Genomic DNA, 72,089 nt, shown 5'->3' on the forward strand with positions numbered 1-72,089 from the left:
AAAGATGCCATTGATATATCTTTTCCACAATTTTGGTTTCAAAGGAAAGGAGGAGATAGCTTTTTCTTCAAAATATTCCAAATATATATTTGCCAGTATAGGCAATAACAGGTTACCCATGTCTAAACAAGATTTTTGTTTGTAAATAGCCAGATACTGCAAATAGCCAGAATTGATACATTGAGCTAATAAAGACAATTTTTTTGATAATTTATCTTTCAGCAGCATAAGAACTCTGTAGGTACATTTGTGAACAGGGACACATGAAAACTAGCCATAATTTCTTTTTTTTTTTTTTAATATTTATGTGTTTTACACTTGAAACAAAATCAACAAAATTTTGATAAAAGAGAATGAGCTGAAAAAACATTTTAGTAATTTTGCTAAATACTGGGAGAGTTTATAAGTGGGTGAATCAATGCCTTCTACAATTGGTCTTATGGAGTGGTTCCTTTATGGATTTTTGGTAATCCATATAATCTAAGGATGAAGGGATAATTGAATATTTCTCAGAAACTCTGTAGGTCTTCTAAGAAGGTTGACTGTACGGTTATGGAGTTCATGAGTTGGATCTCTGTCAAGAATCGAGTAATTATCTGTTTGCAATAATTGGAACATTTTGTTGTTATAATCTTCAGTATTCAGGATGATAGTGGCATTACCTTTATCAGCAGGAAAGATTATTATATCTTGGTTTTCTTTTTGTAGTTTTTTTACTTGCTTTACATACTGCTGGAGAGATGTTGTCTGAAGAGGAATTTGCATTGTTGATAATAAAAATAGATTCCATATAAAGTAAATTGGGAAAAAATACGTCTCTCAGCTGAGTAAATCAATTATACCATATATATATATATATTAGGGTTACCAAGTAATTTTATAAACTTGGTTATTTTACTCTTAATCTCAAGTAAGCAAACAGTTAAGTTTGCACCTGAACGTAGTTCAAGTCTAAAGGTGGTGCAACACCAGGACAACTCATTGTAAAGGTGGGTAAAGCTCTGATCACTATTACTTGGTAACCCTAATATGCATTACCCAAGTTAAAAAAACTTATTTACATCTATATCTCCTCCAGAGATTCTTATTCAAAATAAAAACACCTTGTAGCAACTTGTATAGGTAAAGTTGATAAAGCTCTGTATTACTAAAACCTTGGTATTTAGAGTCTAGCTACTCACTGAGGAGACCTCAAAAAAGGTTGAAACCGGTCTGGGTAGTGACCCCACCCATAATGTATTGCAGTATACATCTCTTAGTGAGATGTGCTTTACATTATGGAAAATACTGAGAATAGTGATCAGAGCTTTACTCACCTTTACAATGAGTTGCCCTGGTGTTGCACCACCTTTAGACTTAAACTACGTTCAGGCACAAACTTAACTGTTTGCTTACTTGGGATTAGGAGTAAAATAACCAAGTTTATAAAATTACTTGGTAACCCTAATATACATTGCCCAAGTTAAAAAAACTTATTTATATATATATATATATATCTGATGGCCACAAGACCTAAAGCATGGCACTTTATATGGCAGGAGATAACAGAAAGTTCAGAAAACAGCTCCGCACCCTTCCATGGGAAAAGAAACTTGAAGAAAAAGATATTCATATGGTGTGGGCATTAGTTAAGAAGTATTTGATTATGGGAATAACAGACTGTGTGCCAAAATCAAAAAGAATAAAATAAGCATTAAATGAATGAATAGAGAAATTAATATGGAATTGTAGAAGAAGAAAAGATTACAGAAAAAATATAAACTAGTAAGAAGTGAAAAGTTACATGAAATCTATAAAATGTAGGGAAGAAGAGTGACAAGCATAACAAGGGTAAAATTAGATCATGAGAGGAAACTACTGAAACAGACTAAAAAAAATCCTAAGGAGTTTTGTTATGCAATTAGCAAGAGACTGATTATGGGAGGATAACTCTACTGGACTAAGATGGCATAAGAGTGATCAAAGAAGTTTTTGTAGAGATGTTCAGTGATCATTTAGCTAAGTTTTTTTTTTCATCCTGGTGATAATAATACTATTCAAGGAAGCACGAAGTTGGGGAATCAATACTTCAACTTAGTTCCTCAAAGGCGAATGAGGCGAAAGTCAATAATTATTTATATATCTTAATGTTAATAAGGCTATTGGACTGGACAGGATTTCACCACATGTTGTGAAAGAAAGTGCTAAGGAAATGACACTTCCATTTCCATTGATTTGGTATTAACAACAGTCTTGAGTCCTCAATGATCCCTAATGAAGATTGTTCCACAGCTTAAAGATAGAGCAAAACAGATTTTTTTCAAATTAGAAGCCCGTTTTCATTTTTTTGGAGAGACTGTTTAGAAATAGAATACATTATCTACCCAATTTATTGGGTAGATAATGAAAAGATTATATAGAGGTCAACATAGGTTTGTAAAAAGGAGGTCTTGTTTTACTAAATTACTTACATTTGGTAACGTGACTACAGTTCTGGAGGTAACACTGAGCCCAGTGGAGCCCAGAAGGGATAATGCTGGGTATAGAAACAATGGCATTTATATGCTTTATACTAATGCCAGGAGTATCCAGAATAAGGGAAAGGAATTGGTGGCGCAGATATCATCTGCCTGGCCAAAAATTATTGGGATCACTGAGACGTGGTTGACAGAAGGGGATATAATAACAGGAATAGAAGTCGCTGGGTATAGCATTTTTCGTCAGGATAGGAGGGGAAAGTGTGGTGGTGGGGTACTGCTTATGATAAGTGATGACCTATGTCCTCTAAGAGTGGAGGCTTTGGAAGGAAGTGAGCCAAATGATTTTGAGAGCATATGGTGTGAGGTAGAGGTAGGCAAGACAGGATATTTAGTGGGGTGTTGCTACAGACCCAGGAGCACGGAGGATGGGGACCAGGAGATGTTTAGACAGCTAAGTTTGGCAAGTGCAAGAAGAATGATTGTTATGGGAGATTTTAACTACAGTAGTATAAATTGGAGAGAGGAATATGCATGTAGCAATAGTGGAATGGAATTTCTAGAATTCTTGAGGGACAAATGTCTTAGGCAACATGTAACAGAGGGAACAAGAGGTTCAAGAGTTATAGATTTGGTTACAGCATCAGAAGAGTTGATAATAACTGAGATGACATCTCTCCCACCAGTTGGAGAGAGTGACCATATAGTTTTGACTTGGAAAATGAATAGACATGCAGGAGTATCAAAGAGACGGGAACTTATGTGGAATTATAATGCAGGCGATTATAATAGTCTTAGATATCAACTTCGAGAAGTTTCATGGAGGGAGGAATTGGAAGGCCGGGATATCGTTAGTGCGTGGGAAATTGTGAAAGAATATTTGTTAGCAGCAATGGTAAGTTGTATACCACGAGTGAAGAAGAGGACACAATTGAGTAAAGTGGATGACAAACAATATTAAACAGGAATTGCATGTGAAAAAGAGGCTATGGAAGAGATATAAGGAGACAGGTGAAGAGAGGATGCGTGAAGAATATAAGACACAGGCCAGAAGAGTGACTAGTGTGGTAAGGAAAGCGAAACTGGAATATGAGAGGAATGTGGCCAGTAGGAGGAGAAATGACTGTGGAAGAATGCTATTGTGGGATAAAAATGGGAATAGAGTGACTGATGCAGAGGACATTGTGGAATTGTTCAATGACTACTTTATTGGAGTATTTCATCCTGGAGGAGTCAGTTTTAATGCTAGAGGGATAGGGCAGGTTCAAGGTTTAGAGGTACAGGAGGAGAGTGTGTTTCAGATACTGAATACTCTGGATGTCAATAAATCTTTGGGACTGGATGGTATTTCAACACGAGTTTTGAGAGAATGTGCTAGGGAACTGACAGTGCCTCTAACCTGGCTTTTCAGTGAAAGTCTGGCTTCGGCAAAGGTGTCCAGGGAATAGAAGGAAGGTAAGATAGTGCCATTGCATAAGAGTGGTAACAGACTGGAAGTGTCTAATTATAGACCAGTCTGTGTGTCATCAGTAGTTGTTAAGATCTTGGAGAAAGTAGTGAGGGACTGTATACAGCACTGGGCAGATGAGGGTAATGCTATCTGTGAGAGTCAACATGGATTTGTGAAAGGGCGCTCTTGTTTTAGCAATATGCTAGCCTTTTATAATAAAGTTACAAGAACATTAGATGAGGGAAAGGCATATACTGCAATTTTCTTAGACTTAGCAAAGGCATTTGACAGGGTGCCACATGATAAGCTGATATTTAAGTTACAACACATGGGTCTAGATGTCAGATTGGTCAACTGGATTCAGGATTGGCTGTCTGATAGGTATCAGAGAGTTGTGTATGGTGGAGCAGTTTCAAGGAGACAGAAGGTTACAAGTGGGGTCCCACAGGGCTCGGTACTAGGACCTATATTGTTTAACCTTTATATCAATGACATTGCCAGTGGATTGCAATGGGATATTCAGTTGTTCGCGGGTGATGCGAAGATGGGAAGGATTATTAGTAATAGTGCAGATGTGGTAGCCCTGCAAGGGGATTTGAATAAGCTAGATAGATGGGCAAATGAATGGGGATGTCAGTTTAACGCAGCAAAATGTAAGATCTTGAGGTTTGGGAAACATCGATGGGATGCTGCATACTCTATGGGAGGAGTTATACTGGAGGAAGTTGGGGAGACAAGAGATCTGGGGTTGATGATTGATATAAACCTGAAGTTTAGGGGACATATTGCAAAGGTGGTGAAGATAACACAGAGGATTGCTGCAATTATGAGAAGGACACTGACCTGCAGAGATAAGAGGGTTATCATTCCGTTGTATAAGTCTCTGATCAGACCACACTTGGACTATTGTTCTCAGATTTGGTCCCCAGGATTTGAAGGGGATAAATTAACTGTGGAAAAGATACAAAGACAGATGACAAAGATGGTCTCAGGACTGTACAAGGATAGTTATGAGAATCGGCTGAGGGAATGTGGACTGCAGAGTTTGGCGGATAGAAGAAGGAGAGGTGATATGACTGAGAATTTTAAACTGTTGAGAGGTGGTTACAGGGTTGACACTGGGGAGTTCTTTCACTTGTTTGAACAGTGGGAAGGAGTGATGATAAGAGGCCATCCCTGGAAGTTACGAAAGGAAACTGTGAGCAAGAGGGTGAGGAGTGGTTTCTTTGCATGGAGGGTGGTTGAGCCGTGGAATGCATTGCCTGATAGAGTGGTGAGGGCGAGAATGGTCAATGAGTTTAAGGAGTCGTATGATAGACTTTGTGTTTCTTAGGGGGAACCTCCCCTCGATGAGTCTTGACAGACTTTATGTTCTTAGGAAGGACCTCCCACGATGAGTCTTTTGACTCCATGGAGGCCTGAATAATAATAATAATAATAATATTAATAATAGTTCTGGATCTTGCAAATGCATTTGACAGTCTATCACATAATGAAGTGAGTATAAGTTATGGACAATGGGATTGGCAAATAGAGAACTCACCCTGCTCACTGGAGGCCTGAAGTGGCTTTAAAAAGTTCCATGTTTGGTTCTTTAGAGTAGGGTTTCCAGAATAGAGAATTAAACAATGTAGAGAACTGAAGTGCAAATGACATATGGCAAGCGTGATAAAAATAGCACAAAAAATACAAGTATACTAAGAACACTGAGAAGTAGAGATAAGGATGTTGTCATTCCATTGTAAAACGCTTTAATTTTATCGTGCACAGTATTCCAGATATGGAATACTGTGCACAATTTGGTCACCTATGTTTCTAAGTAATAAGTAGAGTTCAGAAAGAGATAAAAAAAAAAAAAAAAAAGCAGTATCAGGATTGTAGAAATACGACAATAAAGGCAGGTTGAGTGAATGTAATTTGCAGACTCCAGTAAATAGCCAGAGGAGAAGGGGGCAACATGACTGAGACATTTTTTTACTGTAATGTTTCTTCCACCCACAAAAGGATAGTTGCAAACCTATAGTATACTTTGTGCCATGGAAGGTCAAAAGGATTTTTTCCTGGCTTTAATCGAATTTAAATTTCTTTTTATTTTTAATATTTTTTTTACATAGTCCAGAAACCCTGCTTCTAAACACCAAACATGGAACCTTTTCAAGCCACCTTGGGCCTGCAATGTGGCTTGAAAAAAGCCACATTGCAGGCCCAAGTGGAGCAGTGGTTTTTCACCAGACAATGAAATTCATCTCCAGCCTAAAGGCAATCTCAAACATCCATGCCCACTGTGAGATTCGAACCACAGCCTGTTCATTGGAGAGCGGATATAGTAGCCAGTCTATCAACCAGATCGGCATCAAAATTGTTAAAAGGTGCTTATCAGATGGATATTCAGGATATTTTTCAAAGGATTGAAGGAGGAATGGGGATAGAGAAAAGAGGTCATTCTTAGAAGCTGTATAAAGGTCTGGTCAGAGAGTGGTCAGTGAGCATGCAAAAATTGAACCAATTTAAGACGAGATATATGATAAACCATCTCTGAATTTAGAATGCATCTTATTATTGCCTCCCTGAGTGAGTCTTGACTCCAGGTGATATTTGTATAATAATAATAATACCAAATAAGCTAATGCCTTTTAGTCCTGCATAGGGATTAGATGAGGCTAATTTAGCCCTATATAACTTTTGGAGACTGAGTGGGGGGGTAGGGCAGTTCAGTCTCCACTGGTAGCAAATCAGAGATAGCTGGCCCAGTCTATCACTAATTATGCATTGCATCCAGTGCAGAGAGGTAACTGACAAGTGCCGACATCTCATGGTCCCTAATCTTAACACTATATTTACTGTATGAAAATAGTGTGGATTCAAGGGTCAATTTTCTTTAGTTTATCAGATAAAAAACCCAACTTTCTATGAGAAAAAACCCACTTGCCTCTGGCAGAGATCAACTAACTTATGAACCATTTGAAAAAGGGTAGTAAAAGTTCTAGTTGTCAACTAGAATTGAAATTACGATGCTCTTAGAGACTCAAATAGACATAAGACCGCTAGACTATCTTGCTCTGGAAAATCAACATGTATTCATCAATCCTTAAGTTCACTAAGAAAAACAGCAGCAGCAAATTTTCTTGCACACAATTACACAAGAAAAGGACAGCTCACACCTGTATCTTCAACATATGACTTACTTCAAACACATTCGGTTACAACTTAAAACAATAAGTTTGATTTCTTAAAATTCAGATATCTAGCACTGAAGCAGAATACTATATGGACTCTTCCAATGTTTTTCACTTGAGAACTATTAATTCTATAAACAGGGAATAGCCTTTCATTTAATCTGCACTCAAAAAAAGAAACATTGCACGTTGATTTGTTTGATCCTAATGCAATTTCATAAAATATATTGAAAAAAAGAAATCGGGTTACTGCAAAAATCAGTTGAAAGTCGTTTTTGTAATTTTTCTAAAGAGAATGGCATACTAACATTTATAAACTCATTTTCACTTTGTGAACAAAAAATCATGAAGATAACTAGTAACATACAAATGAAACTTATTTTGAAAACAAGTTCATTATTGACCATGAAATTTGATGATTAATTTCTGGCAATCATTATCCTGCAAGCATTTTCCAGAATTAAGAAAATCTGCCCAGATATGGCTCATTTCAAAATGACGTACAGATGAGAACAAGCATTTTCAGCCATGAAATTTATTAAAAACGAAGTATGGTCACGAGTGACTGATTCAAAATTGAAGACTTCTCTGCTGCTCTCATTAACTAATTTAACTCCAAACATTAGCTTGGCGAAATCAAAACAGGCTCAGAAATCTCATTAAGGAGTAATGTTTATCTTGATTTTAAATTAAATCAATATATCATGTCTATATTAACATATTTTTATTAGGAGATTTTAAGGATACAATATTTGTATAGTGCATCTGAACTTGTATGAAAAAATTGGTGCACTGAACATAAAAGGTTGGTCAACCCTGGCTTAGAAGATAATATAACGATTACCAATATTTTAATTCTGACAAACAGATTAATTTAGAAATAAACTGTTGATAGTTTAATAATAATGTAAACTATCATGCAATACTATTATGGCATATCATGTACCCCCCCACACACCCATTGATGGTACATATCAAGAATTTCATGATTCTTTTCTGAAATGCAGCCAGATGGCATGGTAGGAACATCTTCAAGTGTATTAAAATAGTATGTTCTTGAAAATAAATTACCATATCCTCACACCCAGTTATAAGTTCAGAATCTCAAGACATGATGGGAATAAACTGTCATTTTCAATACTTGCATGCGTCTGATCAGATAATCTGATAGGACACATGCAAGTATTGAAAATAACAATACTTGCATGTGAAATGAAATGAACTGATTGTATAAACAACTTCACAAGTTTTCCATTACAAGTTTCTCCTTATAGCAAAATAATTTCTGGCTTCAGACAAAGGGAAATAATTTTCAATAAGTTTCAAATAAAAGGTCTCTCATTTATGTGATTTCTTGTGTTTTTTTAGATGACTTGATATCTTGAATGATTTCCCACAACTTTCACAGACAAAAAGACCCACATTTATATGAACTTTTGTATGTTCTTTCAGATGATGTGCCTGTTTAAACGATTTTCCACAAGTTTCACAAGTAAAAGGTCTTTCATTTGTGTGAGTTTTTATGTGTTGTTTGAGTTGACATGACACTCTAAATGATTTTCCACAAGTTTCACAAGTAAAAGGTCTTTCATTTGTATGAATTCTTATGTGTACTTTGAGATGACCTGATAATCTAAATGATTTTCCACAAGTTTCACATGTAAATACCCTCTCATTTGTGTGAGTTCTTGCATGATCTTTCAGATGCCTTGATATTTTAAATAATTTTCCACAAATTTCACAGCTAAAAGGTCTCTCATTTGTGTGTGTTCTTGTATGTTCTTTCAGATAACTTAATACCTTAAATGATTTCCCACAAAGTTCACAGCGAAAAGGTCTCTCATTTGCGTGCGTTCTTATATGTCTTTTCAGATCTCTTGAGAATATAAATGATTTCCCACAAGTCTCACATCTAAAAGATCTCTCATTTGTGTGAATTCGTATGTGCATTTTCAGGTAAAGTAATGATGCAAATGACTTGCCACATGTTTCACATGTAAATCGCATTTCATCACTGTGAATTTTTTTATGTTTTTCCAGATGACCAGGTTCTGAAAATAATTTTCCACAAAAATTACAAGTAAAAGGTTTCTCGTTCGAGTGAATTCTTGTGTGTTCTTTCAGCTGACCTGACATTATAAATGATTTGCCACAAACTTCACATATAAATGGTCTTTTGTTAGTGTGAATCATCATGTGTACTTTCAGAGAATCAGATCGATTAAATGACTTCCCACAAATATCACAAGTAAAAGGTCTTCCATTTGTGTGAATCTTTGTGTGTTTCTTCAAATGACTTGATAACGTAAATGATTTACCACAAGCTTCACAACTAAAAGGCCTCTGAGTAGAATGAAGTTTTCTATGCTGTTCCAAAAGGTTTAAATGTTTATATGACTCTTCAGTAGTGTCACATGATAGACGTTGCTCACCAGTGTCAAATTTCTGTTGTTCGAGATAATCGAAGAGCGTAAATGACTTCTTACAACCATCACAAATAAAAGTGTCTTCATTAGTATTACCTGCAAATTGCACTTTCACTTCTTTTGAATGTTTATACGTCTCTCTACACGCATGACATAAAAACAGCTTTTTGTTCGCTTGTTCTTCTGTATTTGAGAAGAGTATTGAATTCTCAACTTTCAGAAACTTCTCCATAACTATCCTTTATACAAAAACCAATTTAATTTTATATCTTCATAGAAGATGAAATGAATTATTTTGCAGTAAATTCAGGATAACTTATAATTCAATATCAATATTCATTCTTGCCTCCTTTTAAACATGATCCAATTTGTGTCTAGGAAGAAAAGAAAAAAATGCTTTTAACAAGTAAATATATTTGTAATACAGGTATCCCTTGCTTAACACGGATTTGATTAACGCAGTGTAATTAATTGTGGCAATCCCTTGATATACGTGGCAAGAGTTTTGATTAATGCGCCTTTAACCCTGAGGAGCTTGTTGCTGATCTGATAGATACAAGCTAAATGTTTAATATAAATATCCTTACACAATTCATTGTATAGCTTGGAGGTCATGAGTAGCTGTGCATTCACATGTTACGAGTGATATTCCGCACTGTTTTTTGCTGTCAGTTTAACACATGTTATGTAAAGGTTTGTGATATTTGACAGTAAATTGTATCTGAGAGATACCGCAACCTCCGACATCAGTATAGTATGGATTAGTTTTTTTTTTTTTTTTATTCTTTGTTGAATAATTTTTAGATTGTAACTGAAAATAAATAAACCATCATGTATTACAATAGAGATCCAAAGACTTATTTATCATGCATGTCCTCTAGGAGAGATATGCTTTACATTTATGGAAAATACTAAGGAAAGTGATCTGGAGCTTACTCCACCTTACTACGAGTTGCCCATAAGGTTATTTATGCTTGCATCTGCCGAAACGTTTAGTTTCTATGTTTTCAGCACGAAATCTAGTAGTTTCTCTATTCAGCTTTGAAATAATGTTGGATTCAATATCCACTTAATTTGTACCATCATATATTATATTTGCAGTATTTTTTCTTTATATTTTATTGCTTGTTTGCCGAGGTCTGGAGAGTCATTTTGCTTGTTATTGTAGAATTTATGCCGATAAGAAAAAAAAAAAACTAAAACTGTTCAAACGACTCTTGATAATTCTTTTGATAAAAAAATTGCAGTAAATAATGTAGGTACAAGTATTTATTAAACATTTACTTTGCATTCATTTTTCATCTTTCCTAAACGAGTACCACATAAAACAAATTATTAATACAGTAATCGATCATGAACGAATTGTAATTTTTACCATTGATTATTAGATTTGATTAACGCGATTTTGATACACGCGGTAACATTGAGGGATCAATTAATCACGTTAATTGAGGGATACCTGTATATTATGCAATTGTACTACAAACATTTATTACACTGATAAATTTAAAGGCATGATAATAATACTGTATAGTATGCATCTATTAAAAAAAAATGATGGAGTGAAATAAAAATATGTGAATTACAGAGGAATTTCCCTTTTGAATATTCTGGTAAGATTTATGCAAATATACTTGGTAAAATGGCTAAGAAAGAAAAATTGTGGAAGGGAAGCTTGGAGAAGAACAAAACTGTGTTCAGGCCAAATACAGGTTATAAGAATCAAGTTTTACTGTAAGACAAATAGTTGAGAAAAATTGGGAATATAACAATAATCTATATTTAAGTTTTATAGATCTTGAAAAGGTACCTAACTAGGTGCAAATAGAAAAGCTGTTCAAAATGCTACAGTTACATATCTTTCTTGCTCTCATATAAGACAGTTAATGGACTAATTATCATGATAATAAAGCAGCTGTGACATGAATAAGTGAATACTCAACTCATACCCTCTGACTCAGTACAGTAGACGTAATCTCAGCTTATGTGGTTCACGGATCTTTCTAAGACAGCAAATGGATATGCAGTATGTAAATTATTAATTCCCCATTCCCAACTTTTAAAATAGGATTGGTTTCCTGATTGTTATATGCTACTGTTATACATACATCGAGTCAGAATTCTATTAGGTGCACCTATATAACAGAGAATCCCAAATGATAAATGAGACAACAGCTATTACAGGCCCAAGTTCCCCCCCTCACCAACTAATTTCCCATCATTTCGTTTATTAATAATTAACAACATTTCATATTATATCATCTTCTTTTCTTCCCTGTTAGGCTCAATGACTTGTCACCGTCCAGTAATTTAGTTTACTGTAAACCTCATACTCCTTATGGTAAGGCAACATATGCTATGGCTGTAAACGGCATGTGTTCTGGCTTGCCAGTTTGTCTGTTTTTGTGGAAAAACCATGCCATCTCTGTATGAAAACCAGCTAACTCCTCTTCGACTGAAAAGTTCTGGTAACGGTTCTTTGCATCTTACACAGGATTCGAACCTAAGTCTTTCCAACCAAATGGCTTCGATAGATGTGTAAATTAGAAAACACAGAATAAGAGGCTTAATATTCAGGTTAAAATCGATGTGCAGCAGTCCAGTTATTTCCACTACTAAACTATTTTATGAATATTTGATGAATTTATTAATATTTGCAATATAATAGTAGCAGAAAATAATTTTTAGATTCTTACATACAATAAGCTGATAAAATTATATAAATTTATCTACTTCTTTTTAAACTCTTGACCATTCCTGCTTTAAGTTGAAACAGTTGACACCTGTTCATTAACCACCTCACCAGCCATTATGGATCAAATACACATTCTCATATGCTTTGTATCCATCATATATTTCAATGTAATATCATTGGTATTACAATTTTAATATGCACTTCGCATCCATGATAAACTTGACGTCTATAGACGTCTTGGCCGGTAGCGTAGTTAACAGGATATTTAAGTATGCGTCATCAACAACTTAATGAAGTGAGAAACTAACTGTACTATCTCGCAATGAGTGATTCAACATGTTACTTGCCACCATTTTCCAACCAGGTTTTATCTACATATGTAGTCGGACTTCAGTCAGTCAGTACTAATTGAACTCGCATGTATGCTGCATGGACAACTAATTACAATTATGCTCTTCAGAGTATAATTGTAACAAGGGAAAGCATTATCACTTGCACCAAAAAAACAATCTGTAAGATTAGGTTTGAAACACTCCATCTGTTTATGCCCATCCAAATTCTTGAGAACTGGAATACCATTCTAACTTTTAAGACTTCATCATCAAATTCTTGATGTGTACCTTCAGGTTGTGTGCAGGATAATTGCAACAGTACTACATCATGAAAAATTTACACCATTACTAACTTCTGATCAACAATTTTCCTCCAAATTAATCAGTAATCTATCAAGGTTCAAATATTATCAGATCTTATATTTCTGTCTTTTTAGTGTATGAATCCTTAGTGCATCTACATCTTAGTTTTCCTCTTGGTCTTTTTCCTACCAACCCGACAGAGAACATTTGTTTTCCTAATCTTTCGCCTCCCATTCTGTTTAAGTGACCTGATACAACCTGAAATTAGCTCTACTAACACATTCCTGAATGCTAATAATGGCAAGTTCTTTCCTCATATCCTCATTTTTAATGTGTTACTGCATTGATGCCATCTGTTCACTCCACTAATCTTTCTAAGAATTCTTATATCAGAGGTCTCTAGTTTTTGATCAAGTGTTTTATTTCTTACCCAGCTCTCAGATCCACAAGTTAAAATTGATTTAAACGCTATCTCGTATACAGCTAATTTAGTGTTTTGACTAATTTCTTTCTTATTCCATATAAATTTATTCAGCTGAATTTCTACCATACCAGCTTTACTAATTCCGTTGTCTATTTTGATATTTATTTTACCATCTTCACTAAAAATTGTGCCTAAATAAAATAGCTGATACATTTATTATTATGTGACATCTCCAGGGAGTTCAAAGACTCATCGCAGGAGAGCAATCTACTCTACTTCGCTAAATCCATTTCACCCTCTCCACTACTACTACTTAATTCTCCTACTATGACACTAGTACCATCAGTGCCATCTAGTATCTGTCATCTTGCATGTGTTGTGAAGGCCGATTTGTCTGTAAGTGGGAAGAAAAACCGAGTTTCCAGGAGAAAAAACCTCGCTACCTATGTATGAAATTGGCTAACTTGCCTTCCACTGAAAAATCCCATATAAGGATTCCCCTTGTCACAACAAGAATCGAACTCAGGTCTTTTACATTTGAACGGCACAATGTTCTGCAGTTCTTCTAATTGTACTATGGAGGCACTTTCTTTGTTTTACTTATTCTACAGGTTCATCATTTAAGATACAGTTCATGTTTTCAATGTTTCTGCCTATTTTCATTGTTTTTTGTCTTTTAATTGCTGATTTTCATATCAAATTTATTACAACAGTTATTCAATTTATTCAGGGAATCTTGCAGACTTGTACTGGATTTATTTAGGAGTATAACATCATCTGCATAAAATAAAGAGCGAAGATTAACATCACCAATTTTGGTATTAGATTCAATGCCACTTTTTTTCATAATGTGATTCATAAAGATAATGAATAACAGTGGAGATAATGTGCACACCCTTGTTGCACACCTGCTTTTACCTCAACTCATCTTCCAACTTTCAAGACTTGATTTTTGTAAATCTTTTCTTATCTGGTCTTCCTCTCAGCCTTTTTTTTCTCAGTTTTCATATCATAAATTCTTCCTGATATATTCTTTCCAAAAACTCATCCTTTTCTGCACATTCAAACTATTCCAATCAAGAATTCAAAAACTATTTCTTCAATATTTTTCTAATTTAATACATTTCAAATGTCTATGATACTAGGGTGGTCATCAAAGAACCCGGAGAGGATGGTTCGGAATTTCATCCAACAATGTAAGTGACTAAATAGCAATACCTTACAGAAGGGAGAGCATGGTTTTTGTTAAAAGTAGGCCCTCCCTTCTCACATTCTATAACGGTAGAGTGACAGAAATATGGAAATATCCAACCTTCAACCTACCCAAATGATACTCAAGTACTAAAGGTTTCAATCTTCTCTGGGTTAGGATTTGCATAAGAAAAATGTCTGAAGAAGGTGGCAAAGGTAATATTAGGTTTATGTATAATGCACCTGAGATAGAAACAGTCGAATTAAAACAAACACGGTAGATAGGAAAACAAAAAAATCACAAACAGTACAGATTACTAACTGCAAACACTTAGGGAGTGGTGGTCACGAAAGGTTATCCTGATATTGGATGAGTTTCACTGCCTGATGTGAGACCATAGCATCGTTTATTTTAGGTGTTTAGTGGCGTGAAAAACTTCCATCTCTAGAGAAGGGTATCTGAACTACTGAAAATTAAAATATATAAAATTTAAAAAACCATTAGCCTATCCAGTACAAAATGTATTATAGGTCAGTAAATAACCTTTCATGGATGGGAGCAATGATAAAATTAAATGTAGAAATAGTTTCACTGAACAGGAACTACTTCTTCAGAAATATAAACAGAGAACAGAAACTGAGGTACAAGATACAATGGCAAATTTATCAACAGGACTGAGAGATTTACTGTCTTTTGGGTGAATTAATCCAATGGCAAGGATTCCAGTAAGCAATGTCCTTGACTATTAGATTCCAATTTAACTGTTGGCTACTACTTTTCGACAGGTTTTATCCTGTCGAAATTAAGCAGTGACAATGGTAGAAGATATTAACATACATATTACTTGAATATGTCCTACCTGGAAATAGAGTGACATGCAAGGCAAAATTATGAAATTCTGACTTTATACTATGGAACCTGTGATTTAGCATTTAATTTAGTTACTAAATTAGAAGTAGAAGAGCTGTTTTACTTCTAATTTAGTAATAGAAGTAAAACATTCAGTTCTTGTGTAAAATTAATTCTTTATTGGTAAAATTTCAGCATGTATTAAGCATAAGAGATCAATATAAAGCTTACCAGAAACAAATAATTCGACGAAGTAACAAAAGAGTTTTAGTGAGATGTTAAACGATCAATAAATTCCTGGAATTAAAAAAAAAATGTTGGCAGACTAAAGTACCTTTCCCATAAGGGAGACAAATGTAAATAAACAGACTGTATAAGTTTGGACAGTATAATGTTTAGAGCTTTCTTCCATGAGGAATCTTATACAGACTTAGTGTTCTTCCACAGAACCCAGTGTTTAGCAGAGATTCATGTTTTGCAAGACCATCTGTTAAATGCCTATAAAGTTGGGAAAGTATAGCTTCAGGCAAAGAAAGAAAATTATTTCCTGGACAGGAAAAAAATTCCACATGAATGTTAAGTTAAACTGCTCAGAATTTCAGCAATACATTCAGATATTTGTTTTACTTATAGAAGTGAAGTGCAATTTTTTCTTGAGAAAAAGGAGGAATCCTATAACACAGTTTTCTTTGAAATACAGAGAAGTAAAGACTACAACCTTGATGATGAATTAAGAGATCCAAAAACAGACACGTATTGATGTTCCACAGTATTCTCCATTTTGGTGATATAAATATCTAAAATTAATGTGGCATTTCTTTACTATCTTTAAGGTTACACAGTAATCAGCATTCATTTTGATAAAATTATGGAGACTACTACATGTTAAGAATAACTTTAATTTCCCAATATTTCAGTCTTCATTTAAGGTTAACCCTCTGAACAAGTTACATTACACTTCAGACAGTATGCTAGAGTAACCCTAATTGGTCAACCATTATTTTTTTTCACACAGAAATTTTAGTTTTAGATATTAAGTGTGATGTCATCTCTGTAGCACATAAGAATAGACTTCTCTACAAAATAGATCCTGCTGTTGAGCATTTCTAATTTCATCAGAATCTCACTGTTCCGAAGGATCCTTTAATGAGTTTGGTGATGAAACAGTAACAGAGAATCTTTTTCTCAGTAGGATCAACATGTTTTGACAATGATCTAAGAGAACAAACACCAATGGGTGGAGAAACCTATCTAAAGAACATCTTCTCCGAAAAGCAATTCCATCAAGAAAAATCATACTAGACTCATGAGTACATGCATATCTTTGAAGTGATAAAAATTCTTTTCCCAAGATAACATGAAACAATTATATATTAATTTTTTGAGAGACTGCTAGATTGTGAGAAACAAAGATTGAAATCTACAAGATAAATTGTAACAGCTATGGTTTTCATTACTAATATATTTAGATTGAAAATCCTTCTTAATCTTACATCTTGGTCTAAATTCTTATATCACACTGTAAGTGACCTTTATACATAGAAAGAAATCCCATGTGATAACAGAAATTAATGTTTCACTATCAGAAAATATTTTGCATGGAGTACCAGCTATTGAAGCATTAATTAAATTGAAAGCTCAATATTACTTTTTGTGGAAATAGAATCATGAGCAACATTAAGAGAAAATTTAATAGTATTGTGACTTAATTGGCTACCACCATGATTATCTTTAAGGGAATTTCATAGAAAAAGCTAGGAATGTGGAGCAATTTACCACAGCTATGCCACTTAAGTTTTCTTTTGTCAGAAACAGAGTTCTTTGAAGTGGGATTATGAATATAAACATTTTTTTTTTTTTTTTTTGTAAACTTCTTCTCTTCTACTCTCTCAATCTGGAGATCTTTAACAAGAGAAGTAAGCTGTTCTTCCAGTCTAGTTAATTCAGAAAGTTCTTTTAAGGAATTCAACTCCTGAATAAAATTCAAAGATTCACAACCATTACAATCTGAATCTTTAATACTTTTCTGATTATTTGATGTCAACTTACAGGTATTAGGTTCAACTAAGCTGACAACTTTAAAAAATAAGTTTAAAAAATAGGTTTAAACTGATAAAGGAATCACTGTTTGTAATAAGCACTTCTCAACCATTTTTAATGCTTGTTCAATATTCAATATACTTCTTTTCCATACACAGACCTAAGTTCTTTTTCGATCCATTTCTAAATTCAAATTTTCATCTCACTTTAAACCGTACACAAGACTAGTCAGTCTTATTCTCAATCCAACTTTCTAGAATATTCATTTAACAAAATTTTCTTAAAGCATAATCAGATGCATCTCTAGCTCTCTTTGAGTTTTACAAAAAAAGTACTTAGCCTTTCCCTGCATATGAGCAGTTGCTCATCAGATCACCTTCCTAAATTTGATAGCTTCAGCTGAGTAAAGAGCTCAGAATTTCCTTCACTAAAAATTCTGTACGGTATGGAGCCAAGTTTATACATTTCATAAATTCTTCATTTTGCAGGCAAGCTGCTGAGTCACAATTACAAGTAGCCGTATTGATTATTTAGGCAACACACACACACACACACACACACACACACACACACACACACACACACACACACACACACACACACATATTCTCATTTAAAATACTGAAACTCCAAAATTTCTGACATACATAAAACTGTATCATTGTTTATTTATTATGGGTACTATATGTTCATAATCCTGATGATTGCAACATTTGTTCTTTTATTGATTAAGCCATGTAACAGTTTATACTAAGTTCACAGGTTCTTTCTCCATATATTTGGTGTTTCAGTATGCAACATACTTGAAAACTGTTTTATTTTTATTATATTTTATTAACAAATGTGTGTATGTGTGTAAACACAATATATAAAATAAAATTGTATATTAAAAATAGGTGACCTCGCTACTCACTCATACTAATATTCAAAACCTTAACTACACTACCTGGCCTTCCCTTCATGCCTTGTGTGCTAGAAACTCACATTACAGCATGTGCAGTTTTACTGCTAAGGGAAGAAAGGAAATGGAAAAGAGAAAATTTAATAAAAGCAGCAGCAGACTTCCAAATCAAGTAATTCTATTTGGCATGGTGATAACAAAGATACTGAGTCCACTATCATAAAGATTTAAAAACCAAATGTGTTTCGCAATATCTAATAAGAAAAGCAATCAGTTTGGTTGCACAGCATGGTAGCAAAATTAGAGGGTCAGGTAATTTAAAGGATTTTAGTGAACATGCAAAAAGTTTAACTAATGGAATAAGTGATAGGACATCTGTTTTTCCCCACTACTAGTACTCAGGGATATGGTATGAGATTAAGGAAGATATATATGTGAGAAATATAAACTTCCACACTCTGCAACCAGCCTTCTTCCTACATATCATGGTGGATGGTTTCTTCTCCTCTGATTTCTTCACCAATGCAGGAGTACCCAGGGCTCTGTTCTTTCACTCACTCTCTTCCTCTTATACAAAAATGACCTGCTCTCTCTCAGACTTCCAATCCTACCCATAGCTTCGGTGATGACTGTACATTCCATTCCTCCTTTTCATTTGATAAACCTTGTGGTGCTCAAGTATTAAAATCCTCAGGATCAACCATGACCATTGGCTTGAACTTCAATCTCCTTGATACATTTAACTGGGGGTAAGGACAACCTTGTAGACTTTAATGCCACAAAAACTCAGCCCTGTCGGATCTCTCACAAGAAAGGACTTGCGTCCCTCCTCTTTACCTTCAATAATACTGAAATATCCAACCATCATCAGATTTCCCTTCGACTGACCTTCACCTCTGATTTTTTCTGGCACATCAACTGTAACTTCTGCAGTAACCCAAAAACTTGGTGTACTTTTTTTGCACAAAACACTACTTCACAACTACTAACTATACAAATCCCAAATCTGCTCAGCTATTGAATATTGCTCCCTTATTTAGGATGGTGCTCCAAAATCCTCTCTAAGATGTTTGATTCTATCCAGAAGACGGCAATCCTGCTAATCAATGCTCCCTTTCTCACATACCCACTTCAATCCCTCTATATATCTGAAAGGCCAGATATATAGATCAGATACACACACACATATGTATACATACATATATGTGTGTGTGTATCTATATACATATATATATCTAATCCATACATGAAAGGTTTCACAAGGCCTATAGCACATTAGTGACGTGTGTGAGCAACAGGAAAAGAAGGAAGTACAGTTGGTGACAGTGATCATATAGTCCTGACTTGGAAGGTGAGAAGGCATGCAGAGGTATAAAAATAAGAAGATATGTGGAATTATATGGTAGGAGATTACGGAAAGTTCAGAAAACAGCATAGCAGCGTTCCATGGGAAAAGAAACTTCAAGATATTCATATTGGAAATAACAGACTGTGTGCCTAAATCAAAAAGAATAAAATAGGCTTTACATGAGTGAGAGGATAAATTAATCTGGAATCGAAGAAAAAAAGATTACAGAGAAAATATAAACTTGTAAGAAGTGAAAAGTTACATGAAATTTATAAAGCATAAGCAAGAAGAGTGACGGGGTGCTTAAGGGTCAAAGCTGTAAAACTGAGAGAGAAGACCTCCGCATAGCCTTTAAAGGAATGCGGAGAACTGACCAGGGCTTCTGACCTAATTTCCAATCCTCACCTTCTCATGGTGCACCCTGTTGGGTATCTACTTGGATACTGAACGAACGAGGATGGGTTGGCAATTTGGGATTTAGCTGACCAAATTGTATTCTTATTGGTTAAACCAAAATGAAAAATGATGGTACGACATGACAAAATTTCATGCCAGCTGGGGCGTCGCCCGGTTAAACAAGGCCCCCGTTGTTTTCACCAGGGAACCAGGGCGAACAGCGAAAAGTCAGCTACTGGAACAAATCTGAAAACAAACCCCAACTCAACATCACCAGAGTTAAAGATCGGTACTATCAATATAAGAAGCCTGAATGGCAAAGAAATGGAGCTAGCTGAGGAATTAGATTATAATAAATTTAGTTTAATCCTTTATCCAAGTGTGAGCAAACAAAGTTTGCGCCTGAAAGTATCTTCAGGACTGAGGTAAGGTGGTACACACCAGGGCAGCTCGTTGCAAAGGTGGAGCAAGCTACCAATACTCCTGTCTCAGTATCTCCTATAATGCAAAACACATCTCCTTGCGGATATGTCTAATGTTATGCATTAAGGGAAGGGCCACTACCCAGACTAGTTTCGACCTTTATTGAGGTCTCTTCAGTGGGAGCCAGGCCCAAGCAAACTTTCAACATGAGGAATTAGATAAGTACCAGATCGACATAATAGGGGTGACTGAAACAAAAAAGACAAAAACTGGTGAGATCTTTCTGAGCAATAAATACAAAGTATTCAACACAAAATACGAGGCTAATCTTCTTGAATGGCAGTCAGTCTCAAGTAGAGTAATGTGGGCAAATATGAGAATGGGGAACTGGACAATGAGACTTATTTGTGTGGTCCCACAGAAGGTTCTACTAAGGTAGAAGTGGAGGAATTTTTTGAGGCTTTAGAAAAAGCAACTGACACGATGAAAAAGGAAAAGTTGGTCCTTGTTGGGGATCTAAACAGCAGAGTAGGAAATGATTATGAGACATACAAAAATATTTTGGGAAAATTTGGAGAAAAGAGCAAATCTAATAATAACGGCAAATATCTGTTGGATTTCTGCTTAGGACATGCACTGGTATTACTAACACCATGTTCCAACATAAAAATGTGCACAAATTCACATGGAGAGAAGAGGCAAGGAATAAGAAAAGTCTCATTGACTATGCTATTGTTGATATTGATGTTTTCTCCCTGGTGCAGGACACCAGAGTGTACAGAGGATTTGAAATTGGAAGCGATCACTATTTAGTCTTGAGCAGAATAAAATTGAATTTCATATTGAAAAGAATGACATGTAAGAAAGTTTTAAAATGAATAAAAGTTGAGCAGCTCTCAGATGTGAACTGTAGACTAAAATACACAAAGATTATTGAAGAAAAAATGAAAGAGTTTGAGAACAGGAATCAAATTTTGGAGATTCAGTGGCAAACTCTGAAGAAAACATTGATTGATTCTGCCAGAGAGGCATGTGGTGAGGTTGTCTGCAAGGATAAAAAAATCAGAACTCCTTGGTGAACACAGGAAGTTAAAGAGGCAGTGAAGGAAAAGAAGAAAGCATATCAAAAGTTCCTGTCAAATAAGTCAGCTTGTGCTCTTAGAGAATACAGAGACAAATGCAAGAATGCTAAACACTGTGTAAAACTAGCTAAACAAAAGTCATGGGAGGACTCTGGCAAGAATATTGAAAATAAATATCAAGAAGGTGGCAAAATATTCTGGAGGTTGTTGAAGAAGCTTAGGAATGGAGGAAAGAGTGCTGTAAAAGGAGTTAGAAATGATAAAGGTGACATGAAAACGGAAGAAAAAGATATCCTTGAAGTATGGAGTAATTACTTTGAAAAACTGCTAAATGAAACAAGCAGCGATGACAGCACCGTGGTAAAAAACACTGACCAGGCATGCAGTCAGGAATCCATATCCATACTTGAAGTAGAAAAAGCCATCAAAGGCTTGAAATGTGGAAAGGCAGCAGGAGTAGATGATATTCGACCAGAAATGCTGAAATATGGTGGTATAAGAGTCTTACAGTGGCTGCACTGCACAGTTCAGAAAGCCTGGACAGAGGGACGAATTCCCAATGATTGGAGTAGAGCTCTCATAGTACCCATATATAAAAAGGGAAATAAAACTGAATGTGAGAATTACAGAGGTATTTCCCTACTGAGTGTTCCTGGCAAGATCTATGCAAGTATACTTGAGAAACGGTTGAGAAGAATTGTGGAAGAAAAGCTTGGTGAAGAACAAGCTGGATTCAGGCCAAAAAAGAGGCTGCCAGGATCAGATCTTCACTTTACGACAAATAGTCGAGAAAGCATGGGAATATAACAGAGATCTGTATTTAAGTTTTGTCGATATGGAAAAGGCATATGACAAGGTGCCAAGAGAGAAGCTATTCAATACACTACAGTTATATGGTGTCAATGGGGCATTATATCAAGCAATACTTAGCCTTTATTTGAGTTGTAAGTCAGCAGTTAGAATTGAAGGAAGTAGGGGAAGATGGTTTAATGTTAAATCTGGTGTGAGACAAGGATGTACATTATCCCCTCTGTTATTCATTATCTATATGGATCACATTATGACGGAAAGCGGTATTAAACATGATATTAAAATTGGAGAGGTTAATGTCAGCTCTTTGCTTTATGCGGATGATGTTATACTTCTAAATAAATCCGCTACAAATCTGCAGGATTCTCTGACTAAATTGAGTAGCTGTTGTAATAGATATGGTATGAAAGTCAGCAATAAAAAGACAAAGACATTGAAAATAGGCAGAATCATTGAAAATGTCAACTGTATTGTGAATGGAGAACCTGTGGAACAAGTGAAACATTTCAGCTACTTAAGCATGATTTTTACTGAAGATGGTAAATTAAATATAGAAATAGACAACAGAATCAGCAAAGCTGGTATGGTAGGAAGTCAATTGAATAAATTCTTATGGAATAAGAGAGAAATTAGTCAGAACACTAAATTAGCTGTATACAAGACAGTGTTCAAACCAGTTTTAACTTATGGAACTGAGAGCTGGGTCAGAAGTAAAACACTTGACCAAAGAATAGAGACCGCAGATATGAGAGTCCTGAGAAAGATTATAGGCGTGAGCAGATGGCATCAATGGCAGTATCATATTAAAAATGAGGATATTAGGAAAGAACTTGACGTTGTCAACATCCAGGAATGCGTTAGCAGAGCTAATCTCAGGTGGTATGGTCACTTAAACAGAATGGGCGAAGAAAGATTAGCAAAACAAGTGTTCTCTGCCAGGTTGGCAGCAAAACGACCCAGAGGAAGACCAAGATATAGGTGGATTGATACGGTACAAAGTGCCTTAGATGATAGAAATATAAGATCTGATAATGTTGGAGTCTTGACAAGTAATAGACTGATTTGGAGGAAAATTGTAGATAGGAAGTTAGTAATGATGTAATTTTTTTCATGTAGTACTATCATATCCTGTACACCCCTTGAGGGTACATGGCAGGAATTTGATGATGATGATGAAGAAGAGTGACAAGCATAACAAGGGTAAAGTTAGATCATGAGAGGAGACTAGTGAAACAGGCTAAGAAAAATCCTGAGGAGTTTTGCTATGCAACTAGCAAGGGACTGATTATGGAAGGATAACTATGCTGGATGGAGATGGCATAAGGGTGATCAAAGAAGTTATTGTGGAACTGTTCAGTGATCATTTTGCTAAGGATTTCTCATCCTTGTGGTAATGATACTATTCAAGGAAGCAGGAAGTTGAGGAATAAATACTTCAACTTAGTTCCTCGAAGGTGAATGAGGTAAAAGTCTATAATTATTTATGTATCTTGATGTGAATAAGGCTATTGGACTGGACAGGATTTCACCACATGGTGTGAACTAAAGTGCTAAGGAAATGACATTACCATTGATTTGGTTGCTTAACAAGAATCTTGTGTCTTCAACGATCCCTATGAGTGGAAAGAGAGAAGGATTATTCACTGCTTAAAGGTGGAGCAAAACAGATTTTTCAAATTACAAGCCCGTTTGCATTTCTGGAGTGGCTGTTAAAGTTTTGGAGAGACTGTTTAGAAATAGAATACAGGATTGGGTAGATAAGGAAAAGATTATGTACATAGAGGTCAAGGTTTGTGAAAAGGAGGTCTTGTTTTACTAAATTACTTACATTTGATAGGGCTACTACAGTGCTGGATATGGGCGATTCATATACGATAATAATTCTGGATCTTGCAAATGCATTTGACAGTCTACCACATAATAAAGTGATGTATAAGTTATGGACAATGGGAATGGCAAATAGAGACAACTACCCTGCTTATTGGAGGCCTAAAGTGGCTTGAAAAAGTTCCATGTTTGGTCTTTAGAGTAGGGTTTCCAGACTATGTAAAAAAAAAAAATAATAATAATAATACAAAATCACAAAAAATATATTAAATTGATGAAAATGGCAGAAAAAAAAACTTATCCCACCCATGCTACAAAAATGTACTATAGGTTTTTAATGTTTCATCGGTGGGAACCACACATTCAGCTGTTGATGATGCTAATTTGAGAAAAATTATTAGGAATGATGTAGATGTACTGATGCTTCAGAGCGATTTAAACAGAGTGGCTATGTGGGGAGACAAGTGGGAATATCAATTCAACACCAATAAATGAAAGGGTTTGCACTTTGGATCTCAAAAATGTGATGCTGTGGAGGGGTATTATAGGTTGTTTGCACTTTTATAGGGTTTATACTTTGCACTAAAATAAACCCTATACTATTATAGGGTTTGCACTTTGGATCTCAAAAATGTGATGCTGTGTATCACATTGGAGGGGTATTATAGGTTGTAGAGAAAGTGAAGAATGTTGGTGAATAGAGAATTGAAGTTCAAAAGACATATGGTAAACATGATAAAAACAGCACAAAGAAATACCAATATACTAGGAACACTGACAAGTAGAAATAAGGATGTGGTCATTCCATTGTACAAGACTTTGATTAGACAACATCTGGACCACTGTGCTCCGATTTGGTCACCTGTGTGACCAAATCAGAGCACAGTGATAAGTTCACTGGCAGATTAATAAAAAAAAAAAAGCAGTATCGAGATTATAGAATACTGACTATAAAGGCAGGTTGAACAAATATAATTTGCAGACTCCGGTAAATAGGCAAATGAGAAGGGGGCACCATGACTGAGACATTTTTTTTTCTGTAATGTTTCTTTCGCCCACAAAAGGATAGTTGCAAACCTATAGTACACTTTGTACCGTGGATGGGCAAAATTTATTTTTTTAAATGATTTTAAATTTCTTTCTATTTTTAATTTATTTTTTTACATAGTCTAGAAACCCTGCTGTAGACACCAAACATTGAACTTTTTCAAGCCAGCAATAAGTTGAGCAGTGGTCTTGCACCAGACAATGAGACAATGAAATTCATCTCCAGCTTAAAGAATCATAAACATCCATGCCCATTGTGGGATTCGAACCTCAGCCTGTTCATTGGAGAGCAGGTATGCTAATCAGTCTGTTAACCTGGTCGATATATAAATTGTTAAAAGGTGCTTATCAGTTGGATATTCAGGATATTTTTCAAAGAATTGAAGGTGGGATGGGGATAGAGACAAGAAGTCATTCTTAGAGGCTGTATAAAGGTGTGGTGCATTCTGGTTTTGCATGGAGAGTGGTTGAATTTTATCATATCTTGTCTTAAATTGGCTCAATTTAAGACAAGATATGATAAACATCTCTGTTAGAATGCATCTTACTATTGCTTCCTGAATGAGTCTCGACTCCAGGAGATGTTTGTATTATAATAATAAAAAATAAGCTAATGCCTTTTATTCCTAATACTAATACTATATTTACTGTCTGAAAATAGTGTGGGTTCTAGGGTCAATTTTCTCAAGCTTATCAAACAAAAAAACACCAATTTTCTAGGAGAAAAAACCTGCTTGCCTGTGCCAGACATCAACTAACTTATGAACCATATGAAAAAGGCTAGTAAAAGTTCCTCTAGTTCTCAACTAGACTTGAACTTACGACAGTCTATCTTTGGGTGATTTAGTACTATGGACAACACATGCCACTCCCACTGAGCTACAAATATCTCCAGAGGCAGAAGTTAAGATATTTTGGTCAGAGACTCAAACAACAAACTCAAACTATCTTGCTCTGGAAAATCAAAACATGTTTTTCATCAATCCTTAAGTTCACTAAGGAAAGCATAGCAACAAATTTTCTTGCACACAATTACACAAGAAAAAGACAGCTCACACGTGTATCTTCAATATATGGTTAATTCAAACATATTCAGATACAACTTAAAACAATAAATTTACTTCTTAAAATTCAGATATCTAGCACAGAAGCAGAATACTATATGGTATCTTCCATTGTTTACATTGATTAGCCTTTCATCTAATCTTCACTAAAGAAAAAAAAAATTTCAGAAACATTGCCTCAGCACCAGGGATGGCCAACCTATGGCACATTAGATAATTAGAATTGGGCATTGGACCGTAATGATAAAAAAGCAAGCTTATCTATGCTAAGAGTATTAAAACCGATGTGTAGAAAAAAAACTAAACTTAGTAATTATTTTTTTAGCGATTATTGTTTTGTGTACATCTTCTGCAGATTGATTGGCTTGATCCTAAGGCAATTTTATAAAATATATTAAAAAAAATACGATTATTGCAAGTATCAGGTGAAAGTCATTTTTATAATTTTGCTAAAGAAGAGAATAGCATACTTGCATTTATAAATCCATTTTCACTTTTGAACAAAAATCATGAAGATAACTAGTAACATATAAATGGAACTTATTTTGAAAACAAGTTCAATATTGAACATGAAATTTGATGAGCTTCCCATATTCACAAAAGCTTCAGACATGATTAATATCTGGCAATCTCTATCCTGTGAGCATTTTCCAGAATTAGGAAAATCTGCCCCTAGATATATCTGTCGTTTCAGAATGACATACAGATGTGAACAAGCATTTTCAGCCATGAAATTGATTAAAAATAAAATGAAGTCACAAGAGACACTTATTCAAATTTGAAGAATTCTCTGCTGCTCTCAGTAACTAATTTAACTCGAAACATTAAAAGCTTGGCAAAATCAAAACATGCTCAGAAGTCTCCTTAAGGTAAGTGATGTTTATTTTGTTTTTATATTAAATCAATTTGACCAAGTTTTTGACCAAGCATTTGACCAAGTTAAAAGAAACATATTATTTAACATATTAAAAGAAAGACAAATACCAAATAATATCCTAAAAGCTATCACAAGTATATATGAAAATAATCAAATACAAATAAGATTAAATCATGAGCTATCATATATGAGAGAGATAAACCAAGGGGTCCGACAGGGATGTCCCCTCTCAGCAACACTTTTTAATATTTACTTAAATTAAATAATAATAAAATGGAATAAAAATTTACATCAAGGAATTAAACTTTCTCCTACAGTGAACTTAAACACTCTCCTTTTTGCCGACGACCAAATAATAATTACAAATTCTAAAGATAACTTACAGAAAGCTATTTTAGATCTAAATGAGATAGCCAAAGATTATGGTATGATAATATCAACAGAAAAATCAAAAACTATGGCCTTTAAATTTGGACAAGATCCAGCAAGAACTAAAATAGTAATAGATAACAAGATCTTAGAACGGGTGAATTCATTTAACTACCTATAATGTATGATTACATATGAAAATGAAAAAGATATAAATGTAAAAATTGCAAAATATTTAAAAATAACAGGTCTAATTAACTCTATATTTAAACCAAACCTAGTTCAAAAACAAACCAGACTAAAACACTATAACACAGTGATGGCTGAACTGGATAGGGGTAATGGGTTTACAGTGATACTACTGGACCTTGCCAAGGCCTTTGACAGGATACCACATGGAACCCTAATCAGTAAACTGGAGCAGATGGGGATAGATATAGGGTTGGTGAGATGGATAGGAGGGTGGATGAAGGAGAGATACCAGAGAGTGGTTTATTCAGGAGTGGAGTCTAAAAGACAGCTTGTGACTAGTGGAGTGCCACAGGGCTGTTCTTGGACCACTGCTTTTCAATTTGTTCATCAATGATATAGGAAAGGATTTGAGAGGAATTGTTCACTTGTTTGCTGATGATGCAAAGTTGGGTAGAGCAATCATGAGTGCACAGGATGTCAAAATGTTACAGGATGATTTGGATAGTTTGGAGAACTGGGCTAAGGAAAATGGATGTCAATTTAATGTGGCAAAGTGTAAGGTTATGCACTTTGGGGTGAAAAGAATAGCAGCAGTATATCGCATTGGTGGAACCGTACTCCAGGAGATTGATGAGGCCAGAGATTTGGGAGTGTTAGTGGATAGGGAATTGAAATTTAGGGGGCACATTGCAAAAATGACTAAATCAGCTCATCAAATCACTTGGCTTCTGAAAAATACTTTAACATGCAGAGACAAACAAATTGTTGTTCCTCTGTATCGAGCCTTGATAAGACCCCATCTGGACTACTGTGCCCAGTTATGGGCACCAGGGTTTGTTCGTGATGGGGAGGAAGTGGAGAGGATCCAGAGACGAGTGACCAAGATGATAGAAGGTCTGTGGAATGAACCTTATGAGAATAGGTTGAAGATTTGTGGGTTGCAGAGATTGGACGAAAGGCAAAGGAGGGGTGATATGATTGAGACATTCAAATTACTGAAGGGTTTCTACAAGATTGATCCAGAAGATATTTTTGAAAGTATGACTGGTGGTGGGAGGACTAGGGGCCATGCATGGAAGCTGGGCAAGAGCGTGGTTGACAAGGGTGTTAGAGCTAGGTTTTTTACTTGGAGAGTGGTGAATGAGTGGAATAAGCTTCCAGAGTCTGTTGTATCTATCATACCTTGCCTTGAGTTCAAGGCAAGGTATGATAGATACTGTGTGAATGTCGAATAGTTGTTCTTGACATGATATTAGGGCCTCCCTTGATGAGTCTGTCGACTCCTTGGAGTTGCACGGAACAACAATAATAATAATAAAAAAGTATACAATACATTAGCCCTACCAGTCTTAATGTATGGAAGCGAAATCTGGACAATAAAACAAAACGATAAACAAAGATTAATAACAGCAGAAATGAAGTTCATGAGAAAAACTGCAAAGTATACCCCATTTGATCACAAAAGAAAGGAAGAAATTATGAAAGAATTAAACCAAGACCCAATAATAGAAAAAATTAAAAAATATAAACATAAATAGATGGAACACGTTGAAAGGATGAAAACAGAAAGATTACCGAAACAAGCCTTCAAGTACAAGCCATTAGGAAAAAGAAAACCAGGACGTTCTCTTAAACGATTCAACGATGACTTCTAAGGCCGGAACAGGCCATGCTAGGCCTAAATCCTTGATATGGATGATGATGATGATGATTAAATCAATATATCATGTCTATATTAACATATTTTTATTGGGAGTTTTTAAGGATACAAGAGTGATAGAGTGCATCTGAACTTCAACATGAAAAAATTTGTGCATGGAACATAAAAGATTGGCTGCGCAAGTGTTAGAAGATAATGTAATGATTGCCAATATTGTAATTTTGAAAAACACAGATTAATTTGAAAAAAAAAAATTTTCATAGTTTGATAATAATGTAAACTATCAAGCAGAACTATTATGGCATAACCTATACCCCTATCTCTTCGATGGTACATATGATGAATTTCTTTCTGAAGGCTTAGGGGGCCACAAGGCTTAGAATGAACATCCGCAAGTGTGTTAAAATAGTATGTTCTTGAAAATAAATTCCCATGCCATGAATCCAGTTCTCAGTTTGGAATCTCAACACATAGTGAGAATAAACTGCCATTTTCAATGCATGCATGCATGATAATCTGGTTTAAGCAATCAGATTATCTTTCAGATAATCTGATTGTTTAAACCAGAGCTTTCCAAACTGTGTGTCACAACACATTAGTGTGTCAGTTGCAGTGTGAAGGTGTGTTGCGCTAACATAAAGCGTTAAACAGAATAATCGCTGAAAATTTCCATAGTGGAATCCATTTTGCAAAGTACCAGTATGACTTTTAGTTAGCGCCGTTAAAGAAGATATTTGATCAACCGCTCAGAACCTACTCCCTGAGTCTATACCGACTTGCATGCAACCATCACCATCAGTTTCATTTTCATTAGGGTTTTCTACTGTTCATTCAAGTATGAGTGACAGTAAATGTAAACAGAAGCTAAATTGTGCAGACCCGCACTAAGGAGTCCCAAAAATACTTTACTTTAAATAGAATGTAACTGCAAGATGTTTTACATTCTAGAATTTAAATTTTACTTTCAAAATTATATATTCAAACTATCTTTTAATTATTTTTATCTTTAAGAATATTTCATATCAATATATTTTGATAAATAATGGAGAATAAATGCAGCCAAATTCATTCCTGTGGTTTTATCACATAGTAGTCGCTCGGTTTTATTATCGTTCAACCAATAAAAATAAAGTGCCCCACTTATTCATACCAATGTTATTGATGTTTATTCTAACTGCAACATGAATAAATGAAGAGCTGGTGCTTTTATTTTATGTTTAGTTACTGTTAAAGCTTTACAATAAATTCGCAGTTTTATTTATCAAATTGGTGTTGAATTACCCGTAAAATGAATAAGTTTCTAATTAATAAAAGAAAACCTGAAGGTGACGTTTGTGATGAACAAAATGTATTAACTATAGAGGAAACTATACAAGAATCAACTGTTGAACGGTCTGCATTAATATGGAAGAATTGTAAAGGAAAATTTTCCATGCCTTGTTTATACAATAAAGATTATATGAAATTGGAGTTCACATTTTCTGGTAATGAAAACCATCCTTGTCCCCAGTGTTTAGTTTGTGGGGCGATACTTACAAATGAAAGTATGGTACCAAACAAATTAAAGCGCCATTTTACCTCAAAACACAGTCATTTGTCAGAAAAGCCAGTAGAATACTTTATTGAACTTTCAAAATCTATAAAGAAGCAGTCTACATCGTTCACCAAGAGAATGAACACATCAGAGAAAACTCAAAAGGCAAGTTACTTGGTTGCTCAAATAAAAACAAGAATATAGTCTAACTATATCACGCAACCTTTAAAGGAGTTATATGATATTTGATCTTATCAAATATCAAAAGGAGTTGCTTGTTATAGTAATGATGGGATCAGTTTTAAAAGGAGTAAGTGATTAAACACTTACTATAAATAGTGAATTTTTATTAACCCGGTATCGGATGAACAGGAAGAGATTTTTAAATAAACCTTCTAAAAGTTATACAAAATATAATTATAAAAGCATATACTTAAACTACAGCTGATCTGGCCAAGTGACCCATCAGACTGAATTACTGTGCCGCGAAATTATGTTTGTCTAAAAAGTGTGTCACCAACATGAAAAGTTTAGAAAGCACTGGCTTAAACACTTCACAGAAATTTTCCCATTACAGCATTCTCTTTACATTGAAATACTTTCTAACTTCAGGCATCATCATCAAATTCCTGACATTCACCCTCAAGGGGGTGAATGTCAGGATTTATATGTATATGACAGTATATGACAGTACTACATGAAATTTTTACATCATTACCAACTTCCTATCTACAATTTTCCTCCAAATCAATCTATTACCTGTCAAGGCTCCCACGTTGTTAGATCTTATATTTCTGTCTTCTAAGGCACTTTTTATTGTATCAATCCACCTATATCTTGGTCTTCCTCTGGGTCTTTTCCTGCCAACCTGGCAGAGAAAAGTTTTGCTCTTTCCTCTCTCCTTCTATTTAAGTGACCATACCACCTGAGATTAGCTCTGCTAACACATTACTGGATGCTAACAATGTCAAGTTCTTTTCTAATATCCTTGTTTTTAATATTATATTGCCATAGATGCCATCTGTTCATGCCCCTAATCTTTCTCAGGACTCTCATATCTGTGGTGTCTAGTCTTTGGTCAAGTGTTTTACTTCTGACCCAGCTCTCAGATCCATAAGTTAAAAGTGGTTTGAACACTGTCTTGTATACAGCTAATTTAGTGTTCTGACTAATTTCTCTCTTACTCCATATGAATTTATTCAGTTGACCTCCTACCATACCAGCTTTGTTGATTCTGTTGTCTATTTCCATATTTAATTTACCATCTTCACTAAAAATCGTGCCAAGTAGCTGAAAAGTTTTACTTGTTCTATAGGTTCTCCATTCACAAAGCAGTTGATATTTTCAATGCTTCTGCCTATTTTCATTATTGTTGTCTTGTTATTGCTGACCATCTTATATATCTATTACAACAGTTATTCAATTTAGTCAGGGAATCTTGCAGACTTGTAGCGGATTTACTTAAAAGTATAACATCATCCGCATAGAGCTGACATTAGCATCTCCAATTTTGATATCAGATTTAATACAACTTCCCTTCATAATATGATCCACATAGATAATGAATAACAGAGGAGATAATGTACATCCTTGTCTAACACTAGATTTAACATTAAACCATATTACAATTGTCTAGCTTCAGACAACTGGAAATAATTTTCATTAAGTATCAAAGAAAAGTAAAAGGTCTCTCATTTATGTGATTTCTTGTGTTTTTTTAGATGACTTGAACTTATGTGGAATTATAATGCAGGTGATTAAGCCTGGATAAAGGAGGAGGGTCGGTCAGATGAGTGTCGATGCTCTGACCGTAAAGAAAAAACACGACTGTTATCTGATGCCTATACAACCAACAGCTACATGCCGGCTCGGGCGTCGCCCGGATAAACAAGGTCCGTGATACCAATCGAGCGATCGGGGTTGGATCGAAAAGTGGGATACCGAAAGGAAACAGAAACTAACAGAACTGTTATCAGTAGGAACATGGAATGTGCAGACACTCTGGATGTCAGGAAAATTAGAACTACTTCGTGAAGAAATGAAGAGATATCGGTGGGATATACTAGGATTGGCAGAGATGATGTCCATCATCTGGAGATAATGGACATCATCTAGAGAGATCAATGGATGCGAAGCAATATGGTCAGGACATGACACCATGCAGGAAGCAGGAGTTGGCTTCCTTCTCAGCAAAAGAGCTCGAGAGGCACTGTTAGGCTACAAACCAGTAAATGAACGAATCACAGTAGCAAGATTTCAGGCAAAACCATTCAACATATCAATAGTCCAGATATATGCACCCACATCAGACAGCACAGATGAAGATATTGACTTATTCTACAAAGATCTGACAGAGACAATAGAAACAATACCAAAGCAAGATGTGCTAATTATTGAAGGAGATTGGAATGCCAAAGTTGGAATAGATAATGATGGTTGGGAAAAAGTCATTGGAAAATATGGTTTCAGAGAAGGAAATGAACGAGGTGAAAAATTGTTAGAATTTGCTGTGGACCACGAGATGATGATCTGTAACATAAGATTCCAACAAAAGGAGTGTAGAAAATGGATGTGGTGATCAAATGATGGGAAAACCAAAAACATGACTGATATGATTAAGATTAAAAGAAGATGGATAACATCAGTACAGCAATGTCGAACTTTTCAAGGAGCGAATATAGACTCGTACCATAATTTAGTGATTGCAAACATCAAGTTGAAATTAAACCCCAACATCAGAATAGAAGAGATACAGCATGAATAAGTGAAGCAGAAATAGGAAGAAGGTACAGAACAGTGTTAGCAGAGAAACTTAAAAGTGTGGAGAAAGAAAAAAACTCGAATTTAAGAGTGAAAAGAGTAATGAAGGCGACAGAAGAAACAGTACCAGAAGAAGAGAAGATCAAGAAGAAATGGATTACACAAGAAACACTGAAGTTAGTACAGAAGAAAAGAATGTTGAAGATAAGAAGGGATACATCAGAACAAATAGAAGAGCAATGTAGAAGAAAGCATAATGAGGTGAAAAAAGTAGTCAGAACGGATAAAATGAAATGGTTAGAAGCCCAATGCAACAATACAGAACAGTACTATGGAGAGCATAAAACAAGGGCGGTATACAAAATGAACAGAACCATTAATAGAAAGTGGCAACCACACAGACCTCAATTAAAGATGAAAAGGGCAAAGTATTGATGAATAAAGAAAAAATTGTATAGCGGTGGGCAAGATACTGTAGTGAGTTATATGAAGAAAAACTAGATTCAGATAGCATTGGGAAACTCACTGAAGAATTGAAGCAGATATCACCACCAGGTAATGAGCATGATATGGACATTTTAAGAGGAGAGCTAGAAAAAGCAACAGGAAGGCTAAAACACAACAAGAGTCCTGGTAATGATAACATTACAGGTAATGATAACATTACTGAAAGTATGGTTACAGAAATGCACCAATTATGGAATATGGTATGGAAAGAAGGGAAAATGCCAGAGGAGTGGGTGAAATCAATATTAGTAACATTATACAAGAAAGGAAATAAGCTAGAATGTAAAAATTATAGAACAAATTGCCTTGATAAGTCACCTTGGTAAAGTGATGGTGATCATATTGACAGAAAGATTGAGAACACAACTGAAAGCATACCTCATTGCAGACGAGCAAGCAGGATTTAGGAAGGACAGAACTACAATTCAACAGATTTTGACAATGAGGTTAATAGCAGAGAAAGCTAGGAGAAAAAAAAAACATATACACTTGCTTTGTTGACTTTCAGAAAGCATTTGACAGTATTGACCAGAAAGTGACATTAGCAGTTCTGGAATCCTATGGAATTGATAAAAAAACTAATAGCTATATTAAAAGATGTTTACTAGAATGCAGTTGCAGCAATTAGAATATGTGATGATTTCGGGAAATGGTTTAAAACAAGCAGAGGTACTAGACAGGGAGACCCAATATCAGCAAACATTTTCATCGCACATTTAGAAAGAGCAATGGATAAAATGAAAGAAGATGCCAAAGGAATATCTGTACATGGAATGAGAATTAACAATCTGAGATTTGCAGATGACATTGTTATTATTGAAGAAGACGAAAGAGAACTACAAAAAACACTGAAACTGTTAAATGAGGAAGGGAAGAGATTTGGACTTGTTATGAACTTGGAGAAAACAGACAATGGTATTTGAGAAGAACATGAAACAAAAGATACAAGTGGATGGAACTGATATAGAAAATGTAGAACAATTCACATATTTGGGAAGTAAACTGGCATATGACTTGGACTGTAAAAAAGAAATAAAGATCAGGATTGCAAAGGGAAGAACAAATCTGAAGGCCATGGATAACATTTGGAAAAGTAAAGTGATCAGTCTGCAAACAAAACTAAGAGTATTGGAAACATGCATCTTCAGTGGTGTACTGTACGGATCTGAAACGTGGGTAATAAATAAGGAATCAAGAAAAAGAATTTTGTCATTTGAAAGAACTTGTTACAGGACGATTCTAAGAATAGGATGCGTACAGAAAATCACCAATGAAGAGTTCTATCAGAAGATACAACCAAAACAGAATCCAATGCAGAAGATTATAAAATGGAAACTGCAATTATTTGGACACATCTGTAGAATGAGTGAGGACCGGAAGATAAAGACATTTATGTTTGGTATTTTGGATGGTTTAAACAGAAGAGGTAGACCATACAGAGAATGGATAGACGATATAAAAGACTGGTGTGGAATATGTGTACAAAAACTGGGACACTGTGCACTGGACAAAGAAAGGTGGAAGAAGATTGTGAAACAGGCATCAGACATCAATGAGCAGTGAGCCCATGATTCGTGATAATGATGATAATGTGATTATAATAGTCTTAGACATCAACTTGGGGAAGTTTCATGGAGGAAGGAATTGGAAGGCTGGGATATCATTAGTGCATGGGAAATTGTGAAAGAATATTTGTTAGCAGCAATGGTAAGTTGTACACCATGAGTGAAGAAGAGGACACAATTCAGAGTAAAGTGGATGACAAACAATATTAAACAGGAATTGCATGCGAAAAAGAGGCTATGGAGGAGATAGGTAAAGAGAAGATGCATGAAGAATATAAGACACAGGCCAGAAGAGTGACTAGTGCGGTAAGGAAAGCGAAACTGGAATATGAGAGGAGATTGGCCCTAAGATCCAAAGAAAATCCTAGGGAATTTTTTAGCTATATGGCCAGTAGGAGGAGAAATGACTGTGGAAGAATGACATTGTGGGATAAAAATGGGAATAGAGTGACTGATGCAGAGGACATAGTGGAATTGTTTAATGAACACTTTATTGGAGTATTTCATCCTAGAGGAGTCAGTTTTAATGCTAGAGGGATAGGGCTGGTTCGAGGTACAGGAGAAGAGTGTGTTTCAGATACTGAGTACTCTGGATGTCAGTAAAGCTTTGGAACTGAATGGTATTTCACCACACGTTTTCAGAGAATGTGCTAGGGAACTGACAGTGCCTTTAACCTGGCTTTTCAATGAAAGTCTGGCTTCAGCAAAGGTGCCCAGGGAATGGAAGGAAGGAAGACAGCGCCATTGCATAAGGGTGGTAACAGACTGGAAGTGTCTAATTATAGGCCAGTCTGTGTGTCATCAGTAATTGTTAAAATCTTGGAGAAAGTAGTGAGGGATCATATACAGCATTGGGCAGATGAAGGTAACGTTATCTGTGAGAGTCAACATGGATTTGTGAAAGGACGCTCTTGTTTTAGCAATATGCTAGCCTTTTATAATAAAGTGACAAGAACATCAGATGAGGGAAAGGCACATACTGCAATTTTCTTAGACTTAGCGAAGGCATTTGACAGGGTGCCACATGATAAGCTGATATTTAAGTCGCAGCACATGGGTCTGGATGTCAGATTGGTCAACTGGATTCAGGATTGACTGTCTGATAGGTATCAGAGGGTTGTGTATGGTGGAGCAGTTTCAAGGAGGCAGAGGGTTACAAGAGGGGTCCCACAGTGCTCAGTACTAGGACCTATATTGTTTAACCTTTACATCAATGACATTGCCAGTAGATTGCAAGTGGATGTTCAGTTATTTGCGGATGATGCGAAGCTGGGAAGGATTATTAGTAATAGTGCAGATGTGGTAGCCCTGCAAGAGGATTTGAATAAGCTAGATAGATGGGCAAATGAATGGGGGTCTCAGTTTAATGCAGCAAAATGTAAGGTCTTGAGGTTTGGTAAACATTGATGGGATGCTGCATACTCTATGGGAGGAGTTATACTGGAGGAAGTAGGGGAGACAAGAGATCTGGGGTTGATCATTGATAGAAACCTGAAGCTTAGAGGACATATTGCAAAGGTGGTGAAGGTAACACAGAGAATTGCTGCAATTATGAGAAGGACACTGACCTGCAGAGATAAGAGAGTTATCATTCCGTTGTATAAGTCTCTGATCAGACCACACTTGGACTAATGTTCTCAGATTTGGTCCCCAGGATTTGAAGGGGATAAATTAACTGTGGAAGGGATAAAAGATGGATGACAAAGATGGTTTCAGGACTGTACAAGGATAGTTATGAGGATCGGCTGAGGGAATGTGAACTGCAGAGTTTGGTGGATAGAAGGAGAGGTGATATGATTGAGACTTTTAAACTGTTGAGAGGTGGTTAGAGGGTTGACACTGGGGAGTTCTTTCGCTTGGTTGAACAGCAGGAAGGAGTGATGACAACAGGCCATCCCTGGAAGTTACAATAAAACCGTAAGCAAGAAGGTAAGGAGTGGTTTCTTTGCGTGGAGGGTGGCTGAACCGTGGAATGCATTGCCTGATGGAGTGGTGTGGGCGAGAACGGTCAATGAGTTTAAAGAGTGGTATGATAGACTTTGTTTCTTGGGGGGGAATCTCCCCTCGATGAATCTTGACAGACTTTATGTTCTTAGGAAGGACCTCCCACGATGAGTCTTTTGACTCCATGGAGGCCTGAATAATAATAATAATAATAATAATATATTCAATGATTTCCCACAACTTTCACAGACAAAAAGTCTTACATTTCTATGAAGTACTGTATGTTCTGTCAGATTATTTGCCTGTTTAAACAATTTTCCACAAGTTTCACAAATAAAATTTCTTTCATTTGTGTGAATTCTTATGTGGTCTTTGAGATGACTTGATAATATAAATGATTTTCCACAAGTTTCGCATGTAAATGCCCTCTCGTTTCTGTGCGTTCTTGCATGTTCTTTCAGATGCCTTGATATTTTAAATAATTTCCCACAAATTTCACAGCTAAAAGGTCTCTCATTTGCGTGTGTGTTCTTATATGTTGTTTCAGATGACATAATACTTTAAATGATTTCCTACAAAGTTCACAGTGAAAAGGACTCTCATTTGTGTGTGTTCTTGTATGTCTTTTCAGATCATTTGAGAATATAAATGATTTCCCACAAGTTTCACATCTAAAAGGGCTCTCATTTGTGCGAATTTGTATGTGCATTTTCAGGTGAACTAATGATGCAAATGACTTGCCACATGTTTCACATGTAAATTGCATTTCATTGCTGTGAATTTTTTTGTTTTTTCAGATAACGAGATTCTGAAAATAATTTTCCACAAAATTCACAAGTAAAAGGCTTCTCATTCGAGTGAATTCGTGTTCTTTCAGATGACTTGACATTATAAATGATTTGCCACAAACTTGACATATACAGGGTCTTTTGTTAGTTAATCAGATCGATTAAATGACTTCCCACAAACTTCACATATAAATGGTCTTTCATTAGTGTGGATCATCATGTGGACTTTCAGAAAATCAAATCGATTAAATGACTTCCCACAAATATCACAAATAAATGGTCTCCCATTTGAGTGAATTTTTGTGTGTTTTTCCAAATGACTTGATAATGTAAATGATTTACCACAAGCTTCACAAGTAAAACGCCTCACAGTAGAATGAAGTTTTCTGTGCTGTTTCAAATTGTTTAAATGTTTATCACTCTCCAATAGTTTCACATGATAGATGTTGCTCATCAGTATCAAATTTCTGTTGTTTCAGATAACTGAAGAGTGTAAATGGCTTCTTACAAGCATTACAAATAAAAGTATCTTCATTAGTATTACCTGCCAACTGCACTTTCACTTGTTCTGACTGTTTATGTGTCTCTCTACAAGAATGACATAAAAATAGCTTTTTGTTTGCCTGTTCTTCTGTATTTGTGAAGAGTATTGAATTCTCAACTTTCAGAGAATTCTCCATAACTATCCTTTATACAAAAAACAATTTGATTTTATATCTTCATAGAAACCAAATGAACTGTTTTGCACTAAATTCAGGATAACTTATAATTCGATATCAATATTCATTCTTGCCTCCTTTTATAAATGATCCAATTTGTATCTAGGAAGAAAAGAAAAAAAAATGTTTTTAACAAGTAAACATATTTGTAATATATTATGCAATTGTATTATGAACATTTATTACACTGATAAATTTAAAAGACATGATAATAATATTGCATAGTATGCATCTATTAAAAAACAAAGGAGGTGGAGAAATAAAAAAGTGTGAATTACAGAGAAATTTCCCTTCTGAATATTTCTGGTAAGATTTATTATTATTATTATTCAGGCCTCCATGGAGTCAAAAGACTCATCGTGGGAGGGCCTTCCTAAGAACATAAAGTCTGTCAAGACTCATTGAGGGGAGGTCCCCCCCTAAGAAACACAAAGTCTATCATACTACTCCTTAAACTCATTGACCGTTCTCACTTTCACCACTCCATCAGGCAATGCATTCCACGGTTCCACCATCTTCCACACAAAGAAACCACTCCTCACCCTCTTGCTCACAGTTTCCTTTCATAACTTCCAGGGATGGCCTCTTGTCATCACTCCTTCCCGCTGTTCAACCAAGTGAAAGAACTCCCCAGTGTCAACCCTCTAACCACCTCTCAACAGTTTAAAAGTCTCAATCATATCACCTCTCCTTCTATCCACCAAACTCTGCAGTCCATATTCCCTCAGCCGATCCTCATAACTATCCTTGTACAGTCCTGAAACCATCTTTGTCATCCGTCTTTGTATCCTTTCCACAGTTAATTTATTCCCTTCGAATTCTGGGGACCAAATCTGAGAACAATAGTACAAGTGTGGTCTGATCAGAGACTTATACAACGGAATGATAACCCTCTTATCTCTGCAGGTCAGTGTCCTTCTCATAATTATGCAAATATACTTGAGAAAAAGGCTAAGAAAAATTGTGGAAGGGTAGAATGGAGAAGAACAAAACTGGGTTCAGGCCAAATACAGGTTGTCAAAATCAATTTCACTGTACTACAAATATTTGAAAAATCATGGGAATATATAAGGATCTACATTTAAGTAGATCTTAAATGTAGATCTACATATTATAGATCTTGAAAGTGTATATAACTAGGTGCCAACAGGAAAGCTATTCAAAATGCAGTAATTAGCTGTTCAAAATGCAGTAATCCTGGTTAATAGAGATTAACCGGGAACAACGGGACTTCACTGATTCCGGTTACAAGATTTTACAGGATAATTGAATATACATTTCGAGAACTTACCTGTTCATGTTTTGTGATGCTATCTGTAGAAATCGTTGGTTATATTTTTCGATCTGCCGGCCATAATTAAATAAATAACATCAAAAATCATGCATGTATTTTAAAATTTAAAACACACACACACATAATTTTATATTTCACAAAATCAAATCAAAACAGCATTTAAAAATTACAGTAAGTATTATCAGATGAAAGTTGTTGTGAATTTCTGCTTACAAGATTGTCACTGGAGCTTTAAAAATTCACAGTGTATACAATAAAGTTTCATAACATCATGTGCTGACATAGACGAACGTTCCTCAGCAAATCTTATGAAAGTCTGCAATTCTTTGTCAGCTTTCTTCCAAGTAACTTTCTTGGTCTGCGTACGGTCATCCTCATCTTTCTCAGTACATGTTCCGATTATTTCGTCATCATATAGACAGAGAAAGAGAGAGTGACAGGAACGGAATTGTCTACATTACCCAAGCCTGCACCACCTCTTCACTAACCTTCTCCGAATGTGTTACTAAATTCAAGATGTTGGAAGTGTTGCCAAGTTTTGGTTTGTGGTGAACACCAGCTTATAGTCAGTATGTTTGAAAATCGTGTTCACCACAAAACAAAAATTGAGAACACTTCTAAAACCTACTAAATCTCACATATACAAAGAAATACTAGAACACCATAATGCAGTTTTAAAATTTCCTTGCAAACAAGATTGTGATGTCATCTACACAGGTTCTACTATCAGATCTTTGTGGGCAAGACTACAAGAACACTTCCATGACTTGTTCCTCCACTGCAACATTCTAATTTCAGAACATTTAAACAATATAAAATGCAATAACCAAAAGGAAAGCAGAACACTAAATACAGGAAAAATAGAATACAAAATATAGGAAAAAAGAAATAGCACTCGAAGCACTTGAACAGAAACATACTCCACAAATCAACAATGCCATAATAGTAGGCATACAGGAAAACAAAACAATACTTAGGAATATCGGAAACAATAGCCATAAAATGTAACAAAAACTCAATAAATAGCCACTGATCCTACATAATTTCTGAAAGTTGCAAGCTCCATAACATAATAATTAGGTAACGACTCTGACCAATAGAATACAACACAGATACATCAAAGACAGAAACATCGAGTCAGCATGAAATAGTCTCCACTTCCTCTCACAAGCTCCAAAGAAAGAGCACTGTCAAAACAGCTCACACCCTGTTCACCCACCCCTGATCTTATCTCATAATATCCTTCTCCATCCCCTAAAATTTCTATGTTTACCCCCATCCCAAAGTATTCACTGCCCACCTTTAATAAATTAAAAAACATTTAAAAAAAAAAGTTTGCTTACCTCTTGCCTCTCCAATACTTCTCCTAGATCTCTCAAACGCCATTTTTCCGACCACCCTTCCATTCAGGTCAAACTTCCTTCCTTCAACAATGTACATCGCCATACAGCAGGATGCCAATGAAAAAGAATACAGCCAGCAATATCCCACAAAGGTATGTCCAGTTTTTTTTCCTATATCTGTCCATATAAAACATCAGTAAAAAGCCAATTACATTAAAAAAAGGCTAAACAAAAATATGCTGAATAGCCATAAAAATAATATTTACTTAGAGTAACATGGGAATTTCCCCAGAAATAATACCTATGAAATAACCATTCTTCAAAAGTGCTTGAGATTATAATTTGCTAATGGAAGGATAGAGAATGCCTTACAGCATGTCCTTCATCTATTTATATATTTTATTACCTCATATAATATATCCTGAGTACATAAACTGAAAAAAAGGTTTCAAGTTGATGGAGCTAACACAGAGAAAACTTGCAAGGTTTTCTCTGCATTAGCTCATTATAATGACTGGCACAACTAATATTGTATCATCCATGTGGCACTAAGTGCATGATTATATATCTTTAACATAACAGATATTTAAGTACTAGAAGCTAATGCTGCAACCTCCAGAACAAGAACCCATAGAGAAACTTGACCACATCCTAATTACTGTTGGCTTCTCCCACCCACTTAATGCTGCTGATATAACAATACTCTTTACTGGTCATAGAGCAATCCTTTATAAACATCCACCATAAATAAGAATTCATTTAATTGACCTACTGAACTGAACTAATGATCCCGTTTGTTCCTTGAGTAACTATTTGTGTTAATAATAAAGGAAACTATTTTAAAATTAGATGCAGCAGCAGTGTCAGTTATGCTAATTACCTTAATTTTTTTTTGTTGTTGTTTTGTTTTTATACAACAGAAAAATTTAGTGTTTGGAGTTTACTCCTTTATTTTTGTATAGGGCAAAATAAGCAATAAAACATTCTCTTGTTTTAAAATGAAAGTATATTCCTTATGAACTCAGAAAGATGCACCATATGTTGGATGTTTTTTCATTTGGTTGGACTATAAATTATATATTTAGTTTAATCCTTTATCCAAGTGTAAGCAAACAACGTTTGCGTTTGAAGTATTTTCAGGACTGGGGCAACTCGTGGTAAAGGTGGATAAAGCTTCACATCACTTGCCTCGGTATCCTATAATGCAAAACACATCTCCTCACAGACATGTATAATGCTATGCATTATGGGTATATAGGTAGATATGACTTCTGCATTGCTTCAACCTTGGTATCACCTCTGGGTCTGGCTCCAGACCCAGAGGTGATACCAAGTGAAGAGACCTCAATAAAGGTCGAAACTGGGTAGTGACCCTTCCCATAATGCAGAGCATTATACATGTCGCAAGGAGATGGGTTTTTCATTATCAGATACTAAGGCAAGTGATGTGAAGCTTTGTCCACCTTTACCATGAGTTGCCCTAGTCCTGAAGATACTTCAGGCGCAAACTTAGTTTGCTTACACTTGGATAAAGGATTAAACTAAATATATAATTTATGCACCATATGATGGGATGTCATATCAATGTGCTCTATCAACTCATGATAGATATAAGAGCCTGTCACCCAAAATCAGTGGAAGGCAGCATCATTAGAAGGTGGAAGTGGGAAAGTGCCATGTCAGCTAAGAAATCCAAAAGTTAATAATAAAGGATTTAAAGATGCTCAAAAGAATAGAATGAAAATCTTGGCAGCTTCTTGATCAGTACTATCTCCTCTTTTCAGTACTACCTAGAGTTATACTTCATAGAATTCTGGACAATGAAGCACATCAGTTTTGGTGTATGTGCCGAAAGTAGCAAATATCAGGGATCAACTAATTAGATAAAATCATACTTGCCACAAAAAACAATATACTCACCAAAGACTCCACCCTATTTTTAATGATATGTCCCAATAAGTCAAAGGAATTCCATGAAGTGATTAGTGATGCTATATCATTGTTGGAACATTTCCCATGTGTGCAAACCATTCCAAGTCAATAAAAAAACAAGAATAGGAAGAACAGTAAAAACAATACTGATATTTTGAAAACTATTATTTATTACATTAGTTTTTGTTACTAAAATATCTGTTTATATTATGCATACTTTCCTGTGCTTTCGTAAAATAAAAATAAAAAATTGTTGAGAAAGTTATTTTTAATCAAATAAAAAAAATACTCTATAATTTTTTTATTTGTCATCTAGTTACCCAGTTGCAGCTATTTCCACAGATGAATGGGAAAGCAAATTTATTGAACCTTGCTGCATATAATCCAAACCATGGCAATCAATAGTGTAGATTATGTCATCTCAACTGCACTCTGGAGTATAAGAAGTGCATAAGTAGTAACAAACAACACTACACCATGCCTATCAAGTTTTATTGTGAATATGCATATTCCAAATGCCTGGGAAGTGCATGATGCTTAATCAATAGTTCCAACGGTGCAATTTGGGAGTGGCATAATAATTTGGAGCGGTCTCATTATACGGAGTTGTAGTGCCTGGAAATAAACAGCAAGTTTGATTCTTGTCATGACAAGAATAGTTATACTGATTTTTTTTTTTTTAACTGAAGATAAGCTGATCTTGTATGGAAATAGCAGGATTTTCCCTCCCAAAAATTCTAGTTGTTTCATCCCACATACAAGCGAAAACACACACAACTTGGCTAAAAAATACTGTTAATAGGTGGCAGATGGCATAATGTCGAATAGTTCCAGGAACGCTACGTATGGATAGAGATTAGAAAGTGTAGATAGAGCAGAGTGCCCTCCTGCAATTGGAGACATCTAATAATAATAACCAGTTGGTCTGAATATATTCCTGATCTCAACTCAGAACACCTCTGTAATAAACTGGAGTATCAAGTCCATAAATAAGAGTAACATTACAAATTTGTGGAATGATTACCAAAAGGATGACCTGAACCAAAGGTACACCTACACGTTATTGAATAGGTGATACAGCGAGCTTGCATACAGTTTAGGTTTGCATGTATTGTAACGTGATATCCCATTACTTATTTCAGCATGATTACAGCACTAATTTACGTCGCATAGATTTCAAACAACGGTTTTTAGACCTCTTAGAGAGATTGTAAACATTCAATATATGTATATGAACGATTTCGAAGAGAAATATGGTTATTATGATAGGTTACATATACGTAACGATTCTGAACAGAGGTGACAAAACTTGGAATATAAGCTACTTATTGCACACTTCAGTTCTTCCTAGAATTGAGCAAAACAAAATAGTATATTTTGAGATTTATCTACCGCAAATATAAACAATCATGGCAAAAACTAAAATGTGTTTATTATTATTATTATTATTATTATTATTATTATTATTATTTTAACGGTGTCTCCATGGTGTCAAAAGACTCATCGCGGGAGACCCGACATTGACACACTAACCATTATTTACACAATACCTGTCATACCTCTCCTTAAATTCATTCACAGTTGAAGCATTCACAACCAGTTCTGGCAAAGCATTCCACCCATTCACAACCCTCCAAGTAAAAAATCTAGTCCTAACACCCTTGTTAACCACACTCTTACACAATCTCCAGGGATGGCCCCTCGTTCTCTCACATCCTGCATTGGTCTTAAGAATATCATCAGTATTAATCCTGTAAAATCCCTTTAACAATTTAAATACCTCTATCATATCTCCTCTCCTACATCTATCAGCTAGTTTTTGGAGCCCACAGATCATCAATCTATCCTCATAGGGAACATCCCACAGACCTGCAACAATCTTTGTAACCCGCCTCTGAATCCTCTCTACCACTTCCGCATCACCAAGAAATCTTGGCGACCAGATCTGTGCACAATAGTCCAAATGCGGCCTTATTAATGCCTTATAGAGTGGAATAATAACTTTCCTATCCCTGCTTGTTAGTGTGTTCCTCAACAACCATGTAATTTGATGCGATGTTTTGGCAATCTTAGCAATATGCCCTTTAAACTTAAGTTCTCTGTCCACAATAACTCCCAAGTCTCTTGTCTCATCAACTTCCTGCAGTTCAGTTCCGTTATATAGTAAACAGCATGCGATGTCATCCTCCCGAAGTGCATCACCTTACACTTAGCCACATTGAACTGATAGCCATTTACCTCAGTCCATAGCGTCAGCCTATTTAAGTCATCCTGTAAAATATCCACATCATTTGAATTGATTATCGCTCTTCTCAATTTTGCATCATCAGCAAACAAGTGGATATTTCCATTCAAGGTATTTCCAATATCATTGATGTACAAATTAAACAATAGAGGACCAAGAACTGAGCCCTGAGGTACACCACTAGTCACTTGCCTTTTCCTGGACTCAGCTCCTCCGTAAACCACTCTTTGATATCTGTCCGCCAGCCGTCCTTTAATCCAAATCACCATCTTCGGATCCAAACCCATTTGCTCTAATTTAAGTAACAGAGTTCCATGTGGAATCCTGTCAAAAGCCTTTGCAAAGTCAAGCAGTATCACTGAGTAAGGATTTCCTTTATCCAACTCCACTGTTACTTTATTATAGAACGTAAGGCAAATTACTTAGGCAAGACCTACCTTTCACAAAACCATGTTGTCCCTTATAAAGTATCATATTGCTGTCCACCCAGTCCTGAATTCTAATTTTAACTAATTTCTCCAAAATCTTAACCACCACTCCAGATATATTGATTGGTCTATAATTTGCAACATCAGCCTTAGAGCCTCCCTTGTGCAATGGAACTATTTTCCCCTCTTTCCACTCTATTGGCACTTTACCAGAACTGCGGCTTAAATTAAACATCCTGGTTAGAGGAGTTGCGAATTCTCTTGCACATTCTCGTAACACATGGGCCGATATGGTATCTAACCCAATGGCAGTGTTAGCATTAAGGTTCTTTAATATATTAAGCACCTCAATTTCATCTATCTCTATACTGTCATCAGTCAATGACACATCTGACACTGCACTATCACTACGAAGATGGTACACTTTTGCGAAATGATCACTAAGCAACTCAACTATTTGATTAGCTTCAGTAATTTCCCTACCATCAACACTTTTTAAAATAATCTTTCCATGGATATTCTTCCTTTTACTAGCCACATAGCGAAAGAACTCTTTAGGGTTTCTTTTGGATTCATCAGCTAGCTTCCTCTCATAATTAGCTTTGGCTTTCCTTACCATACAGGTTACTCTCTTTGCCTGTACCTTATATTGCTCATTGGAACGCTCATCACCTTTTTCTTTATATGTCTTCCACAACCTTTTCTTTATCTGCAACTCTTGTTTAATAGTATTAGTCATCCATTTTACTCCTACTTGATTTCTCTTTCTGACTCTGGGAATACAGTCTGATACAGCTTTCTTCAAAGTCACAGTGTTTAATAAAATAACACCATGATATCGCACTTTTTATGACTACTCACTTTAAGTTTCGCGTTAAAAGCAATACTGTATAGTGAAATTAGCAGAGTTACTAAATTTAGCCATTTGCTCTTAGAATTTCATACATGAATAACCCTACACGTTTCAAGCAGTGTCCTGGGTCTTCTGCCGATTTCAATTTCAAAATGAAGTTTCAAAATTGCAAAAAAAAAAAAATCCTCTAACACCTTTTTATTTTTAAATGTAATAGTAGGAACTCTTTTAGTTGAAAGTATAAATAATAAATAAAATAAATCTACAGCTGAAAATAATATTTTGGAATTCGGTGAGAATTTATGATACATCCTTAACCGTCACCACGTTGAACTTGCCACAATTGATTGTTGTGAAGAAATCGGGGATAAAATACGAGAAGACTACATCAGCCTTCTTGCCTTCCAAAATATTCATTCGTAAATATAAAAATAAAATCGAATGTTCTATGGTCGATTTGCTGAAGATTGTGGGAGGTAAAGCACGAGTTTCCAGAAAAAACAAAACAAAACGAAAAAACACAGGGTTTTTTCTCCCGGAAACTCGGGTTTTTTATCCCGCATACAGACAAATCTGCCCTTCAGAACACACGCAATTTACAGACCAAAGTTACTTGTTGTGGTGGTGGTGGTGGTGGGCGGTAGATGGCGCTGATATAGTTGATTGGTAGTGGAATTTCGGTAGGTGTCCTCCCGCGATGAGTCTTCGGACTCCTTGGAGGTGCCACGAATAATAATAATAATAATAAAACTAATCATGTCAGAAATGGACAAAAAATTTGGAATCAGTCGAAGAAAAGATTACAAAGAGCTCCTCTAGTTGATGACGAAAATCGAATATAAACGTCTTTCTTCAGGCGGCTTAGTTCTATGAATGTAAATGTCATTTCACAAGCTTCTACTAGTGAAGACTGATGAATGTTGGAATTCGCAAATAAACAAAACACTATTTCTCTTGTCGGTACCTGGAATAGAATCCTAATGATTTTTTCCTTTCAAATGTAGTATTACAAAGGTTACCGTGGGGTTACAGATGTTCTTCCTTTAGATTGTTCATAATTTAAAACAAAATTAGGTATTTAAAAAGTTACTCTTGTTCGGTTGTCACGATACTTTAATTTAAAATATGCTTAATACAGTAATATTATTTATTTACCTCACACTTCCAGCGAGTCCAAGAAGGCCCACTCTACAACTCTGTCTCCATCCATCAACTACAACTACACCATCGCCATCTACCGCCCACGACCACTACTAGTATTTTCACAGACAATCGAAAACATCCATGCCCACAGCGGGATTCGAACACACAGCCTTTTGGCTGGAGAGTGGATAAACTGACCACTCCTCCAAGTAGGGCGGCATATAACTTAAAATTGGAGAGGTCTGTGGAAGTTCTGATATACTAGACATAGTTTTCCTCGTGAACATCAGATATCAATATCAGCTGGAGACATTAGAAGAGCTTACTTCGGATCATAATCCCATCCAGCTCAAGCTAGGTACCCAGGATCAGCTCTCTCCCCAATATTCTTTTATAGCATTGGATAAGCTCTCTAAGGTTTTACCAGACAACATCGGCCGACCACCTATTATTCGCAAAAAAAAAAAAAAAAAGACATAGACTTAGCTGTTAACAACCTAACTAGACAAATCAACACAGTAATAACAGCAGTCACACAAACTACTGTCATCTACACGTCCAGTCGGATACCGGAAAAGATAATGAACCTGAATACGGCTAAAAACAAAGCTGGAAAGCGATATCACTACACTAGAGTCCGGCAGGACAAAACAACCTTAAACAACTTCAACAGATAGGTTTGAGAAACTCTCCAGAAACATAGAAATTCCGAATGGGAATCTAAACTTACGGGCATCAACTCAGAAGATAACTCCATTAGGAAATTTCTAAAATCTCTTCGTACCAAAAGACAACCCCTTCCCCCTATGAAGACCAAACTTGGAATTGCACACTCAGATGAAGAAAAAGTAGAAGCCCTAATTGACAATCTGGAAAATCAATGCAGCCCATCTTACTAAAACTTAAATATTAATCTCATTTATAAAGTTCATCGTCAAGTGAGAAAAGCTTAAAGACAGCCTAAGGATGATTCAGAAATTATCACCCCACTACTCCAACAGAAATAATCAATATTATTTCTACCAATTGAAGAATAAAAAGGCTTCTGGTCCCAATGGCATCACCAATAGAATAATAATATTAATCCCCAGGAAGGCCATAATTCATTTAGTTAATATACCCAATTCCATATTAAGATTCCAGTACTTTCCCACAGCTTGGAAAACTGCTGATATCATCCTTCTGAAAAAGCCTGGTAATAATCCACAACACCCCCAAAGCTACAGGACCACCAGCCTTCTTTCCTGCCTCGGCAAAGTAGCAGAAAAAGTCATCCTAACAAGGATACAATTAGCAGTTGGCAAACAAAATAATTCCAAATGAGTAATTTGGTTTTAGCAAAGCTCACAACAAATTCACCGATTAACAGAACACATCATCCATGGTTTTAACTGGCACCTTCACACTGCTGCTGTGTTCTTGGATGTTGCCAAGGCCTTTGATGAGGTCTGGGCCTTATCAAAACTTATCATCAAGGCCTTTTCTTCAAATTTATTGAAAACAATATCCCAATTAAGCTAGTCAAACTTATTTACTCACACCTTAGCGAGAGAGAGACAGAGAGATACATGCAAGTAAAGCTTAACGGAATTGTTTCATCAAGGCGCAAAATTCTAGCAGGAGTATCTCAAGGTTCTCTTCTGGCCCCAATACTGTTCACAAATTACGTATATCAGACATCCCCCTTAATTCAAGAACAACCATTACGGACCTTTATGCCGACGACACGGCTGTTCTAGCAAGGTCTCTCAGCCCTCGCCTGGAAATCACTAGACTCCAAGGAAAAGTATCAACGCACTGGAAAACTGGTTCACCAACTGGAGGATTCAAGTAAACCCACTCAAAAGCTCAGCCATGGTTTGTGTGCCCACGAACCATTTCCCGAAGCCTCACGGAGGCGAATCTACGATCCCAACGCCCCTCACGTGTGCTCCCATTAACACTGCAACATCGCCGACTCCGTTTGCAGTGGCGCCAGGCGAGAGCGATGTGGAACGCCACAGACTGGCAAAGTGTGGTCTTCAGCGATGAGTGCCACTTCGTCTTGGGAACAGATGATCATCGTGTCCGGGTGTGAAGAACACCCTGGTCAAAGGCACAATCCCGACTTTGATATCGAGCGCCACACCCTCCGCACAGCAGGCATTTTGGTCTGGGGTGCTATAGCCTACGATAGCCGATCACCCCTCGTAGTGGTACGTGGCGCATTGACGGGGCAGCAGTATATGGAATGGTAGAACGTGGGGCTACGGCCCAACGTTCTCCCATTCCTGGCCGGGATACCAGGAGCGCTATACCAGCAGGATAATGCCCGTCCGCACATGGCTTGGGTTGCCCAGGCCTGCGTACGTCGTGTACAGACACTTCCATGGCTTTCCCACTCCCCGGAATTGTCCCCTATCGAGCATGATTGGGAGCAGCTGAAATGGCAGCTCCCACCATGCCGCAATATCCGGGATTTGGAGCACAGCGTCCAACATGTGTGGGCCAGTCTGCTACAGGACAACATCAGGCGTCTGTTCGCCACCATGCTGGACCGTATTGCAGCATGTAACGCCGCACGAGGCGGTGCAATGCGCCATTGAAGATGACGGGATTATGTACCACAGATCCCTTTGTAATTGTCCTTCAGCCCTGTTTTTGCCGTCATGTGCATCACTCACCTGTATCATTACACCAATAAAAATTTCAATTGAATCCTATGTTTCCTTCTTCGTGCGCTAATTTCTTTGTCCGCGTGTGCATATGAGAACTTTGATTCTGGTGCTCAGCTTACTGTTTCTAGTAATTAGCGGGTAGAGGTGAGCTATGGTTTTTGATGTGTTTGCATAGAGAGTCTTGATATGGGAACTGAAAGTCAGTTTTCTGTCCAATATCACTCCAAGATATTTAATCTCAGTTTTCCACGGAATCTGTGTTGAAAAGGAGCATATCATCTTTAGGAAGTACTGATCTTCTAGAGAATAGGACGGCTATGCTCTTCAGGGGATTCACTTGGAGTCACCATTTGGAGAAATATTGTTCAATTAGCAGTAGGTTTTCTTGCAGTTTCTTAATGGCTAGGCGAGGCTTTAAAGATCTGGCCAATATCGCTGTATCATCAGCGTATAGAGCTTTAATTGAAGATAATGGGTTGTGCGGTATATCATACAAGTATAAGGAGAATAGGATTGGTGCTAGTAAGGATCCTTGTGGAACTCCAGCCAAGATGCGTTTTTGTGTCGAGACTACCCCGCACATCCTGACTTGCATGCGCCTATCGTAGAGGTATGCCTTTATAACATGAATGATTCCGATTGGTACACCAGGAGTTTGCAGTTTGTATAGCAAACCATAATGCCAATCGTTGTCAAATGCACTGGCTATGTCAAGGAAAACAGCTCCAGTGCATTGACGCCAGTTAAAACCGTGATGATGTGTTCCACTAATCTGTGTATTTGTTGCGTGGTGCTATGCGATTGTCGGAAGCAAAACTACTCCTCAGGCAGGATATTTAGTCGGAGTACTGAATCCTGGAGTCTGGTAAGAATTACCTTCTCGGCAATTTTGCCGAGTTTGAGATGAGGCTGATTGGTATGTAATTTTGAGGCAATCTGGGATCTTTTCCAGGTATATGGATCGGTATTATGTCCACCAGTTTCCAGTACGAAGGGAAATGTTTGTAGTGAAGGATGGAGTTAATTATATTTGTCAGATGGACAATAGCTCTACGTGGCAGAAGCTTTATTACTTTATTAGAGATATCATCTGGTCCAGCAGCTTTTTTTTTTGAACTTCTTAATAATAGCATATATTTCAGCAGGTGAGGTGGGTGCAATTTGAGTGGAATATGTGAGAGCAGAATTGAGTGAATATCTGACGTTACGGTGGATCTTGTATATATGGTTAAAATCAAGGCGATGGTATGCAGGTTTACATGTCTTTCAAGATGATTTGCCATTGCTTTATCAGCATCAGTGTGGATGAGACCTGAATCTGTTTGGAGAGGGGAAAGAGGTTTATTTCTGTTTTCAATCTTTCGGATAAGATTCCATATGGAGTGGTTATCAGTAGAGATGGAGGTCAATTTTTCTTCCTAAAGTTGAGTTCTATGGGCTGCGAGAGCATCTCTCACTGCAGAGTCGAACCTGTTCAAGATCCGTTTGTCTAGCGGCCGCCTTGGTGTTGTGGTATCTTTTTCTTATTTTTTTCTCTAATCAGATTCATAATATCTTCTGGCAAGTGGTTAGATTTGTGGGTAGTTGCAGGAGTAGTAACTGCTGCACAGGCTGCTTTAATCTGTTCTGTTAGATTTTTAACAGCTGTTTCAATTTCCTCTTTTGATTTAATGATGGGAACAGGACCAATATATTTTGGAAGTTCCTTGGAGAGCCTTTCCCAAGGAATGAATGAGTGAGGTGAGGGGGGGGGATAATTTTTCAAGGTTTCCCAATTTTAACCGTATTGCGTTTTGGTCTGATGACAGATCGTTAATTCTCATTAAATTGTATTGGAGTCTGAAGTGCTGCAGTATGGCAATGTCCAACACATCAGCCCAACCATAAGTGTTGTGATGGGTGGGGTCAGTGGGAATTATTACATGAAGGTGTAATTATTATTATTGAAACCAGCATAGTTTTGTAGTATCTGTCCATTTTTGTTGGTGGAATGGCTATTCCAGGTTGAATGCTTGGCATTTAAATCACCTGCTACAATGATAGGCTCTCTGGTATCGAATAAGGCATTCAAATCCGAGAACAGTAATGATTTTTGGTGAGGATGATATGCTGCGAAGATTTTTAATTTGCCGGCAGAACTCGTGAGAATCTCAATGCCGGTGACCTCGAGGTTGGTGGTAGGAGGGATGTTTATGGAGTGATGAGAGATGAAATTTTTAATGAAAATGGCCTTGCATCCCCCTCTGTGGGATAGTCTATCAGCTCTGTACAGTTGGTATCCACAAATTTTGGGGTTGTCTGAAGGTCTTAGGTGCGTCTCATTTAGTAAAAGGACATCTAGCTGATGTCTTTGGACGATATTTTGGTAAAATCCTAAAATCTTAATCCTCAGGCCGTTCGCGTTCCATGCAATAATCTCTAGAGATTCTGGTTTTAATTTGTTACTGTTCATTAGTGAGCGCTGAAATAATGGCTTGTGTGTCCTTTAGAAATCTGTTAGTAGAACTTTGTGAAGGGTTGGATCTGCTAAAATCCAACAGATCCAACCCTTCACAAAGTTGGATCTGCTAAAATCCAACAGCATATTTGCGAGAGAAGAGGTAATGATAGCTGTCAGATTTGTGTGTGGTGTTGTCTGTTCACGGGATGACTGTTTAGGACGAGTTACATCCGCATGTCCTAGATTGTTGTTGCGGAGTTACTCTTTTGGGAACCTCTGGCTTCGTCCAAAGGGCATCTGACCTTTTACAGGGTGTTCGGGATAAATTTGACATATTTATAATTAATTATATTTTTCCGTAAGTTACATGTATTAACACACACTTCTCTTCATTTAAAAGTTTGGACCCTTCTTCATTCATATACAAGATGTCAGAAAGGATGGATAGCTGGAACCCACCTGAATCATGGAAGAGAATAACTTGTATCATGATGATTCGTGCCCGCCATCAAAATAAGGATATTACGACTGCTGCCCAATGCTCCCTGAATACAGTAAAAACAATCAGGCATGAACTAGAGACTTGCAATGGTGACTACGAGGATGTAGCAAGAAGAAAGATCCCTAGCAGACGATCTGATTGCGTTCGTACAGCAGAATTCCTCGCAAATCTGCAGGAACAGGTGTTGAAGAACCCTGGCATTGGAATTCGGGCTTTGTTCGTGGAGTTGCTAACTGTAGTCAAGCCCTGGATAACAAGGGTAGCCAATGGTAGGCCGTATGTATGGCAGCAGGATTCGGCCCCTTGCCACACCTCTGGGAAAAGTCAAAAATGGTTGTCTGAAAATTTCTACGACTTCACCAGTCCAAATGTTTGGCCTCCAAACTCCCCAGACCTTAACCCCATGGATTATTTTGTATGGGGCGCAGTTGAAAAAGACACCAATCGCACTTCCAGTAATACAAAAGCCCAGTTAATGGATAAAATTAAAACAGTTTTTGCGGCCCTTCCCAGGGAGACTGTAGCATCAGCTTGTTCGAGGTTCCGAAGCAGAATTGAAGCTGTGATCGATGCTAATGGTGGTTATTTTGAGTAAATCTTGTTGATAGTATTGTAATTAACTCTGCCTGTAATGTTTTTTTGTCAATTCATTAAATTTAATAGATACAAAGAAGATTTTCTTTTTCCTTACGAAACTGTCAAATTTATCCCGAACACCCTGTATATTGAACTTCAGGAAACTGTGAAGTAATTTCTGACGTAGGTGTGCTGAGTGAGGAAGAAAATGTTTCTGCTTCTGATTTTCTATTTCTTGGATTGTGAGCGCATCCTTTGTAATTGGCAGTGTGAGGACTGCCACAATTGGTATATTTAGCCAGGGTAGATTTTGGTTTAGTGCATGTATTTGTTGAGTGGGCAACCCAACATTTTAGACATCTGAATTCCGCCCTGCACATCTTCTGGGCATGGCCAAATCTTTGACATCTGTGACACTGCTCTATTCAAGCTCTTTTTTTTAGTGGTTCTATAGTAATTTTTAGTCGTCAGATCATATATGTGCTCATAAGCTTGACTGATGTCAATTAGAACTGGCATTGGAATCTTGTCTTTTTTGGTCATTCTACTGACCTTAACGAGTGGTAGGTCTTGGTGGTGTAGATCCGCAACCACATCTTCCATGGATACCTCTTCCGAGACACCTGATTACTACCTTGGGGTTTCTTTCTTATCCTAGTGAAAAGGTGTGATAGTGTATACCTTATGCATCCAATTCACCAGTCAACCTTCGATAATCCATCTCTGAGCATGGCTGTATTTTAATACCTTCTGTGACATTCTTTGCTTGACTGTATGAAATCTTTAAATTGGATATCATAGTCCTTAGGGCCATCTATTTTTTTATTTTCTCGCAGAATAATCGGAGGTATCTTTTCCCTTGAGGAGGTAGGAGAGTCCGGGTCAGGAACGTCTTCTTCCATTCGATCCGCTTTGGGTTGTTCAGACTGCAGTTTTGCGTTTTTTGCGAGCGCGAACCTCCTGATAATCGCTGTGATCTGCAATGGAATTGTCATCAGTAGTTGTTTCTATTACGCTGGTGCTATCTTGATGGATACCGGGAAGAAGTTAAGATAGTTGAGGGTCATCTGAATCAACCGCTTTTATTTGAATTAAATCTATGGCCATTTAGTGTGCAGTAGATTGCCTACATGCTTGAAGATAGTCAGAAGTTCTTTGAAATTTAGTTCTTCATATGGTGTCTCCATGATTGACCTCAAAGTCTGTTCTGTGTGGCAGGACATGCCTTGCCCTTGTCATGAGAGCAAATAGACAGTTGTTTATGATTACAAGATATGAAACAATGGCGATACTAGCGGCAGTAAGCCTAGCATGTCGCCCTTGTCATTTCAATTGACTTACCTGAAAAAACCACTATGGAAAAATAAAGTGTCTGTTTATGGTAGTAAGCAATGAACTACTATTTTTAATGAATAATCATAAATCGCTAAAAAACATATCAATCAAATTCACAACTCACCATCAATAATACACGAAACACTAACAAGCGAGCCGCCAACATGAACGCGATAATCTAGATCAGTGCCATTATATCTTTAATTGTAATGCCCAAATATATAAGGAGACAAAGTAAACACAATAAGCACTACGAACACTCTACTACTGGCGCAAGCTGCATATAAACAGTGGAACTGCGCTAATAGCTCGCATCTTATTTTGACATGCATATGCTTGCGCACGTGTGGCAATATGAGACTGTGGTAAACGCAGTGCTGCTAGCGTCCTTCACCCTCCTAAGTGCTACAAGATGAATTTTTATTATTTTTTATACAAAATAAGAGAATTAAGTATGACTGTTGATGATAAAATTAAATATTACAATCAAATATAAATAAATTAATAAATATATTTATATATCAAGAAAAATTGGGAATGCTGCAGTTTCTATGCATGAGCCTCCCCCGGCCTACTCCCTATAAGGGAATAATAAGCTAATGCCTTTTATTCCCTTATAGGGAGTACGTGAAGCCTTTTAATCCTATCTAGCTTATGGAAATTGAGTACACATTTCGATCCGCACCAGTAGCCAATCAGAGATAGCTAGCCCAAGACTATCACAAGTTATAAGTAGCAACCGATCCAGACCAGCATGCAAGCACTGATATCTCTTCCTTAACACTAACACGATATGTTACTGTTATAATATTGGTTCTGCAGTCGATTTATTTCAGTTTATGGGACGAAAAACCCTATACCTGAGATTATAAAGAATAAATGGTATAAATCCACTAAGGTTCAGTAGAGATTGAACTTCCTATCACTCTCCAAATATAAATTGCATCCACTGAAGAGCGGAAGACAAATGCCACCACCGCATGTTCTCTAACACATGCGGTGTTATAGAATATCTATTTCAGACAGTATATTACTGTCTGATATAGTGTGGTTTCCACAATCGATTTCCTTGAATTTACAGGATGAAAAACTCGCGTTCTCCATGACAAAAAAAAAAAAAAAAAATTGTTTTGGATCAACTAACAGGAAAACATATCGAAGGTCATTAAAAAATCCCCTCTAGTTAGCGACTACATTCGAATTCAGAATGGATTTCTTTGGGTGGTTAGCGCTAATGATGCACAGCTTCCACAGAGAGTAATTTATTTAACCTACAAAATATACAAAATACGCTAATGCCTTTTATTCCCCCATAGAAAGTAGGCAACACCATTTTAGCCCCATCTTACTTTCTGGAGACTGGAACAAGTTCTGTCCACCAGTAGCCAATCAGAGATAACTATCCCAAGACCATAACTAATTATAAACTACATCCATTGAAGTGACAACCAATAAGCACCTATACCTGCTCAGCCTTTTCATCGGACCTATAATTAGTGACAGACATGGGCCAGCTATCTTTGATTGGCTACAGTGGAGATTGAACTGCCCACTCAGTCTCCAAAAGCTAGATAGGGTATAAAGGGTCCACTCCTCCTCCTTCAGAGCAAGGATAAGGCCTTGTTTTCATCTGAAGGGGAATTTTGAGCAGCAATGCATGCCAAACGTGTTCTATGGGGTAGAGATCTGAGGAGCATGTGGCTACTGGATTCGATTAATATCCTTGGTCTCCAGAAATATCCATCTGCTCATGTACGATGTGTTTTGGCATTGTCAGCCATATAAATGAATTATTCATCTACAGCACCACAGAACAATTGAACATGATGTTGAAGAACATTGAAATATTGTTCACCAGTCATAGTCCAATTTTCCAACACTTGTAGCTCGGTGCTTCCATTAAGAATAATGCATCCCCACACATAACCCTAGCACCGACACATCTATCACTTTTAAGAACAATCTTGGGATGGTCAGCAGTACCACTCTCACACCAAATCAAGTGTTGTCTAGAATTAGATAAAGTCTAAAATGACCCTCATCCGCAAAGAGTACATTCGCACATTGGTGTCCTGTCTAATTTTTGTGGATACAACACAACCGAAAACATGATCTGCGATCAACTGTGGATAAAGCGATGCATCCTACAGGCCTTCAAGTGTATAGGTCTACTCCTTGCAGACGTCTTGCCACAGTTTGTCGATTATCCACGTACCTGTGCTTGAATGGAGCAGACTTGCAAGTTGACCTGCTGTGGAATGTCAATTACGTTTGGCTATTATAACCAAAAATCTTTCATGCCCTGTGGTACAGCGAGGGCAATCTCTTACAAAAATCTAAAATACATTCCACTGGTTTGAAAGGCTGCCCAAAACCTTGAAACAATGCCGTGTGTGATCAGAGACAATGACTACAAGCATTCCAAAGGTCAGGAAATTAAATAAAGTAGGTGTAAAATGGATAAGTGAAGATGTGAAGCCTGCAATCTGGAAGAAAAAGGTGAACAGAGATAATCAGTAACACGAAGAGTGCAAAGAGCAAGCAAGGAAAGTGACTAACTTAGTAATTGTAGCAAAAGTGCAGTATATGAAAACCAGTTAGCAAATGATGCTAAGATATCCTATGGTGTTTTTTAGATGTGGCCAGTAGAAGGAAGAATGATTATGGGAGGATTATGTTGGCCAGTGATGGGAGAATGATAAATACTGAGGATATAGTATAGGAGGTGTTAAATGAGCAGTTCAGTAAGTATTCCATCCTTGTGATTGTAACATAAAGCAGAGCTTGAGAACAGTGGGAAATATCTGCAGTCTCTAGTCTGTTGAAGTGTTTTACTTCTGACCCAGCTCTCAGATCCATAAGTTAAAACTGGTTTGAACACTGTCTTGTATACAGCTAATTTACTGTTCTGACTAATTTCTCTTATTCCATATGAATTTATTCAGTTGACTTCCTACCATACCAGCATTGTTGCTTCTGTTGTATATTTTCATATTTAATTTATCATCTTCACCAAAAATCGTGCTCAAGTAGCTGAAATGTTTTACTTGTATAGGTTCTCCATTCACAATGCAGTTGATATTTTCAATGCTTCTGCCTATTTTCATTATTGTTGTCTTGTTATTGCTGACCATCTGACATATCTATTACAAGTTATTCAATTTAGTCAGGGAATCTTGTAGACTTGTAGCGGATTTATTTAAAAGTATATCATCATCTGCATAGAGCAAAGAGCTGACATTAGCATCTCAAATTTTGATATCAGATTTAATACAACTTTCCTTCATGATGTGATCCATATAGATAATGAATAACAGAGAGGATAATGTACATCCTTATCTAACACTAGATTTAACATTAAACAATATTACAATTGTCTAGCTTCAGACAACTGTAAATAATTTTCAATAAGTATCAAAGAAAAGTAAAAGGTCTCTCATTATGTGATTTCTTGTGTTTTTTTTAGATGACTTGATATCTTAAATGATTTCCCACAACTTTCACAGACAAAAAGTCTTACATTTCGATGAACTGCTGTATGTTCTGTCAGATTATTTGCCTGTTTTACCAATTTTCCACAAGTTTCACAAGTAAAAGGTCTTTCATTTGTGTGAGTTTTTATGTCGTTTGAGTTGACTTGACACTATAAATGATTTTCCACAAGTTTCACAAGAAAAAGGTCTTTCATTTGTGTGAGTTTTTGTGTGTTCTTTGAGTTTACTTAATTCTCTAAACGATTTTCCACAAGTTTCACAAGTAAAAGGTCTTTCATTTGTGTGAGTTTTTATGTGTGCTTTGAGTTGACTTGATACTTTAAATGATTTTCCACAAGTTTCACAAATAAAATTTCTTTCATTTGTGTGAATTCTTATGTGTACTTTGAGATGACTTGATAATATAAATGATTTTCCACAAGTTTCACATGCAAATGCCCTCTCATTTGTGTGAGTTCTTGCATGTTCTTTCAGATGCCTTGATATTTTAAATGATTTCCCACAAATTTCACAGCTAAAAGGTCTCTCATTTGTGTGTGTTCTTATATGTTTTGTCAAATAACTTAATACTTTAAATGATTTCCTACAAAGTTCACAGTGAAAAGGTCTCTCATTTGTGTGTGTTCTTGTATGTTTTTTCAGATCATTTGAGAATATAAATGATTTCCCACAAGTTTCGCATCTAAAAGGTCTCTCATTTGTGTGAATTTGTATGTGCATTTTCAGGTGAACTAATGATGCAAATGACTTGCCACATGTTTCACATGTAAATTGCAGTTCTTTGCTGTGAATTTTTTTATGTTTTTTCAGATAACGAGATTCTGAAAATAATTTTCCACAAAATTCACAAGTAAAGGTTTTCTCATTTGAGTGAATTCTCATGTGTTCTTTCAGATGACTTGACATTATAAATGATTTGCCACAAACTTCACATATACATGGTCTTTTGTTAGTGTGGATCATCGCATGTACTTTCAGAGAATCAGATCGATTAAATGACTTCCCACAAACTTCACATATAAATGGTCTTTCGTTAGTGTGGATCATCATGTGGACTTTCAGAGAATCAGATCGATTAAATGACTTCCCACAAATATCACAAGTAAATGGTCTCCCATTTGTGTGAATTTTTGTGTGTTTTTCCAAATGACTTGATAATGTAAATGATTTACCACAAGCTTCACAAATAAAAGGCCTCACAGTAGCTTGAAATTTTCTGTGCTGTTTCAAATTGTTTAAATGTTTATATGACTCTCCAATCATTTCACATGATAGATGTTGCTCATCAGTATCAAATTTCTGTTGTTTCAGATAACTGAAGAGTGTAAATGGCATCTTACAAGCATTACAAATAAAAGTATCTTCATTAGGATTACCTGCCAACTTCACTTTCACTTGTTCTGATTGTTTATGTGTCTCTCTACAAGAATGACATAAAAATAGCTTTTTGTTCACCTGTTCTTCTGTATTTGTGAAGAGTATTGAATCCTCAACTTTCAGAGACTTCTCCATAACTATCCTTTATACAAAAAACAATTTAATTTTATATCTTCATGGAAGACCAAATGAACTGTTTTGCACTAAATCCAGGATAACTTATAATTCGATATCAATATTCATTCTTGCCTCCTTTTATAAATGATCCAATTTGTATCTAGGAAGAAAAGAAAAAAACTGTTTTTAACAAGTAAATATATTTGTAATATATTATGCAATTGTATTATGAACATTTATTACACTGATAAATTTAAAAGACATGATAATAATATTGCATAGTATGCATCTATTGAAAAACAAAGGCGGTGGAGAAATAAAAATGTGTGTATTACAGAGAAATTTTCCTTCTGAATATTTCTTGTAAGATTTATGCAAATATAGTTGAGAAGAAGGCTAAGAAAAATTGTGGAAGGGAAGCTCAGAGAAGAACTGGGTTCAGGCCAAATACAGGTTGTCAGAATCAGATTTCACTGTACTACAAATATTTGAGAAATCATGGGAATATATAAAGATCTACATTTAAATATTATAGATCTTGAAAAGGTATATAACTAGGTGCCAACAGGAAAGCTGTTCAAAATGCAGCAAAATCTGTATTAACCGGAAACAAAGGGACTTCGCCAATTCCGGATACAAGATTTTACTGGATAATGGAATATACATTTCGAGAACTTAGCTGTTCATGTTTTGTGATTCTATCTGTAGAAATTGCAGCATCATGCAAAGTTCGTTGGTCATATTTTTCGATCTGCTGACCATAATTAAACATAAACATAAAAATAATATAAAAAAATATTATATTAAACATAATATAATATTATGTTTAACATAAAAATATAAAATATAAATAACATAAAAAGTCATGCAGATTTTTTAAAATTTAAAACAGATACACAATTTTATACTTCACGAAATCAAATTTAAACAGCATTTAAAAATTACAGTACGTATTATCAGATGCAAGTTGTTGTGAATTTCTGCTTACAAGATTGTCGCCGGAGATTTAAAAATTCACTGTATATACAATGAAGTTTCATAACATCATGTGCTGACACAGATGAACATTCTTCAGCAAATCTTATGAATGTCTGCAATCCTTTGTCAGCTTTCTTCCAAGTAACTTTCGTGGTCTGCGTATGGTCATCTTCATCATCTTTCTCCTTTCTCAGTACATGTTCGATTATTTCATTGTCATCAAGAGAGAGAGTGACGGGAACAGAATTGTCTACATCACCCAAGCCTGCACCTCCTCTTCACTAACCTTCTCTGAATGTGTTACTAAATTCAAGATGTCGGAAGTGTTGCCAATTTTTTGTTTGTGGTGAACATTAGCATCATGCAAAGTTCGTTGGTCATATTTTTTGATCTACCGATTATTTCAGCAAATCCAAAAATTGGGAACACTTCTAAAACCTACTAAATCTCACACATACAAAGAAATACTTTAAAAAAAAAAAAAATCAGCTAATGCTTATGTTGTTCCCGTATAGGGAGTAGGCAGGGCCGTTTACCCTATCTAACATTTGGAGACTGAGCGGGCAGTTCAATCTCCACTGGTAGCCAATCAGAGAGATAGCTGGCCCAAGGCTATCACTGATTCATCGGTATGCAGTGAAGAAGGCGGCAAGCTAGTGCTGCCATCTAGTGGTCTCTAACCCTAACACAATATTTTTAATGTCTGAAAATAGTGTGGGTTCTACGTTCAATTTTCTTGAGTTTCCAGGGCCGTTTACCCTATCTAACATTTGGAGACTGAGCGGGCAGTTCAATCTCCACTGGTAGCCAATCAGAGAGATAGCTGGCCCAAGGCTATCACTGATTCATCGGTATGCAGTGAAGAAGGCAGCAAGCTAGTGCCGCTATATTGTGGTCTCTAACCCTAACACAATATTTTTAATGTCTGAAAATAGTGTGGGTTCTACGGTCGATTTTCTTGAGTTTCCGGGACGAAAAACCCAAGTTTCCGAGAGAAAAAACCGCTAGCCCGTGCAAGAGATCGACTAACTCGGGAACCGGCCGAAAAAAGGCTTAGAAAAAGTTCCTCTAGTCAGAGACTAGATTTGAACCACCAAATCCTTTCTTCGTGCAGTCAAGCGCTGTAGAGTGCAAACACCACTTCTACTGAGCTACACAGGCTCACAAAGAAATACTAGAACACCATAATGCAGTTTTCAAATTTCCTTGCAAACAAGATGGTGATGTCACCTACACAGGTTCTACTATCAGATCTTTGTGGGCAAGACTACAAGAACACTCCGTGACTGCAACATCCCAATTCAGAACATTTAAAAAATATAAAACGCAACAACCAAAAGGAAAGCAGAATACTAAATACTAAATACAGGAGAAATAAATGCAGGAAAAATAGAATACAAAATATAGGAAAAAAGAAATAGCAGTCCACACCCTTGAACAGAAACATATACCCCAAATCAACAATTGCATAATAGTAGGCATACAGGAAAACAAAACAATACTTAGGAATATCAGAAACAATAGCCATAAAATGTAACAAAAACTCAGTAAATGTCCACTGACCCTACATAATTTCTGAGAGTTGCAAGCTCCATAACATAAAAATTAGGTAACGACTTTGACCAATAGATAGAATACAACACAGATACACCAAGTCAGCATGACATAGCCTCCACTTCCCCCCACAAGCTCCGAAGACAACGCACTGTCGAAAAAGCTCACGCACTGTTCTCCCACCCCTGATCTTATTTCATAATATCCTTCTCCTTCCCCTAAAATTTCTATGTTTATCCCCACCATTAATAAATTAAAAAAAAAAAAAAAAAACAGGTTTTTCAAAAAAGGTTTGCATATCTCTTGCCTCTCCAATAATTCTCCTAGATTCCAACTCTCCTTCCACTGAGGTCATACTTCCTTCCTTCAACAATATACATCACCATACAGCGGGATGCCAATGAAAAAGAAGACAGCCAGCAACATCCCACAAAGGTATGTCCAGTTTTTCTTCCTATACATTCTTCGTATATCTGTCCATATAAAACATCAGTAATGCCCTAAAATTTGAGTAAAAAGCCAATTACATTATAAAAAAGCGAAACAAAAATATGCTGAATAGCCATAAAAATAATATTTACTTAGAGGAGTAACATGGGAATTTCCCCAGAAATAATACCTATGAAATAGCCATTCTTCAAAAGTGCTTGAGATTATAATTTGCCAATGGAAGGATAGAGAATGCCTTACAGCATGTCCTTCATCTATTTATATATTTTATTACCTCATATAAAATATCCTGAGTACATAAACTGAAAAAATTTTCAAGATGATGGAGCTAACACAGAGAAAACTTGCAGGGTTTTCTCTGCATTAGCTCATTATAATGACTTGCACAACTAATACTGTATCATCCATGTGGCACTAAGTGTATAATTATATATCTTTAACATAACAGATACTTAAGTACCAGAAGCTAGTGCTGCAACCCCCAGAACAAAGAACCCATAGAGAAACTTGACCACATCCTAATCACTGTTGGCTTCTCCCACCCACTTAATGCTGCTGATATAATAATACTCTTTACTAATCATAGAGTAATCCTTTATAAACATCCACCATAAATAAGAGTTCATTTAATTGACCTAACTGAACTGAACTAAGGATCCCGTTTGTTCCTTGAGTAACTATTTGTATTAATAATAAAGGAAACTATTTTAAAATTAGATGCAGCAGCAGTGTCAGTTATGCTAATTACCTTAATTTTTTTTTGTTGTTGTTTTGTTTTTATACAACAGAAAAATTTAGTGTTTGGAGTTTACTCCTTTATTTTTGTATGGGGCAAAATAAGCAATAAAACATTCTCTTGTTTTAGGATGAAAGTATATTCCCTATGGACACGAAAAGATGCACCATATGTTGGAAGTTTTTTCATTTGGTTAGACTAGGGGTGGCCAACCTTTTATAGTTCATACGTCGATTTTTTCATATTTTAGTTAAGATGCGCCATACAAACTTATATCACTTTTCAGCGCTTTTAAAATATGGTAATATGGATATATTTAACAGTTATGCATAAAATGATTTATTATAGACACTTTTAGCAGTTTTAAATAAAAGGATTTCATATAAAGACAAGATAAACATTAATTATTTTATTGCCTTTTGATATTGCTTTGCTTTTGCTAAGCTTGTAATGTTTGGAGTTAAATCAGTTACAGAAAGCATTAAATAGTTTTTCAAATTTGAATCAGTCAGTCGTGACCGTAGTTTGTTCTTAATCATTTTCATTTATGAAAATGTTGTTTGCATCTGTACGTAGTTCCAAAATGAAAGATATAACTCTGAGCAAATTTTCTCAGTTCTGGAAAATGTTCACAGGGCAACGATCACCAGAAATTAATTATATCAAAAGCATCTGGGAGTGATGGAAGTTCATTAAATTTCATTTTCAATAAAGAATTGGTTCTGAGATCAATAAGTTCCATTTGTATGTTACTAGGCATCGTCAAGATTTTTTGTTCAGCAAGTGAAAAGGGATTTATAAATGCCTTTTCACTTACTGAAAGAAGTATGCAGTCTCCTTCTTTGGCAAAGTCACTAAAATGAATGTTAAAGGACTCTTTTAATAATCTGAGTTTCTCAGTATATTCTGTAAGTTGCCATTATTTTCAACAGATTCACTATGTTCTTTTAAATGTGGAAATTGACTTAAATCCCCATTTTCTAACTGGGAGATTAACAGTTTTAATTTCATTTTGAATGCACTGATGTCATTTACTAAGCTAGGAAGCAATTTGTTCTTGCCCTGCAGTTTCAAATTTAGATAATTGAGGTAGCTGGTAACATCTCATCACACAACAAGGCTTTTTCCTCATGCAGCTCATCCTTCTCTTCCAGAAAATTATGAACACTTTCTTTCAGCTTCCAAAATCTACTGAGAACTTGTCCTTTAGAAAGCCAGCGCACCTCACAATGAAGGATGAGATCACCATATTCCATATCTAGCAGTTCACAATATTCTCTGAATTCTCTTCTGTTTAACCCTCTTGCTCTAATTTTATTCACACACTTTACAACTGGTATCATAACATGCTTCAAATTTAGAGTTTTTCCATACAGAGATTCTTCATGTATGATACAGTGATACTTTAGTAGAGAACAACCTAAAAAACCTTTCAAGTAAAGTTACAGTCCCAGAAACTCTACCTATCATTGACAGTGCTCCATCAGTGCACATACTGATGAGCTTACTAGAATCTATGTTGAAAATTTATTTATCACTAGGTTAGACTATAATAGATTTAGTTTAATCCTTTATCCCAGTGAGAGCAAACAAAGTTTGCACCTGAAAATATCTTCAGGACTAAATATAGTGTTGTACTATCTTATCCAGTAAGTAGTGCAACACCAAGGCAACTCGTGGCAAAGGTGGAGCAAGCTACCAGGCACTTCTAACCCAGTATCTCCCATAATGCAAAACACATTTCCTATGTGGATATGTATACTGTTATGCATTAAAGGGATTGGCCATCTACCCAGACTAGTTTCGACCTTTATTGAGGTCTCTTCAGTGGGAGCCAGGCCCAGAGCTGGAGATACCAGGCAGAAGCCTGGTATCTCCATAAATAAATAAATTTTCAACATCTTTCTCTAAATCCAGAGTAATTTTTAAAAAAGGTGATAAACCTTTTGGCAACTCCCATAGGCACAGATGACTTGCTACTGCTTCTGCCTGGTATCTCCAGCTCTGGGCCTGGCTCCCACTGAAGAGACCTCAATAAAGGTCGAAACTAGTCTGGGTAGATGGCCAATCCCTTTAATGCATAACAGTATACATATCCACATAGGAAATGTGTTTTGCATTATGGGAGATACTGGGTTAGAAGTGCCTGGTAGCTTGCTCCACCTTTGCCACGAGTTGCCTTGGTGTTGCACTACTTACTGGATAAGATAGTACAACACTATATTTAGTCCTGAAGATATTTTCAGGTGCAAACTTTGTTTGCTCTCACTGGGATAAAGGATTAAACTAAATCTATTATAGTCTAACCTAGTGATAAATAAATTTTCAACATCTTTCTCTAAATCCAGAGTAATTTTTAAAAAAGGTGATAAACCTTTTGGCAACTCCCATAGGCACAGATGACTTGCTACTGCTTCTGCCTGGTATCTCCAGCTCTGGGCCTGGCTCCCACTGAAGAGACCTCAATAAAGGTCGAAACTAGTCTGGGTAGATGGCCAATCCCTTTAATGCATAACAGTATACATATCCACATAGGAAATGTGTTTTGCATTATGGGAGATACTGGGTTAGAAGTGCCTGGTAGCTTGCTCCACCTTTGCCACGAGTTGCCTTGGTGTTGCACTACTTACTGGATAAGATAGTACAACACTATATTTAGTCCTGAAGATATTTTCAGGTGCAAACTTTGTTTGCTCTCACTGGGATAAAGGATTAAACTAAATCTATTATAGTCTAACCTAGTGATAAATAAATTTTCAACATCTTTCTCTAAATCCAGAGTAATTTTTAAAAAAGGTGATAAACCTTTTGGCAACTCCCATAGGCACAGATGACTTGCTACTGCTTCTGCCTGGTATCTCCAGCTCTGGGCCTGGCTCCCACTGAAGAGACCTCAATAAAGGTCGAAACTAGTCTGGGTAGATGGCCAATCCCTTTAATGCATAACAGTATACATATCCACATAGGAAATGTGTTTTGCATTATGGGAGATACTGGGTTAGAAGTGCCTGGTAGCTTGCTCCACCTTTGCCACGAGTTGCCTTGGTGTTGCACTACTTACTGGATAAGATAGTACAACACTATATTTAGTCCTGAAGATATTTTCAGGTGCAAACTTTGTTTGCTCTCACTGGGATAAAGGATTAAACTAAATCTATTATAGTCTAACCTAGTGATAAATAAATTTTCAACATCTTTCTCTAAATCCAGAGTAATTTTTAAAAAAGGTGATAAACCTTTTGGCAACTCCCATAGGCACAGATGACTTGCTACTGCTTCTGCCTGGTATCTCCAGCTCTGGGCCTGGCTCCCACTGAAGAGACCTCAATAAAGGTCGAAACTAGTCTGGGTAGATGGCCAATCCCTTTAATGCATAACAGTATACATATCCACATAGGAAATGTGTTTTGCATTATGGGAGATACTGGGTTAGAAGTGCCTGGTAGCTTGCTCCACCTTTGCCACGAGTTGCCTTGGTGTTGCACTACTTACTGGATAAGATAGTACAACACTATATTTAGTCCTGAAGATATTTTCAGGTGCAAACTTTGTTTGCTCTCACTGGGATAAAGGATTAAACTAAATCTATTATTATTACTAGAATCTAGTTGTTGATTTTCTAGACATGACTTTACTTTGTCAAATATGTCTGACCCTCTGGTTTTCCCATGAAGTGACTCAAGACCGATAAGTTCTTCAAAGATGTTAAAATTACCATCAATTCCTCTTGTAAAAATGCTTAATTGGGCTACATCACATATGTCAGCGAATTCGTCCAAAAGAAAAGAAAGCATAAACGTGAACATGGTCTTTTAATTGCTCAGTAACATCATGGGAAAGTTCTTCGATACGTCTTGTAATTGTTTGCTTAGACAGAGCAATTTGGTTTACTTTTCTTTCAACATTCTTATCACCAAGACATTTTGCAAATTTTTCGAGACAGGGCTTAACAACTTCCTCTCCATCAGAGAAAGGCTTGTGTTTTTTAGCCAACACAAAGGCAATTTCATAAGACACCTCCATCATTGCCACACTTTCACAACTTCATTTCACAAATATATTTTGTCTCTTTTTTATTTCTTCCTTTTTCTTAACCACGTATACTTTCTGCAACTCAGACCCAGGAACTAACTTCAGTTTTTCTTCTAATTCAGCTTGATGTTTTCTATAGTGTCTGTTAAGATCATGTCTTCTATTATCTGAGAGAGCGCTTAAATAAGAACTAATTTTCCCACAGTTCATTAAACTGGCATTTGCTATCACCTTCTGCTTTTCTTCTGCTCATTTTCTTTTGCAAAGTAATGGGTAACTGATTGTAAAAAAAATTATTTCAAAAAGTAAAGCTTATTATTAAATAATTTATTTATTTAAATTATTTTATGGTTTTAAACATTATGAACATTCAAAAACATTTCTACAAATTTAAGATAAGATTCCTGTTTTCATGAAGACCTAATGCAGTTTTATAAGTTTAAAAATAGTATATATATATATATATATTTTTTTTTTTTCATAGAGTGTTTTCGTCTCTCTCTTGTAATATATTATGTCCAATGAAATACGAGATCGCTTCCTGCCATAAGACAGTCGATCAGTTGGCAATCACGCACGCAACCCAAACATCCTCATTACGAAAGCTTTGGTGATGATCAGTTAAATTTTAGGAATAAATCTACTATACGTAAATAAAAAGAAAAAAATATTGTATTAAAAAAAACATAAAAACACACACATACAAATACTCTGAACAATTGCAGGTTTCAGTATCATCAAATTAAGGGAGCGAGCAAGGACTTGACATACGCGTTCAAAATGAAAAAAATTATTTTTAAATTTACAGAACTATATTAAGCCTTCATGAAAACAGAAATCTTATCTTAAACTTAAAGAACTGTTAATAAAAACAAATACGTTTAAAAACAGAGAATTGTTCACTCACATCGAATCAGAAGTTCATCGAACGCTATGATGATAGTCAGCTGTAAACTGATTGAGTAACTGATGACGGATGTCAGCATTTCCCAGTGTCTGTTGCTTCAAGATCAAACAAGTATAATAAGTGCGCACTCTAGAATTCAGTGGTAGGTTAATTGTGTGTTTATATATATACATATATATAAATTGTATACAATATTTTTAAAAATTTTTCTCTGGGGTTCAGTGCGCCACTTCTAATCATGCAATGCGCCACTTTTGGCGCATGCACAATAGGTTGGCCATCCCTGGGTTAAACTATAAATTATATATTTAGTTTAATCCTTTATCCAAGTGTAAGCAAACAAAGTTTGCATCTGAAGTATCTTCAGGACTGGGGCAACTCATGGTAAAGGTGGATAAAGCTTCACATCACTTGCCTTAGTATCCTATAATGCAAAACACATCTCCTTGCAGACATGTATAATGTTATGCATTATGGGTATATAGATAGATATGACTTCTGCATTGCTTCAACCTTGGTATCACCTCTGGGTCTGGCTCCCACTGAAGAGACCTCAATAAGGTCAAAACTGGTCAAAACTTCAGGAGCAAACTGGTCTGGATAGTTTGCTCCTGAAGTATCTTCAGGAGTAAACTATCCTTTATCCAAGTGTAAGCAAACTCTGTTTGCTTACACTTGGATAAAGGATTAAACTAAATATATAATTTATGCACCATATGATGGGATGTCATATCAATGTGCCCTATCAACTCATGATAGATACAAGAGCCTATCACTCAAAATCAGTGGAAGGCAGCATCAATAGAAGGTAGAAGTGGGAGAGTGTGACATGTCAGATAAGAAATACAAAAGTTAATAATAAAGGATTTAAAGGTGCTCAAAAGAATAGAATGAAAATCTCGTCAGCTTCTTGATCAAGTACTACCTAGAGTTATACTTCATAGAATTCTGGGCAATGAAGCATATCAATTTTGGTGTGTGTGCCGAAAGTAGCAAACATCAGGGATCAACTAATTAGATAAAATCATACTTGCCACAAAAAACAATATACTCACCCAAAACTCCACCCTATTTTTAATGATATGTCCCAATAAGTCAAAGGAATTCCATGAAGTGATTAGTGATGCTATATCATTGTTGTAACATTTCCCATGTGTGCAAACCATTCCAAGTCAATAAAAAAATAAGAATAGGAAGAACGGTAAAAACAATACTGATATTTTGAAAACTATTATTTATTACATTAGTTTTTGTTACCAAAATATCTGTTTATATTATGCATACTTTCCTATGTTTTCATAAAATAAAAAAAAAATGTTGAGAAAGTTATTTTTAATCAAATTAAAAAAATACTCTATAATTTTTTTATTTGTCATCTAGTTATCCAGTTGCAACTACTTGCCACAGATGAATAGGAAAGCATATTTATTGAACCTTGCTGCATATAATCCAAAACATGGCAATCAATAGTGTAGATTATGTCATCTCAACTGCATTGTTGAGTATAAGAAGTGCATAAGTAGTAACAAACAACACTATACAATGCCTATCAAGTTTTATTGTGAATATGCATATTCCAAATGCCTGGCAAGTGCATGATGCTTAATGAATAGTTCCAACAATGAAATTGGGAGTGGCATAATAATTTGGAGCTGTCTCATTATACGGAGTTGTAGTGCCTGAAAATAAACACCAACTGATGTGCAACATTCTGCATAATGCATGTGTTTCTGCATTATGACAATTTTACAGACGAGATCTATGTCTTATTCAACATGCTGAATGCAATATGTAATATTACAGGTGCTATTACAACATGGTTTAAGGAAAATGTGAAAATGATCCAAGTTTCATTCTTGTCATGACAAGAATAGTTATACAGAATTTTTTTTTTTTTTTTAACTGAAGATAAGCTGATCTTGTATGGAAAATGCAGGATTTCCATTCCCAAAAATTCTAGTTGTTTCATCCCACATACAGGCCAAAACACACATAACTTAGCTAAAAATACTGTTAATAGGTGGCAGATGGCATAACGTTGGATAGTTTCAGGAATGCTGTGTATGGATAGATGTTAGAAAGTGTAGATAGAGCAGAGTGCCCTCTTGCAATGGAGATATTTAATAATAATAACCAGTTGGTCTGTACATATTCCTGATCTCAACTCACAACACCTCTGTAATAAACTGGGGTATCAAGTCCATAAATAAGAGTAACATTACAAATTTGTGGAATGATCACTAAAAGGATGACCAGAACCAAAGATACACCTACACGTTATTAAGTAGGTGATACAGTGAGCTTGCATACAGTTTAGATTTGCATGTACTGTAAAGTGATATCCCATTATTTATTTAAGCATGATTACTGCACTAATTTACGTCGCATAGATTTCAAACAATGGTTTTTGGACCTCTAAGAGAGATTGTAAATATTCAATATATTTGAACGATTTCGAAGGGAAATATGACTATGTTATGATAGGTTATATATACGTAACGAATCTGAACAGAGATGACAAAACCTGGAATATAAGCTAT

The 72,089-nt window shown here is 36.1% G+C and overlaps 2 protein-coding genes across 6 annotated transcripts in view; both read right to left on the reverse strand.

Annotated features, from left to right (window-relative positions):
- Positions 1-348: 348 nt before the first annotated feature.
- Positions 349-44,727, reverse strand: LOC150099232 (uncharacterized). 3 transcript variants are annotated; one of them, XM_090403829.1, is made up of 4 exons: positions 44,046-44,727; positions 41,794-41,970; positions 38,982-39,258; positions 7,790-9,882 (listed from the first exon to the last, which is right to left on the reverse strand). In XM_090403829.1, the coding sequence occupies exon 4, from the start codon at positions 9,738-9,740 to the stop codon at positions 8,421-8,423; it is 1,320 nt and encodes a 439-aa protein (XP_090259955.1). In that variant the 5' UTR covers positions 9,741-9,882; positions 38,982-39,258; positions 41,794-41,970; positions 44,046-44,727; the 3' UTR covers positions 7,790-8,420. The 3 variants fall into 3 exon arrangements, 2 of the variants coding, with proteins under 2 accessions (XP_090259955.1, XP_090259954.1); XR_016549358.1 differs by lacking the exons at positions 7,790-9,882; positions 38,982-39,258 and adding an exon at positions 349-747; XM_090403828.1 differs by lacking the exon at positions 38,982-39,258.
- A 14,351-nt stretch (positions 44,728-59,078) lies between these two features.
- Positions 59,079-72,089, reverse strand: part of LOC150099233 (uncharacterized) — a 13,484-nt gene continuing 473 nt past the window's right edge. For 2 of the 3 annotated variants that reach the window (XM_090404005.1, XM_090404006.1), the window contains exons 2-3: positions 69,550-69,644; positions 59,079-61,052 (exon numbers count right to left, since the gene is read on the reverse strand). In XM_090404005.1, the coding sequence (XP_090260131.1) occupies positions 59,507-60,910 (1,404 nt within the window). In that variant the 5' untranslated portion in view covers positions 60,911-61,052; positions 69,550-69,644 and the 3' untranslated portion in view covers positions 59,079-59,506. The remainder of the gene's footprint in view (positions 61,053-69,549; positions 69,645-72,089) is intronic. The other variant, XM_090404007.1, reaches the window with a different exon arrangement.

Source organism: Typopeltis vanoorti, chromosome 14 (genome assembly GCF_054136105.1).
Source record: "Typopeltis vanoorti isolate ZY-2024b chromosome 14, IOZ_Tvanoo_1.0, whole genome shotgun sequence".
Lineage (NCBI taxonomy): Eukaryota > Metazoa > Arthropoda > Arachnida > Uropygi > Thelyphonidae > Typopeltis > Typopeltis vanoorti.

Bases quoted from the DNA above. Each gene is read 5' to 3' on its own strand.
- LOC150099232 (XM_090403828.1), bottom strand. From the start codon at position 9,740: ATGGAGAAGTTTCTGAAAGTTGAGAATTCAATACTCTTCTCAAATACA.